The sequence below is a fragment of the Pelobates fuscus genome, chromosome 1 (assembly GCF_036172605.1).
Source record: "Pelobates fuscus isolate aPelFus1 chromosome 1, aPelFus1.pri, whole genome shotgun sequence".
Lineage (NCBI taxonomy): Eukaryota > Metazoa > Chordata > Amphibia > Anura > Pelobatidae > Pelobates > Pelobates fuscus.
In genome coordinates, this window is record NC_086317.1 from 291,919,129 (window position 1) to 291,991,217 (window position 72,089).

Here is a 72,089-nt window from a genome sequence, read left to right on the forward strand (position 1 = left end):
TAGGACCCCCCCCCCTTTTTTTTTTAACAGTGAGCAGCCATAGGCTGCTCACTGTTTAATAGACATGCCCCTACTCGCGGTATTGCGAGTAGGGGCACAATTTACTAATACTAAGTAATTTTTACTTAGTATTAGTAAATTAATAGGGGGCGGACCGAACATCGCATATGTTCGCCCGCCGTGGCGAACGCGAACACGCTAAGTTCGCCGGGAACTATTCGCCGGCGAACAGTTCGGTACATCACTAGTGTTTGCATACCGGGAGGTATCCCAGGAGTCCACTGGATTCTCTCCGTTTTTATTATATGGAAGGAGAGTCCAGGGACCTCTGGACCTGGTGCGTGAACACTGGGAGGGGGATATGGGAGAGTCAGGTACCCCTATAGTACCTTTTGTTCTGGAGCTGAGGGACTGATTACAGGCCCCGACGTAATCTGTTCGGGAGAACCTGCGGGCGGCCCAACAGCGACAGAAACGCTGGTATGACAGAGGGGCTAGGGATCTAATACTAAAGGTGGAACAGAAAGCGCTAGTGTTAAAACCCACTAAGACAAACAAGCTACAGGCGTCCTGGAGGCATCCTGGCAGGGTCCCTACAAAGTAATAGAGAGGATCAGTGACACCACGTACATTGTAGTTGACTGTTCAAATGAAAGGATCCGCCGATCCTTTCATGTGAATATGCGTAGGCCAGGGGTCCTCAAACTCCGGTCCCCCAGGTGTTGCTGAACTACAACACCAATGATTCTTTGAATTACATAGAGAGCCAGAGAATCATGGTAGTTGTAGTTCAGCAACATCTGGGGGGCCGGAGTTTGAGGACCCCTGGCTTAAGCCATACTTGGAGAGACCGGATGAAGTCTCCGCGGTATGCGCTCCAGCATTTGAGGACAGTGAGGGTATCCCCTTACCTGACTTGCTCCACCAAGAACCTACAGGGGTGGAACAGGTACAGTTGGGCTCCGAATAAAGCACAGACGAAAAGACCCAGGCTTCTCAGCTGTTAAGGGAATTTGGGGAACTGTTTTCTGCTGCTCCAGGCTGTACGACACTGGCAGTCCACAGAGTGGAGATCCCAGGTCAGTTACCCCTGAGACAGCAACCCTATCAGATTCCCGAAGCGGTTAGAGAAAGCATGCATAAAGAGATTCAGGACATGCTAGAACTGGGAGTCATGGAACCATCCCAAAGTCCATGGGCATCGCCAGTGGTCCTAGTTTCCAAAAGGATGGTGCCACATGTTTTTGCGTGGATTACTGCAAACCTAATGACGGGATGGTTACGGATGCCTATCCCATGCCCCGAGTGGATAAGCTACTCGACCGCATGGCTGGGGGTAATTATTTGACCACTATCGACTGTGTGAAGGGTATTGGCAAATCCCCTTGGAGCCCGAGGCTATTCCTAAGTCGGCATTTGTCAACCCATTTGGCCTATACCACGTCAAGGTTATGCCATTTGGGATGAAAAATGCCCCGGCTACTTTCTAAAGGATGGCTGACCGGCTCCTGGAGGGATTTCAGGGCTTCGCATGTGCATATCTGGATGGTATAGCCATATTCAGTAGCACTTGGGGAGCCCACCTCGAACACATTTCGGTAGTCCTATAACGAATTCAAACCGCAGGACTTCCACTAAAGCCAGAAAAATGCCATGTAGGCATGGCAGAAGTCCAATATTTAGGACACCGAGTAGGGTCAGGCAAGCAAAGACATGAACCAGCAAAAATTGAAGCTATCACCCAGTGGCCCCAACCCCGTACAAAAACCCAGGTCATGGCATTTCTAGGTACAGCTGGTTACTACAGAAAGTTTGTGCCTGAATATAGTGCCATTGCAAAACCCCTGACTGACCTCACAAAGAAGTTCCTACCCCGACAAGTAGTATGGTCCCCAGAGTGTGAGGACGCCTTCCAAAAACTCAAGTCTGCATTAAGTAAAACACCTGTATTGGCGGCACCTGACCATACTAAAATATTTCTTGTTCACACAGATGCCTCACTGTTTAGACTAGGAGCCGTGCTAAGCCAGGTTGGTGAAGATGGCATGTACCATACGGTGGCATATCTGAGCAGAAAATTGTTACCACGGGAAGTCAGTTATGCCACCGTTGAAAAAGAATGCTTAGCATTAGTTTGGGCACTCAAGAAATTACAACGTTCGTTTACCATAATAACTGACCATTACCCACTTATTTGACTCAAAGTAGCCGGAGACAACCCCAGACTACTAAGATGGAGCTTGGCGCTGCAACCCTATAATTTTACTATGCAATACCGACCAGGGAAGCAGAATGCCAATGCTGATGGATTGTCCCGGCAAACAGAACTGAAAAATTAAAAACTGCTATCCGGACATCCCCAAGCCGACCCATTAGGGTCTAGGCTAGTAGGCCGTTGCATGGAACTAAGGGGGAGCTATGTGACAAAACCCTGTTTTATTAATACCAGGACCCTTTATTTCGTCTGCTGTTTAGCCTTATTCCATCCCCTTTTCTTAAAAACCCAAATAAACTACCGAACAGCCAGACCACATGGAATGTGAGTGTGCAGCTTATTAATTGCCCAGAAGCTGTGGTTAACCACAACTATTTGTGGAACAGCTGGGTGGTCGTCATTCGTTTGGGCGAATAGGTGGCAGTGGCCATTTTAAACTGACGAACGCCCAGCTGTGTTTGGTCGTTGACCGCGTGGAGCTATTTTCGGCCACAATTTCCCACGAACACCACTGGGACTACCCAACTTCCATTGTTTTGTCTCCATTTAACTGAACGCCTTGCCATTCAGTACATTCAGAACATACGAACTGAAGCGACCCAGAAAGCCAAAACCATGGAGCTACTTCTGAGCATATTTCTAACGAACAGTGGGTGAACAGACTCTTTAGATCCATGGCGATTTGACTGTGTTTATGGGATCTGAGTGCTGTTAGTCTACATTGAGCGCTTAGATCCAAGCTATCTGGGGATATGTCGAATGTGGGGGTTCCGTTCAGAAAAAATAAAAGTTATGTATTTCAATGTATTTTGTTACATTTGTAAAATGGAAACATTTTCTCTACCTTGAGATAATTAAGTTTACTCCGTCCACTTAACCCAATTATCTCCAGGATAGAGATGAGGGATTTCACTGTTTGTGGGTGTGTTTTATATTGCACTGTAAAATGATTGGTTACAGTAACTTGTGTTTCAGTCCTCCACAAGGTCCCTGTGGGAGTATCCCTTGCTGGAGGACCTGCATAAAAGGCCAAGCTGTGGCCACCATTAAACAGATCGTTTTACCCCTTCATGAAGTCTCGACTCATGTTTGGGGGATTGGGAGCTATAATCACTACTATGCTCTACTTCAGCTGGGATTTCGGGAGAAGCTACAAGGATCTCTCCTACTGGGATAGTAGGATCCGTTAAAGGGATCATTTTGAGCAAAAATGTATTAAACAGGAAAGTGAATTTCAGTGTACAGCTTTATTGAAATCATAAGTTTTTTATTCTTACATAACATTTACACTCAGTAATTCCAAATATTTTAATATTTGTCTACAAGACATACTATATGGAACTTTTTAAAACTTTTAAACCGCAAAAGAGACAAGTATATGCTATGAAAATGTTAATTACTTAAGTCTATCAAGTTGAATTCCTAAAATATAAAAATCACTAAAAGTCTTACGCAATAATATTGTGTCACATAATTGTTATATTTGATTTGTAGGTTGACATTGATAACACTATATAAATATAAATATTACATTATTTAATATTATTTTAAAATAATCTCTACTGTAGGTACCTTTATATGCAAGTATACAAATCAAGCTACTAAAAAGTGTATACACACTTACAAAGTTTGTTTTGTTTTTTCAATTAAAAAAGTTTAAAAATTAAAATGCAAAAACACTTTATACTTATATACTATGTACACTTTTTTTTTTTTTTTTTTTTTTTTTTAAGTTTGAAATACCAGATACACTTACTGGTACGAGTTTGATAAAGTCAAATGATATGACCATGATAGCCAAAGCTCTAAACCCATAACACTAGCCAACCACATGATGATGGAAGAACTAGATTGCTATTGATTGATGTGGGTAATGATTAAGTCACTACACAGTAGTGAACAAAACAGTAGAATTTCATAGAAACCAACATATATTTGCCATATGGCAAACCTATTTACATATAATAAGACTGCTTAACTAGCAGTGTTTCTTAAGAAAAAAAGTGGTCATTGAAGTTAATAAGGTGATGAGCGCTGTTGTACTGCTTTTCCTTTAAGGACACGTCTTATCTGGAAGAGAAAAAAAATATATATATATTTAAAAAGCATCCTAAAACACAAAATTCTTTATACACATGACTCAGATAGTCAAGGTAAGTTTACAGCTTAAACGAAAGTAAGATTCATTATGGCAATAGTAGCCATTTATGTATGCATGACAAATAAAATGGCTGCCCTGTGAAGCTCACATGATGGCAACCTTGCACATTAGAAACAGTGGTAATAAATATTGCACATTTTCCAAACACGACAGTGTTCCAACAGCATTGTTAGTGGTTTTGGACAAGAAATGTTTTGCATTCATATGTAAAAAAAAATAAAAAATAAAAAATTTATACTGAGAAGATTAGTGTTCTTACCTCTTCCCCAACCGGACCATCTGGTACCAGGTGAACTGGCTGTTCATTCTCCAAGTTTCTAGCACTTGGATCTGCACCTTTCCTCATCAAAAGTCGAACGGCTCCTAGATGGGTTTTTCTAAACTGCAGACTTGCAGCCACATGCAGAGCTGTGTTACCATTGAAGGCCTGCAAAAAATATATAATTGTTTAAAAAAAAAAAGGAAGCCTAAATTTATTAAAATCATTCACTCATGGTACACTACATCTATGCCCAGAGTAATTCAATGTTTAAAAATATAGAAAACAAAATAATTACCTTTGCATTAATGAAGGACAAGGAATTTGGTAACTCCAGGAAGATTGTTAGCAGTTCAAGATTTGCTTCCTCTGCAGCCAAGTGCAGTGCTGTGCGTCCACTTTTACGATCCTGTTTAGAATAAAACGCACCGATTACAAATCAACCCTCTTTGTAAAGGTATACTCTTAAAAACAAAAATAGGTTGGAAGAAGTCTAATTTCTCCTCCAGTGCCTCTGTACACCATGACATACATCTAGCAGTTATGTTGGTTTAAAGTGCCTCTGTCAACTTCACATGTCTTTGCAAACAACTCTGGAGGTTACATCCCTGCTTAAGGTGGTGCATAAAGAAGCCATCTCCTGCAAGTACCACTAGAAGTCATGTCAATTCTCCTCTCCTGGTGAGTATAATACAGACTTCTATGGAGGCTTTTGTGAGACCAGGCCTGGTTATCCATAAAAATAAGCTTAATTCCTAAAGCTGTAGCTAGCAACAGCCATGGAAATTAAAAAAAACATGATGGCAGAAGTAAGCTTGGTAAAAAAAAGTGTGACAGTGTACCTTTAAAATAAAAGATTGTATCTTTGTGAAATAAATACTCAATTTGGGGAGGGAGGGGTTTGACAGAGCAACTTTAAGAAATTATTTACAAGACTTGTTGATAGCAAACACAAACCTGTGCTTCCACTGATGCACCCATCATTAGTAATGTTTTCACAGTGTCAACCATTGCCTTATTTTTCTGCATTAATTCTTCAGTTGCCGGAGAACGAATATGTACATTGTTCATTAGCTGCTGCAGTACTGCATTGTGGGCAATCACTGCACAGTGCAGAGCTGTCAAACCTTTAAAATAAAATAAAAAACTTTTTAAACAATGTAATCAAGATACAAATATTTGTAAGTGATGGTTTTAAAATTGTACACCAAATTTAAAAAAAAATAAAAAACAATTTAACAATATAAACTTTATCCAAAACTAGGTGCCCTGTACAGAAACAAATCCTGCCTAAGCCCTACAGTAAAGGAAAATATTGTACAGCAAATGCTGATGCCAATCATTGATTATGGGGATGTAGTATATGCACCTGCATCGCAATCCCACATTAATAAACTCAATACATTGTATAACTCGTTCTGCCGATTTGTGCTACAATGTAATTACAGGACCCACCATTGTGACATGCTAAAAGAACTAAACTGGTTGTAGCTGTAACCCTTCATCTTTCCAGCCTTGTGTTTAAGAGCTTTTCTGGGAAACTCCCACCCTACCTGAACACAATGCTTTCCCCAGCTGTTCCTATAACCTCCGATCCAGTACCAACACTTTACTTAGTCTACCTCAATACAAAAAGAAATCAGCCCGATCCTCCTTCTCCTACAGAGCACCGCATTTGTGGAACGACCTCCCGCACAAATTAAAATCTTCCCTAAGCTTAAAGTCCTTTAAGAGATCCCTCTCTACATACCTCAAAACAGAATGCACCTGTCATGTTGATTATATATTTCCTACCTGTTCTATGTTAAATTTTGTATATATTGTATATTAATATTGTTCTTGTATTTTATTGTACACTAACTGTAACAAAGCAGTGATTTGTGGACCCAGGACATACTTGAAAACAAGAGAAATCTCAATGTATCTTTCCTGGTAAAATATTTTATAAATAAAATCTTATTTTGTTTAGTTTACATAAATGCTGAACTTTCTCTTATCGAAAATGTATCACAGGTTCTTTAAATTAAAAACAGAAGGATAGTGGTTTAATTTTGCAGCTTACCTTCATAGTTTATTGCATCCACATCGACATACTGATTGCTGGTAGCCAGTCCTTTGTGGATTGCCTGTGAGAATTGTATATATAGTTAAAACATGGTTTCATTCAGTATGTATGCAGATTTCAATGCATTTATAATGAGTGCCATTGTATTCGTGCAATTGTGAAGGAAGGCAGATATTAACTTACGTCAATAACCTTTGTATATCCATTTATCGCGCAGACATGCAGTGGAGTTCTTCCCCAGTAGTCCGTAGTTCTTACATCAGCACCAAGACTGATTAAGTCTTGCACAATGAGATGCTGATTGGCCGCTACAGCAACCTGTAAGGCACTCTGCAAAATTTGAAAAGGAAGACGATTAAAACACACACTTTAATACTGAAAAACATTTTAAAGTATTTATGCTGCATATCTGTTTTACATGCAGACATCAAGTGGACTTTGTACTGTTTATCAGTAACTATGTGATAAAGAATTGCTGCTCTTAGTCATACGTATCTAAATAGAGCTAGTCAAAAAAAAAAATCAATATACTCAATAAAAAGGAAGGTATGCAAAAGCACAAAATGTAAATGGAGTTCAAAGTTGGAAGTACACTTATGTATAATAAATGCATTATTTTATTTTTAATGTGGGGGATATTTTTTTTTCTAAAATTATATAGATGATACATTAGAAAACAAAATGCAAGTATATTTACTATTACAAGCCCTGCATTAAACTCGTAATGTAAAAGGTCCCCCCTATATAACATTTCTGCTGTAAAGCGATCACCTCTCCTACATTACACTTGTACCATAAAGCTCTTACCTGATTATTATGTTCTTTAATATCCAACATATTAATTGCCATCATCCTGCGAGCAACAACATAGGAAAAAGGCCTTCTTCCTTGTGCAACAGAAATGTGAAGGCACCTAAAGAATAGAAAAGGTACATTTATCCTATTAAAGTCAACAGCAGGTAAATTATCTGATAGATATTGAACTTGCATAATGGGGGATATGAAATATAGAATGTGATGGCAGACAAGAACCATTTGGCCCATCTAAATACTTTAATTAGTCCCTGACCTTATCTTATAGTTAGGATAGCCCCAGGCCTATACCTTGTTTGAAGATATATTCTCGATCAAAGTTCTAAATGTAGAGCATTATAGAGAACATTATATTTCTATAGATAGGGGTTCCTCTATTTTTAGAACTTTGCCCTAGATTTATTTTCTTGTCTGCAGCAGAATATTAAAAAAACATGATGGGCCGAATGGTTCTTATCTGCCGTCATATTCTATGTTTCAGACTGCAGGGTAATAAATAAACAAACATTCTCCCCATTTTTCTAAATTAACAGAAAAATAGTAAGACACTTACGTATCCCCATCTGAATCTTTAGAAATTAGCTGTTCATCTGAGACATTGGCCAGTTTACGTTCTTCCTGTTCGATTTGCCACTGGAAGAATGACTTTCCCACTTGAAAGGGGTTAGGATTATTTTGGTCTGAAAGGCATAGCTGTGGTTGCACATTGTGTGAAGACTGCACATTGTGCGAAGACTGAACTACATGATTCTCCCAAAAAGCATTTCTGGATGCATTCGCGGTTGGAATAAAGTTTGGAGCTGGCATACATGATTCAATAGCCTGAACGCCAGGCACGATTTCTGGAGATGTCTCTTGACCAACAACAGCAGGCATATAACTATCCACAGAGTAGCCCTGGAATTCATTGGAAAAGAATGAACTCTGGACGGGAGAGTTTGCAGGGAATTGATTATAATCTTGAGTGTTGGAAGGAACCTGAGGCATTTGCAGAGATCCAATTGCATATGGTTCATTATTTTGTGGTAGTGAACACATTGAATAAGCTTGACTTGCGCTGCCTTGAAAACACTGCTCTTGAGCAACATCACTTTGCTGTATGTTGTTCGTCCAACTGACTTGCACAGTGTTCAGAGAGACTGGCTTGGACTCATTCTTTATGTTGATGATACTTTGTAGCACATCTAAGGTGGAATCTGCGCTCATGTCAGTTTTCGAGATCTCATCCATACCTTCGTTGGGGTTTGGAGTGCTTGGGGGAGTCTGCAGAAGGAATAAGATTCCAGTTTAGGAAAAGAATAAGTGAAAAAAAACAAAAAACATTTAAGTTTTAATGCTTGCTAATATACTCACCAGAAAACTAGAAGGAAAAGGACACAACTGTTTTGCAGCAGGTGCTTCCGAAGTGAAATCATGAGTGCGTTTGTGGTTTCTTAAAATGTTTTTCAGTTCTGAGAAGGAAAAATAATCATCCAAAAGTCAGCAATGGTTTAGCTGTGGATAATGTCACCCTGTGACGCACGTTATTTACCTTGTTTAATTTTAACAAGTACTTGGCAGAAAACTATTACTTTTGGAGTACTTTGCTGGAAAAAATATTAATTGTTAATGGCCTGTGACGTTTTTATGATATGAGTGGCTTTATTTTTTGATTTTTTTAAGGGCAGCTGTTTAAGAATTGTATATACGAACATGCACTTATTGCTAGTTGTGTAAGTACACAGTCATGCCTACTAGAAACATACCTGTACACGACTCAGAATTCATCCCAGCTTTGGATATCTGGGGGGAAAAAAAATAGAAAATTAAAATGTGGAAAATAAGGTTAGAAAGTCTTAATTGTGTAAACATGCATAGGCATGTATTCTATACTCTAACAAGCTCCTTACCGGAGTTTCATTTGCCACATTCCCAAATTTACTTCTTTTCTGCAATAGGAGTTCCCTTACAGGATTCTTTACACGGACTCCTTGAAAGGTTCCTTTTCGGTGACGACCAATGCCAAGGAAGTGATCTGCTAGGACAATAAAAAAAATAAAAAAATAAAAAAATTATATGTAAGTTAAATGAGAAAAAAATATACTGTTCGGTATTCAAAATCATTCCATTTGCTGTCATTGTAATCGGGGGGGGGGGGGGGGGAGGGGGGGGGGGGGGGTGGGGTGATAAAATGCACTGTAGCTTTAGATGGATGACATTTTACACAAATTTTGACAGCCAGGCTAGTTATTGCAGTTTGGCATGACTCCAAATGTACAATTGTTAGAACACTCGCAATCCGTTTTTTCCCCCCCCAACAACTTCTCTTTAGCAACATAGAATGTGTCACTGCAATTTAACTCGTAAAAAGTTAAAGGCAGCAGTTAAAAGGAAGTTACAGTACAGGTGTCATGGTAAGGTGTACAGCTTGACAAGTTTACATGCCAATGATGGATGGGTGAAAATCTGCTGGAATGCAGATAAAGAATAAAATTTAAAAAAAAAAAAAAAAAAAAAAGGTAAAAAGGATTGACACGTAATTATCAGTTACAGGTCAGTTGAAACCGGTATTTGACAGGAATATATCCTGTACAGAAAAAAAAAATTAAAAATACATAACTGCACGCACACAGTAGACTAGTTTATATCTGTAAAACAAAGCAAACTAAACCAAACCAGTTTTTCAGCGTCCTTTGGGCGCACCTTGAAATTGCATGCATTTATGACGTCAATGTAGCAAAGTCATTCTCTGAACGCTCTACCACACAAGAGGTTTTTCTTGAACAAAATTTTTTCTTAAGCAGATTATAAAATTAGGTAAACAATAATGCCAGCAAAAATGACAAACATTTCATCAGTTAAGAAAAAAAATAAAAATAAAAAAAATGACATTCAACTAGGATAATCCAAACCTGAAATTTAGCATTTTTTTAAGTACCTCACGTAGCATATACACATATTTCTTCCTCTCAGCCAAAATGATGCATTGAAATACCCTGCCATCGACTGCAACCCCATGGGGCAAATTACTGTTGTGATACAACACTTTGACGTTCAATGCATCCACTGAAGAGTCACAAGTCAACAACTTATATATCCAACAAGTCAACAAATTACTTATGCCAGAAACAAGCAACCAACAAAACTATACGAAGCCAAGAGCATCCCATAGGACCCGCATTCATCTTTTTACTTTTCCAAAGGTTCTGAAGTCTATTCATTTCTGAAAAAGCAATCCCTAAACAACATCCCAAACCTGATTATTAGTTTGTATTAATCTAGCACACTAACTTTTGATGCATTGTAGATCACAGTCTCAAATTACACATACTAAAAAAAAAATGTTTTAATAATAAATTAATCGAGAGTACAGGAGCTATATTGTATATATTTAGCAAAGGAAATGTAATTCACTTTTTTTTTTTAATTTCCTGCATCTATATTTTAATTATTGAATAAAACACTCACTAACAATAATAAATTACAGACACTTCACACATGCTGTTGTCACCCCTATAGTCCAGTTCGGATGTATCAGAGTAAGGTACCCCAGATTGCTTTACCTCTCTTGGTGCTGGGCCAGGAGGCACTCAGGCTCCCCACTGAGTCACAGTCTGAAGACGGGGAACCAGGACTAGAGGCAATGGAGTGAGTTGGGGAGGACCCCGACTCAGAACTCGCTGACCCCCCGTAAAAGTAGAAGGGGTTAATGGGGCTGCTCATCTCCTGATCTAGCAGCTCCAGAGACTCCTCGAAACCCCTCTGGACGATCATATCGCTGACTCTGGTGCTGCGTACAGCTGGGGCGTTTTTGGAAAGTGTCCCAATGTGTGCGCTCACTGCCAGGAACGCGACGACTGCTACAATCTACAGCCCGGGGAAACTCCGGAGCCTTTTTATATTCCATGTCAGCACAGCCCTCGCCTTCCGGGGAACGGCCAATCACAGCACAGTGGACGCCGATTGCGAGGCGCCTATTGGCTGTCGCTTGGAAAAAACATAGAGGGCGTCAGAACATAGGCGGGAATTACCGTAAATCTACAGCACATGGTTGCGCAATATGACCCCTGGTTCTCCTGCCCCAGCAAGCAGCAGGTGTAATAATATTCCTTCCACACCCATCCTTTATAGATAGAAAAGGAGAAATAACTCCACTGCTTGTGCACTATTAAAGCTATAGGGCTGCACAACAATATTTGGCAGGGTGTACTAAATAAGTTTTAACACTATGTGTGTTCGAAAAAGTATTGTTAGATTTTAATTTGAAACTAAGACAGGCTGAAAGACGGTAGAGACACACGTATGTGTATAGATATTAATGATGTCAATTAGCTTCATACACTGCCAAGGTTATTCAAAAAAAAACTGAGCTGTATAGGGAACTTAAATGTAGATTGGGAAATTTAGGCAAAAAGTCCATAGTCACATTTTGAGTATTTTAGCATTTTAGATTTTTTTTTTTTTTTTTTAATTTGTCTGTCAGTTCACTGCAGTTTTGTGTCGACTGAATAAAAGCCTTTAACCCCTTAAGGACACATGACGTGTGACATGTCATGATTCCCTTTTATTCCAGAAGTTTGGTCCTTAAGGGGTTAATGTAAATTGTCAGAAACGTCAAGTGGATTTAAAAGTTTAAGCTAAATCACTTTAGTTTTAAAAAACGTTAACACAAACTCTGTGGAAAAAGTCTGCCACATAACACCAGCTCCTGATGGTAGACTTGGAGGAAGATTATCATACTAATGCAGTGTGAAAAGTGGTGAAAAGTTCTAAAAGAAGGGAAATTACCACGGAAAAATGTATTACGTCACTTTCCATTTTGGAATTGCACCTCTTTTATAACTTTGCATCACTGTGTAGATCTAGAAAAAGGCACTATAATTGCTTGCGTGTGGAAATTTAGCGAGGAGCACCACGCACAAAAGTGATGTAATAATATTAATGTGCCTACACAGATCCCCAGATAATTGTATGCACTCCACCCCACTAACAACACCCACTTAGCCACAAACAATATAAAAAGTACTGCGGCATTTCCAGCTGTGAATAATCCATATTTTCCACTTAAACGTCTTTTGAAAGAACAGTTTATTTTTGGGACTCAAATCACTCTAGGAGCCCATCTGGAAACACATTCAACATTGAAATAAATTTTCTCTAGATTGTAAACTTTTTCCGGCAGGGTCCTCATCAACCCTTTATTCCTGTCACAATTTGTAATAGTTTGTCTCATGTTTTGTTATCCCCCTTTTATAATAATATATAGTGCTGCAGAATATTTTGGAGCTATATCAAATGCCAGTAATAATATTTTACTGGTTTGCATGGTGTCTGCCTCTTACTTAGCCCCACAATAGCAGTTGATTTTGTCTTTATAAATATGTCCCTGTTGTTCTTTGCTCCTCTTAACTCTTCCCCTAAACTCTAAAATGTGTAATAAACCACTTTGCGACACCTAATCTCTGCCGAAATGCAGAGTACTAAACTGATCAGCCACAACATTAAAACCACTGACAGGCAAAGTGAATAATATTGATAATATTGTTACAATTGCACCCGTCAAGGGGAGGGATATAATAGGCAGCAAGTGGACAGTCAGTTCTTGAACTTCACACGTTGGTAGCAAGAAAAATGAGAAAGCGAAAAGATGAGTGACTATGACAAGGGTGAAATAATGATGGCTAGAGGACTGGATCAAAGCATCTCCACAATAACACGTCTTGTGAGGTGTTCCTGCTATGCAGTGGTTATTACCTGCCAAAGCTAGTGCATGGAAGGACAATCAGTGTACTGGCATCAGGGTCATTGGAGCCTAAGGTTCATTGATGCACATGGGGAGCAAAGACAAGCCTGTCTCGTCCGATGACACAAGAAGTTTAAATTGCTGAAAACCTTAATGCTGGCCATATTGGAAAGGTGTCAGAACACACAGTGCATGCGTAGCTGCAGACTGATCAGAGTGACCATGATGACCCCTGTCCACTGCCAAAATAGCATTCAGGGGGGACGTGAGCATCACAACAGGACCATGGAGCAATGGAAGAAGGTTGCCTGGTGTGAAAAGTCCCGTTTTCTTTTAGTGGGGTTGGTGCACAATATAAAAGTCATGAAAATAAAACAAAATATATATAAACATATAGGAAGAATGGCCTTTTAGGCAACTAACTGAGTATAGTCCAATATTAAAAGTCCAATGTTCCAGGAATAAAACATTCAAGGACTTTCTTCCAATTCTCCAACACTAATAGGGTTAAATATAAACTAGACCAAGATCTAGAATAAACAGAATAAAACTTCCAATTGTGTAGAAGCACTTTTCATCTCACCACCACCATACACCTCAATAGGGAGTCTCTTCACCTTTTAAAGCGGCACATAATTTAACCAATATTATGTAGCAGATGACAGGACAGTATTGCATAGTTTTCTGTAATCTTCTATGACAAATTCAGCTATCTGTACAAGGTAAACATACTCCAATAGCGTAGTGCAGTTCAGTGAATAGAGCCAACAACAACAACACCCTAAGTGCTGACTCTCACGCTAAGTGGGGACCGCCTGTCCCTCAGTAAAAAACACTTTTAGTGCACCACCAATACATGCAATACTTTATTAAATTAAAAGCAAGCATCTAACAGCGTAGCCATAGGCTACAGTGTTCAGCAAGGCAACTGATTTACTCATCCATGCGTTTTCCCCTGTATGTTCGGCCTTTCTTAAAGCATGGACTTTGAGAAAGCCAGGAGAAATGCGTTAATCACATTGGGCTGCAGCGTGTGAGAGTCCGAGCAGATGAACCCTCAGTGCATGAGTAACTCAGCTGCTTTGTTGAATAGTGCAGCTTTAAGAATATGAAGAAGCTAAACAACAATAACGTTCCCAGTAAGGTATGATTAAATATTAATAAATACTTTTATTAAATAGATTGTACCACTAAAACACATCCCCAATTGCACAAATTGTTAATAGAAGGCTATGGTCACTTCCAAAATTCAATACAGAACATGAAAATCATAAGAACAAAATAGATATATAGATAGACAGACAGGCACATTTTGCTGTTAATACCCCTATAACAGATGATCAGTAGATCAACAAATACATGTTTTTTTTCCTCTATATTAAAGCGATGTGAAATCCCATAAAAGTTATGTAATACCAACAATTAAGAAAAAAAAAACATAAAATGTTTTGTGTTTTTTCATAAACAATGTCATGCTGTTAGTAATGTCACAGTTGAAAGCAATAATAATTCTTTGGTGCTAACTAGTGGTAAATATGATAATAACAGATAAATCATTTTAAAAGCGATTATAGTCATTTGGTGCCAACTAGTGGTAGAAATAGAGCTGCAGTTAATTCAATTAGGTGCTGTTGTGTTTATCTTTTTGGGATCCACTTACAAACCAGTCAATACAAACAGGTATCAAAACATAAACCTGATATATTAACCTATAGAGCTCATATTTAGAGGGAGCTTCTGTGCCTTCCAGTACACATCAAATTATGAAAGGTGACACATACAGGTTCTGCCTATCTGAAATCAAGCTCTTATAAACTGTTACAATACATCAGTTTGTTTTAATGTTTCTTACTTATCTAAAATTCTATTCAATAAACAATTTAAAAAATGTATGTATCAAATTATATTTACCAGTTTCGATTACAAGTAAGAGTTCAAAGAAATATTAGCATTTTCCCCCAGCTTTCACAGAACAGTTCTGCTCTATCTTTGATCTGGAGCAGGTCCAATACTGGGGCAAGCTGGACATTCAGTCTTCAGCAAGTACATGTAACATTCAGGGTACATTTTTTTTTTTTATCAAACGTGCTTATTTTATTATCCAATGAAATTGTCCAAAAGGGGCACAGCAAAAAGATCCGCATCTTAACCCAGAATTCTAAATAATTCAGGTGAGTGAGAGGTGTATTTCCCACAAACACACACTGCTGGATCCCCAGTGACCTAAAGTACTATGTAAGCCACTATGCTGTGGGATGGAGCCATCAGGCACTTTGTATGCATTTCCACGGAATGCAAAGCTGTCATGGCTATGCATTGAGGAAAGATCCCCAACCTCCAAGCAGGAGCTCGGGAAGTCACTTTCCACCTAGTTATTAAGATGTGAATGTACGACTCACAGACTGATATAAAAAATGTATAAACCAAATTTACCCTTTTGTGGGGTACCTAGAATAGGGATGTAAGCAGGGCCGGATTAACATAGGGGCTGATGGAGCTGCAGCTCCAGGCCCAGGCCCATGGAATAGGCCCATTGATTTGATTATATATATTTTTTTTTATTTTACACACTACTCTTAGGGTTGCCAGGTATTTCTCATGTATTTCTTATGGTTGCCAGGTATTTCTCAGAAGTATTTCCCAGGTATTTGAGGCTGCCTAGCTGGTGCCGGTAATGCAGTAATACCGGCAATACAAATGTGTGTCTCAGTATAAACAGAGATTATTCTGCAATACCAGCGCCGGCCAGTAGGGGTCGCTGTTTGTGTGGCGAGAGGCAGGGATAAGAAGCTACAGCATCTCCCTCCCTGCCTCTCTCTACTCATTGATCCTCAGGGGAGCAGCTCTGCACAGAGAGTCCAGACAGCAGCTTCAAGCCTGCGAGACATGGGGACAGTCGCTCAGTGTCCCTATGTATCCCAGCCAGTGTCCCTAGTGTCTCAGTGTCCCCGTGACTCCTAGTGTCCCTGGTGTCTCTCAGTGTCCCCATGTCTCCCAGTGTGCCTGATGTCTCTCTGTGTCCCTAGTGTATGTGTCCCTAGTCTCCCAGAGTGCCCTAGTCTCTAAGTGTCCCCGTGTATTTCAGTGTCCCCAAGTCTCACAGTGTCCCAATGTCTCTAAGTGTCCCCTAGTGTCCTAGTGACATCGGGACACTGGGAGACATGGGGATACAAACACTAGGGGACATTGAGAGACATGGAGACACTGGGGGACACAGGGAGACATGGGGACACTGGGCGACTTTGAGACTTGGGAGATATGGGGCACTCCCAGTGTCCCCATGTCTCCCAGCCAGTGTCCCTAGTATCTCAGTATCTCCATGTCTCCCTGTGTCCCCCAGTATCTCCATGTCTCTCAGTGTCCGTAGTGTGCCACTGTCCCTAGTCTCCCAGTGTCCCCATGTCTCCTAGTGTCTCAGTGTCCCCTAGTATAAAATAAAAAATCTGAGGCACTCACTGTGATAGATTTAAGCAGGTTTATTGGACACTGCAATGTTTCGACCTGTACCCAGGTCCTCATCAAGTCTCCAGTGTCCCCTATGTATCACAGTGTCCCCTATGTATCAGAGTGTCTCAGTGCCCCATGTCTCCCAGTGTCCATAGTGTCTCAGTGCCCCCTAGTCTCTCAGAATCCCCTAGTATCTCAGTGTCCCCATGTCTCACAGTGCCCCCAAGTGTCCCAAGTGTATAAAAGAAAAAAATATCAGGCACTCACTGTGATAGATTTAAGCAGGTTTATTGGACACTGCAATCTTTTAACCTGTACCCAGGTCTTTATCGAGTCTCCAGTGTCCCTTATACATCACAGTGTCCCCTATGTATCACAGTGTCTCAGTGCCCCATGTCTCCCAGTGTCCCCTCATGTCTCAAAGTCACCCAGTGTCCCCATGTCTCCGTGTCCCCAAAAATCTCAGTGTCCCTAGGTCTCCCAGTGTTCCCTAGTATCTCAGTGTCCCCATGTCTCCCAGTGTCCCAATGTCTCTCAATGTCCCCTAATGTCCTAGTGACATGGGGACACTAGGAGACATAGGGACACAGACACTAAGGGACTGGGAGACATGGGGACACAAACATGTCCCCTTATTGTGTATGTTCACCCCTTTCGGCAGTTCTGGTTATGTGATTTGTGTCAGTGGCCCACCCTTTTACCCCATCCATAGACTTCCTGCTTTACTGGACACTGCTGTTAGGGGGTATGGTATGGGATGGGTTTACTTGAAAGATGAAAGCGTGAGATTAGCATAGGGTATGTGTTTTCTCATACCTACATCCTATGAGTTTCCCTCCAGCACCATCTCCATCAGATACATGCTTAGGAGGTATGACTGTTTTAGTGTTGTTGGTCAATAAGATTTTGTAATTAGGCCCATCATAATTGTCAGCACCAGGCCCACTGGGCTCTTAATATGGACCTGGATGTAAGATGTGGGAAAGTGGTAGTACAAAGTGTAACTGCCACCTTAGTCCCTAGGTGTGAGTGTACAACATCCACACACATATAGAACATGTCCTTAGGTTTACCCATACTTTGTTTCCTTGAGATAATTTAACATATTTTTATCAATTTTGTTATATGATCCGTGATCTCAGTGCATGCTGATGACAAATGTCCAATGTGCATAGAAGTGATATTAGCCAGTTTGGAATTCTTATTCTAGACTGGCTAATATTGTCTCAAGTACACTGCCAGAAGTGCAGATGCAAAGGTTAAACTAGGTATGTCAAAACAAGGAATAGAGTCAGCGCTAATCAGAAAGGCAGCAGTCCCAAACAAGGACTCCCTCTAATGTCCCTGGAGATAAATAGACAAATCAAGAGAATGGGGGATGGGTCTGCGCCACTGTGTACAACATATAATGATATTAAGTCCAATGGGATCTGTATCGTTGTGTCCAAAGTTCTACTTTATACGATATCCAGAAGATGTCAATGACATGGAGGATAGTCCAATTGTATAAAAAAATAGAAGAATTCTTACTTACAGTTGGCAGAGCTTAATCCAGCTCTGGTGTGAATGGCTTATAGCGGTATTATCCCCGCTTACAGGATATACGGCAAGTGTCCTCTTCTATGTAGTGGCAGGTAACCAAGTTAGAAATAAAAATGGAAACAATAATGGTGCAGTAAGTTCCACACATGCGATAAAAGATATAAAATATAATAGATACACTCACATTCGGTAGAGCTTCCGCTAGCTCTAGGTTGTTAGGCGTGCAGCGGTATAAAGCTATCCATTGATAAAGCCTTATATTGGCGAAACGCGTTTGGATATTTTTACTGTTTTTATATACTGTTAATAAAATAGATTTTGGTCTTTTTTACGTTTAAACCATCATCTTTTATTACTACCTGGCTTTTATATATATTTTATACCGTATACTTCTTTTATTTTTATTTCCTGGATATAATACTCCAAAGAATCCCAGGTGGGGATTATACCACCTACGCTGTCACATAGAGCAGTTAGTCTGCCCTATATAGTGTGAGTATATTTTATTATTTTATTTTATTACCAAAGATTTTATTGAGAGCACTATCGCTGTTTTATCTTCTCTCCGAGTTTTTGATATTCGCGTCAAGATCACTCATCCTATATCCTGCAAGCGTGGATTATACCGCTGCACGCCTAACAACCTAGAGCTAGCGGAAGCTCTACCGAATGTGAGTGTATCTATTATATTTTATATCTTTTATCGCATGTGTGGAACATACTGCACCAATATTGTTGTTTCCATTTTTATTTCCAACTTGGTTACCTGCCACTACATAGAAGAGGACACTTGCCGTATATCCTGCAAGCGGGGATAATACCGCTATAAGCCATTCACACCAGAGCTGGATTAAGCTCTGCCAACTGTAAGTAAGAATTCTTCTATTTTTTATACAATTGGACTATCCTCCATGTCATTGACATCTTCTGGATATCGTATAAAGTAGAACTTTGGACACAACGATACAGATCCCATTGGACTTAATATCATTATCTGTTGTACACAGTGGCGCAGACCCATCCCCCATTCTCTTGTTTTAAACTAGGTATGTGCAGCAATTTCATATGGAAACGTTGCACATGTAGACTCCAGTTACCATGACCACTTCAAATCAGTGAAGTGGTCATGGTGCTTGGAGTAACTCTTTAAAAGAACACTATAGCGTTAGGAATACAAATCTGTATTCATAACGCTATAGTGCCTTAGTCACCGTTTAGATCACCAAGTCCCCACTGCAAGGGTTAAAAAGGTGAGATTTCTTATCCTTTCTCCCTCACAGTGCATATCTCTGCATGACGCTCCGCCTCACAGTGCATATCTCTGCATGACGCTCCGCCTGAATTAAGAGGCTAGTGTGCACAATATACCACAGTCAATATACCACACTCATAATCTGCTATTTCAGTATGACAAGCACTAGAGGCAGGTTAACCCTGCAATGAAAACATTGCCATTCTGCAGAACAGCCATGTTTCCAGCTGCAGGGTTAAAACAGGTTGGGGGGGGGGGGAGAGGTACAATGCACCAAAACCACCTTATTGAGATGGTGACCTGGGTGCCTATAGTATTATTCTTATTTATAAAGCACCAACAAATTCTGCAGCGCTGTGTTTATATTATTTCCTCTCACCCTTCCCAGCAGCATCCCCTGTTTTAATATTGTTTTCCTTTTCTTCCCCACTTCTCTTTCTTTGTTTCTATTTTTGTCTTCTTTTTTTCCATTTATAATTCTCATACACTATCTGTATTAATCCTTTATTACTAATTTCTGCCTTAGCCAAGCACCATTTTCTTCTGTACATGTGCTATCACATTCTCTTTCCTCCTTCCATTTCTAAGCCAACTTTTCTTTTCAACTATTCTGTAAAGTGTTATTCTCACCCCTCTCTCACTTTCCTTCTTTTTGCTTTTACCAGGTGGTGAAATGTCAGATCCCCCCTTTCTCAGACTAGACCTGGTGTCCCTTCAAATCATGCTAATCACATGCACACACCATGTATTTTCTGATTCTACTTCCCCTTTTCAGTGCACTCGGAATATCCACAGAAAAAAAAAACAACATCTACTATCTTACTAGTTCCTCAAACCTATTGCCACTCGCTCACAAAAAGAGCTTGGCTTTCCCCTCCTGAAACTGTTTCACGGTCTTGTGGTGTCTGTCCATCAGTCTTCTCTCACCTTCATAACCGAGGAACTGCAATGATGGAAGATTTTTTTCAATTTATTCCCCATAAAGTTCCCCTCATTTTTCCCCCCTCATTCCTTAGTTTTGCCATCTTCCTATTAAATCCCATTTATGTAATTATTCCTTTGGTATTCTTCTTGCCTGACTTTTTCTCAAACATTTTCCTAGCTAGACTTCTTCATTCATGGATTTTCACGCACTTATCATATCACTAGTCGCCCAGCTTACCCTTTCTCACATTGCAAAGATAGGGAGGAAGGAAGCTGGGGGGGCAGCAGTGTTGGGGTGCTGGAGCTCCAACTTGAGGGATAAATTGTTGGAAAAATTAGTTTAACCCTCAAAACTAATATTTCTGCTCATATAAGAACTTAAACTTATGTTGTTATGGGGGTAGGAATGTTGCATTAAATAACCCCAAATACATGGGGAAAATAGACTAAAGTATCATTATTCAGCAACACTAACATTTAGAAACAGAATGTGACAGCAGATAAGAACCCTTCGGCCCATCTAGTCTGCCCAAGATTTTTTTTTTTTTTAAACCTGAAAATATATCGGGCCACAGTGCGAATGTTTATGTCCTATTCCAGTTATTTTTTACTCATACTTGGAAATGCTCGAAGCAGGGGAGAAGAGTGGGCAGAGCCTGACCCAGCACCGAGGGACATCGGCACTGGATTCAGGTAAGTGTCTGAAGGGGTTTTAGTCACTTCAGCGACGTGGGATGGGGGGCGGGAGGGAAGGGGGCACTCCAGGATCCTCTAGAGCCAGGAAAACGGGTTTGTTTTCTTGGCTCTGGAGAATATCTTTAACAAGATCCCCCATGTAGTTCTGGGCTGATTCCTCACCATTCTCATTATCATTGAAACTCCACGAGGAGATGAGATCTCCATGAGATCTTGCATGGAGCACCAGACCGAGGGAGACTGGCAGTTATTTTGTGTTTCTTCCATTTGCGAATAATCGCACCAACTGTTGTCACCTTCTCACCAAGCTGCTTGGAAATGGTCTTGTAGCCCATTACAGCCTTGTGTAGGTCTACAATCTTGTCCCTGACATCCTTGGACAGCTCTTTGGTCTTGACTATGGTGGAGAGTTTGGAATCCGATTGATTGCTTCTGTGGACAGGTGTCTTTTATACAGGTAATGAGCTGAGATTAGGAGTACTCCGTTTAAGATAGTTCTCCTAATCTCAGCTCGTTACCAGTATACAAGACACCTGGGATCCAGAAATCTATCTGTTTGATAGAGCATCAAATACTTATTTCACTCATTGACATGCAAATCAATTTATAACTTTTTTTACATGCATTTTTCTGGATTGTTTTGTTATTCTGTCTCTCACTGTTAAAATACACCTACCATTAAAATTATAGACTGATCATTTCTTTGTCAGTGGGCAAATGTTCAAAATTAGCAGGGGATCAAATACTTTTCCCTCACTGTATTTGAAAAGTTTGTTAAATTAAATTAAATTAAAAATTAAATCTTCATCTTGTTTAAAGTCCTAATGGGTGACTGCAAAGGATGTTTTCCATTTTGGGGACAATAAACACATGGCCAAGATTTATTATCATGAGTCAGCAAGATACTGGTGGAGATTTATTTCATTTTTTTCCCCCCAAATATGGTTTAAAGTACTAAAACTGAGGCAATCACCATGAAAACCAGTGGAACCAATAGGGACATTCCACTGCCGACTCCTCCCTTCAATTTTGCACCATTTATTAGTACAGAAAACTTTAATAACTCATCCCCACTGTGCTTTTATTGAATGTCTTTATTCTTTTTGCAATTTTATCTATATCCCAGCTTCCTGTTTTTTATGAGCCAAATGGGGTCAGCTAGATCATTAAAACCACATGCCTAATAGTGTGTATGTCCCTCTCATGCCTGCAAAACAGATCTGATACGCAGAGGCATGGATTCCACAAGACCTCTGAACTTGTCCTGTGCTATCTGATATTGGCAGCAGATCCTTTATGTCCTCCAAGTTGTAACATGGGGTCTCTATGGATTGGATTTGTTGTTACAACAGATCCCTGAGATGCTCAATTGTAGTGAGATCTGGGGAATTTGCCTGCAAAAGCTACACCTTGAACTCATTGTCATGTTCCTCAAACCACCCCTGAGTAAGTTTTTACAGTGTGGAAGGGTGCATTTTCCTGCTGAAAGAGGTCACTGCTATCAGGGAACACCACTGCCATGAAGTGGTGTAGGAGGTAAACAGTGCACACTATTCACCTGATCAAAAAGAAAACATGAATTATCAGAACAGGCAACCTTCTTCCATTGCTCCATTGGCCAGGTAACCTTCTCCATTGCTCAAGTCCCAATTAAAGGTTTTTTCAGCAATGAACAGGGGTCATTGTGGGCATTCTGACTAAGCAGACCCATAACCAGGGGCGTATTAGCCGCGAGGCAAACAAGGCATTTGCCTTGGGCGGCATTTTCCAGGGGGCGGCAAAAAAAGCCGCCCCCAAATGCCCAAGGCAAATGTCTTGTTAGCCTTGCGGCTAACAGACATGCCGGCGGGCTGCTGGGCGGGCGGCCGGCCGGCCGGCGAGGGAGCACTTCCCCTGAGCTGTCTGCTCAGCTCCCTTGCCAGCCGCAGAGTGAGGCTGGGAGGCGGAGCCGGAATATGACGTCATATTCCGGCTCCCAGCCTCACTCTGAGGCCGGCGAGGGAGCTGAGCAGACAGCTCAGGGGAAGTGCTCCCTCGCCGGCCGCCCGCCCGCCAGGCAGTGCCGCCCGATCGCCCAGCAGCCTCTGGACCACCAGGGAGGAAGAGACACCCCCCCTCCCCAGCATTCCCAAAGGTAAGGGGGTGGGGGGGGGGTTTAAATAAAAAAAAAAAAATGTGTTAAATATTAATTTAAAAAAAAAGTGTTAGAAATAAATTTAAAAAAAACGTGTTAAAAAAAAATGTGTTAAAAAAAATAAAAATGTGTTAAAAATAAATTTAAAAAAAAAGGGTTAATGTGGGTGGGTGTGTGTGTGTGTCTGTTAGTGTGTGTCTGTGTCTGTTAGTGTGTGTGTGTGTGTGTGTGTGTCTGTTAGTGTTTGTGTCTGTTAGTGTGTGTGTGTCTGTTAGTGTGTGTGTCTGTGTCTGTTAGTGTGTGTTTGCCTGTGAGTGTGTGTGTATGTTAGTTTGTGTCTGCTAGTGAGTGAGTGTGTTTGTTAGTGAGTGTGAGTGTGTCTGTTAGTGTGTGTGTGTTTCTGTTAGCGAGTGTGTGTGTGTGTATTTAGAATGCGGGGCGGGGGGAAAGGTTGGGTGGGGGTGGCGCGGGGGGAGGGGGGGCGCCTGAGTTTTGTCCTGCCTAGGGCTGCACAAAACCAGGATACACCACTGCCCATAACCAGCAAACTGCCATGCACAGTGTGTTCTGACACCTTTCTCTCATGGCTAGCATTAAGTTTTCAAGACATTTGAGTTACAGTAGATCTTCGTTGTGATTAAACCAGACGGGCTAGCTTTCACCACCCAAGTACATCAATGGGCCTTTGGCACCCATGACCCTGATGCCAGTTCACCAGTTATCCTTCCTTGCACCACTTTTTGTAGGCACTAACCACTTCCTACCAGAAACACCCCACAAGACTTGACATTTTGGAGATGCTCTGTTCCAGTTGTCCCTGACATCCTTTTCATCCATATTTTTGTTCAGCAATGTTTCACGAGTGCAACAGTACCCCCCTGTACAGATTGTATGGGGTTTTGGAAAGATACTAGGTCAAATATAGGGCTGGTCTATTTCGGTTTGCCAGATTGTTTTGCAGGGCCTATCATGCCTTTTAGACCAAGAATGAGAACTACCCCAATCATGGCATACTATTTGCAAAAATAGACAACCCAGGGTATTCAAAATGGGGTATGTTGAGTCTTTTTTAGTAGTCACAAAATAAATATATATATATATATATATATATATATATATATATATATATATATATACACACACTTTAACTATTTTTTTTCACATTATTTGCAGGTTTTGGGGAACTGCCTCACTACCCAGGTAGTCCCCCTGCAGACAATGATTCAAACTGCCGACCTGGTCATATGAGCACGATGCCATTGTGATCACATGGCCCGGAAGAGCCAGACTGGCTACAGGGGGACTGACTGGGTTGTCAGGTCGGGATCACCGGGCATTGTAAGTATAATGTGCTAAGAGGGCTGCAAACTATTACGCAGTCTAACGGAATTTAAGCCCACTTTGTGCAGACGGCATAGTACGCCTTAACGGTGTTAACCAGCTAATGTTGTGGCTAACCAGTGTGTAGTGTTTATATTGACAGAGCATCAAAAAATACCAAGGAATTTATTAAACATCAAAAACATCTAGGAATGTATTAATTGTAGCGAACTGAAAACCAAATAGCAATATTTAGCCAAATATAGCAGGTTTGAAAAAAGGCTTCAATTAAGCAATAGTCTCAGCTTGGATATTTTAGTCTAAATCTAAAATTACACTTTTCAAATCACTAGTATTTGGTGTTTTGTGAGTAAACCAAGTAGATAGAATTATTTTATATTTATAATAATGGCAGGTTCAAAATATTGCACATTCAGTTTAAACGGACACATTGAAATTGGACTTTTGGCTGAAAGCTACAGCAACGCATACATTCCAGTTTGCGGGAGCAGAAGAAGGAAACCAAAGGGACTCAGCGGGCGCGACGATGTGGGCCCCCCTGGGCGACCGTAAAGCACAAGCGCCTACCTATACTGCTACCCACATACCTGGGATGAAGGCACGCCGAGATGCCGCCTCTTTGAAACTGGCGCGCAAACCGAGGTATGCCCGCCGCCCGCGACACACACCACCTCGACTGGTCTGCCCGGGGAGGGGAAGAAACCTGGCCAGATTGAGCACCCAAGTACGCGGACAAGCGCTGCAGGCCCAGTGCCGGAAGAGAGCCCTGCTGCACAGAGCCTCACAGCATACTAGTAAGGACTATCTAACAGCCCCGCTCCCATACAGGCTCCACAGTCTCCCGGCAGGGAGGGACATAGCAACCCACAGAGTCCGAGACCATGGACCCCAAAAGCAAACCCACTCTCAAGCCCGGAGAAGCCAATCTGTCACACAAGCGATCCTCCCTCATGCAGCAAGACCCAGAAGCTCACCCACTGTTCCGAACCGAGGCATTGGCTGATATGGACATGCCACCCCAAGTACACCAGCCACATGCCTCAAGGACACAACCCTCTCTTTTACAGCCAGCATTGGAGTGCTCTGCTGAGACCCTCTATACCCATGTGAAAATCTCACTTTAGATCATAGCTTATGTTTCTTTGATTTATTGGTAGCCTACCTACAGCTGTGCATACATTACACTACATTGAGGCACCCCAGGGGTTAATCTCAGTGGCAACACTTACTACTGAATGCATCTATATATATATATATATATATATATATATATATATATATATATATACACGAATCCCAGTTTGAATCACTCTTTTTTCCCCCTATTAATATTAATGCTTTAGTGATACAACTACCTTCGCCTCTTAACATTTAAAAAAAATGTGCGTGTTAATCATTAGCATTGCATGTAAAGCGAGATGAACGCCTGAGGGCTGCTGCTGGGGCACCTCAAGCATGTCTGTACCGTTTGTTTTTTGCAGTGCAAAAAAAAATAAAAATTTTGATTTAAATATTCCTCTAATTCAATTTTTACTAATTCTCCCTTGAACATGATACCATCGAGTACATGGCTTGCTGGGCTTATTCAGAATATAGTAGTTATGATAGATGCAACAGAAACAAAGAAGCAAAAATTCACAAACTGTGAATGTAATGCTGAATGGAAATAAAAATGGAGGCCCTCTATAGTTCCATCCCACATGAAATAGGACTCAACCATATGATGTCATTCCTTGATACACGGAACCAATCTGTCCAGACTCACAATTAGTTTGTCAAGAATCTTATGCAGTTTATCATGACACATAATTATTTTCTGTTCCAGGGCAAGTACTATCAGCAGGTGACAGAGACAGCTATGGGGACAGCTTGTGCCCCCTCATATGCCAACCTCCACCTGGGCTGGTGGGAAAAAAACTATAGTGTTCAGCAATAAACTAGCGTACTATACCAAGCACATCCAACTTTGGAAAACGCTACATCGATCATGTGCTTATCATTTGGACTGGTAATGAGATTGCCTTCCTTGAATTTGTCGATTTCCAATTTGAAACTCACATCTGGAATAGGAGGACAGGCCCTTAACTTCCATGATATCACAATTTATGTGAATCGGGAAAATAGGTTAACTACCACCCTCTTCCGTAAACCTACCGCCACCAATAGCTCAATACCTCCGTTTAAGAAGCAATTGTTCATCTACGGAAGACTTCAAGACTAAGGCTAAGGTTCTGCAATCCCAGTTCAAAAGCAAAGGCTATCTGAACAAATGCCTTAAAATGGAGTACAAAAGGACACTCCTTTCGGGTAGGTCGGACCTTCTAGAGGAACCTCTGCCTACTATATCAACTAGAGAACTGATCAGATGTATAGGGAACTTTGATGCAGGATGGTATGCAGTCAAAGGCATACTTGAACAGTTTTGCCCTTACTCCATCATGATCAACATGTCCATCAGGTCATCCCTGCACACGTCTCCATGACAGCGAGACGGGGGCGTAATCTTAGGGACATTTTGGTCCTGAGTCACCTTAAGATTCCCTCAATGGACCCTACTTGACTTTGATCTCCTGCTAGGGGTACCTTCCAGTGCGGGAGGTGTAAGGCATGTAGGTACATACATACTTCTTTTCAGGACTGGCACTGCATATATGGGCACCATGCACCGATTTATTATTGCTTTGTTTAAAGGACCACTATAGGCACCCAGACCACTTCAGCTTAATGAGGTGGTCTGGGTGCCAGGTTCCTCTAGGATTAACCCTTTTTTTTATAAACATAGCAGTTTCAGAGAAACTGCTATGTTTATACTGAGGGTTAATCCAGCCTCCAAATCCTCTAGTGGCTGTCTCATGACAGCCGCTAGAGGCGCTTGCGTGATTCTCACTGTGAAAATCACAGTGAGAACACGCAAGCGTCCATTGGAAGGCATTGTAAATGCTTTCCTATGAGACCGGCTGAATGCGCGCGCAGCTCTTGCCACGCATGCACATTCAGCCGAAAGGGAGGATCGGAGGCGGAGAGGAGGAGGAGAGCTCCCCGCCCGGCGCTGGAATAAAGGTAAGTTTTAACCCTTTCCTCTCCCCAGAGCCCGGCGGGATGGGGTCCCTGAGGGTGGGGGCACCATCAGGGCACTATAGTGCCAGGAAAACGAGTATGTTTTCCTGGCACTATAGTGGTCCTTTACTATATATGTATCCACTTAGCTTCCCTACATCCTCGGAATTTGTTTTATGCTGTAGTATTGATCTGAAACTTTGTATAATTATGTACAGTCTGTTTTTTACCCACTGATCTATTAACATTTATCTACTCTATTATAATTTTTTTTCCCTTAGGCCTCTTGACCCTGTATGATGTCTTTGATGGCACTGCCTCTTTATAGTTCTTAGGATCCTAATTCTATATATATAGGGGCTGTACTGCTCAGCTATATGATAGATGTACTGTAATAAATTTTTTTGTTTATGCCCATTGTTCATAGGGGGGGGGGGGGGGGGGTGATATTTACATTTAGTTTACCATATACCGTGTAAGGTTTATGAAGACATCAAGTGCATCCTTGGCTCCATGTATTGGTAGGCTAGATAATTTGCTGCATAGCCGGAATGGTTCAATGATGTTGCTTGGCAGATGTGGAAACTGTTAAAGGGACTCTCTTTGTTTTCCTGGCACAGCAGGTCCCCTCTCCCTCCCACCCCTCCCACCCCCATCCCATATTGCTGAAGGGGTTAAAACCCCTACAGTGACTTACCTGTATTCAGTGCCGATGCCCCTCGGCGCTGGGTCAGGCTCCGCCTACGCCCCTCCCTGCCTACAACCTATTGAGCATGCGCGGCCGGCGGCGGGGGAGACCTATTGCGGCGGGGGAGACCTAATGCTGGAGGTCCTCACATAGCGTGAAGGCGTCCAGCGTCGTTATAGCACACTTTTCGTGTTCTATGAACAGGGAAGTGTCCTCTAGTGGCTGTCTAGTAGACAGCCACTAGAGGAGGACTTAACCCTTCAAGGTAAATATTGCAGTTTATGAAAACTGCAATAATAACGCTTGCAGGGTTAAGGGTACTGAGAGTTGGCACCCAGACCACTCCAATGGGTAGAAGTGGTCTGCGTGCCTGGAGTGTCCCTTTAACTGTTTGTTTATATTGACATTATCCTAGGTTTGCTTGAGGAATTGTTTGAAGTTGACGGGAGCTGCATATATCATTGTTAGAGATTTTCTAACATACAATGTTTTGCACTGCATAACTGGGTGGGACGGGGACGCTGCAGCTAAACCTCTTCAGTGAGATGAGCTGTTCTTGGTGGTTATAGTGTCCATCTAAAGATTAACCGGACCACAGACAGTCATTGAAACCTTCATGCACTTTCTGTAATTCTTAATAACAGGCTATACAAGGATGAATACGTTAAAAACAATAAATAAGAATAACATATTGAATAAATAACAATAATATAAAAATTAACTAAAAAAAAAGTTTTTTTATTTGACAGCCCTGTGATAGGCATATATTATATATAATAAGGTATACTTCAGGTATGACATCAGTCATATGATGGTCACGCCCCCTTACACATCCCCTCAAGATGTCCATTACATTTGGGTGCAGTACTCTGATATAAGGGAGTCCACGTTCAGTAGATCTTTTTCCTCTGACGAAGGTGCATATATACTACACCGAAACGCACATCAGGCTCTTTCCTATTGGTCAATTTCAACTTGCACACACATGGGCACTTCACTGCACTGTGTGATACGTGATTTTATAATGATTTAAGTTTTTCCTTTCAATTTTTTTCTTCTATGTCTATTTAGTAAGTTTAATAGGGAGAGAGGCTTTCTCTACTTTACTTTACTTTATCTGTCCTACTTTTGATTATTAGTGCTGCTGATCCTCTAGACCAGGGGTTCCCAATGAATTTTTCCTGTGGAACCCTTTGACATAGTGTATCGACATCGTGGAACCCCTCCTGGGTGGTGGGGGGACAATTGTGGTGTTTCTTGTATGAGTCACTGTGTGTCAAGGTGTGTATATCTGTGTTTGTATGTGCCGGTGTGTGTATATGTATATCTGACACACAGATACACACACTGGAACACCTTGACACACAGTGTGTATGTGTGTGTATGTATGTATCTGTGTGTCAAGGTGTGTGTATCGGTGTTTGTATGTGTCTGTGTATCGGTGTTTGTATGTGCCAGTGTGTATGAATCTGACACACAGATACACACACACTTGCAGATAGTGGCACACAGATACACACACTGACACAGATACACACACCTTGACACACAGTGTGTATCTGTGTGTGTGTATGTATCTGTGTGTCAAGGTGTGTGTATCTATGTTTTAAAGTGTGTATCTGTGTTTGTATGTGCCAGTGTGTCAAGGTATGTATATCTGTGTTTATATGCCCCAGTGTGTATCTGTGTGTATGTGTGTGTGTGTGTATATATATATATATGTATCTGACACACAGATACACACACACTGGCACATAGATTCACACTGACACATAGATACACACCTTGACACACAAATACACACATTCAGATACACACTGACATACACATCTTGAGTCACAAATATACACACACTCATATACACACAGTGACATATACACATACTTGCACCCACAGATACACACTGACACACTCAGATACACACACACTGATACACACTGGCCCATACACACACACACACTTAGATACATACAGTGACACATACACAAACCTTGACACAGAGATACACACACTGACACACTCAGACACACATACACTCTCACTGACAAACACACATACTCTTTGACAGACACGCATACAAACACATATACACTCTCACTGACAAGAACACATACACTCTTACTGACAAGCACACATGTACTCTTACATTTGACTCCACCTAGCCCCCCTACCTGGCATGGAGTCCCTGTGGTCCAGTGGGGCTGCTGACGAGCAGTCCATGGGGTCCAGTGGGGCTGCTGAGTGGCTGGCGTGCGGGAGGCGAGGGAGCAGTGATCTCCCTGCTCAGCTGCCTTGCGCGCCTCTTAGTGATGCCGGAGTGACGTCATATTCCGGCTCCATAATCACTAATGTGCGCGCGAGGAAGCTGGGCAGGGAGATCACTGCTCACTGCTCCCTCGCCACGCGCGGCCATTATATTTTTTCAACTTTTGGCGGAACCCCAACTGGGAAACGCGAAACGCCAATTGGGAAATGCTGCTATAGACATTAACCTTTCTCCCTTTAGCATTTTTACCGGTGCTCAGGAATTAGGGGAGATCTACTAACACTGGCATTAAAAGGCCAGGACTAATAAAGTCTTTATGTATATTGCAGATTTAGGTGTTTAGCACTTCATCTCCTCACTTACTTAGGCATGGGAGTTTGTTATGATTTATGATTTAATTTTTTTCTTCTATGCCTATCTAGTAAGTCTCACAAGGAGAGAGGCTTTGTTTATTTTACTCTACTTTATCCGTCTGTCTACTTTTGATTATTAGGGCTGCCAATCTTTCTCCCTTTAGCACTTTTTCTGGTGCTTACGTACTAAGGGGAGATTTACTAACACCCTATTAAAGGGCCAGGACTAATAAAGCCTATACTGCAGACTTAGGTGTTGAGTAACTTTATCTCCTCACTTACTTAGGCATGGGAGTAGCCCTATAAGGCTAGTTTGGTATCTATTATTATTTGGAGTTAGTTTATTTTTGTGTTGATACTTTCTGTTACTTCAGATATTTAGTGGTCTCCCTCTGTTTACATTGTTCCATACCACTGGATACTTTGGTGCCTACGTCTTTTTTTTTTTCCAGTCAGCATTATATTCACAGTTTGTGATTTTTTTCTTCTTTGTTTCTGTAGCCAATATCTAGTGTTAAGCCCTTGGGCATTGCTGAAGTGCCCTCCTAGTGCATGGGATCAGTGTGGAGGCGGTGTTTATTCCTTTTTACACCCATTTTCACATGGATCCCATTTATTTCTATTTTTTATGATAGATGCACTTTACAATTGGTCAAAGAACAGAAACATTAAAAAGGTAAGTGGGAAATATGCAAAACATTTTCCATTAGAGCACCCGGTATGTCCTTCAATGTAGGTATGCCACCGTTCTTATTCCTATATATCTGTGGCTAATTTAAATTCTATTATAATTTCACTACATGGAAACTATCCCAGCAGACACCGGTCTGTTCTGCATAAAATACCTGCCAAATTTGCTAGGCGTGAGATCAGGAGAGGGAGGGGGTTGGCCTGTTAGGTATGCGTTTCAATTACATAAACGGAAGCGTGCTTGTGTGCCAGGATACAGGTCACTCAGGGTTGCCTATCATCTGAGTGCTGTTAAAAATGCTTGTGTATGCACTGAAATGTCCTGTATTTCACCACAAGTACTATGTGACCGCATTTAAATGCTGATATTGCACCTAACTTCCCACAGTGTGTGAAAAAGCCACTCTGTCAGGTGGAGTGTTACAAACTTGTATGCCACACAACAAAATCATATCACAAGCCTGATATAAGATATTCAATTTCAGAAGGTGTAATTTATTACAAGTGTTATGTTCCTGGAAGGTATGGACAAATCTTGAAGGCTAGCAGTGATCCAGATAATAAAACAATCAGACAGCTAGGAAACCTTTTAACAAGAATGTATTGCCTGAGAGACCGAAAAACTACACTACACATTAAAAAACACCAATAAAATGTAAACATTTTGCACAGCAGCGATAAGCACCCCTCTTAAGTTTCCATACATGCATAGCGTGAGGACGTCCAGCATCGTTTAAAACACTTTTCGGGTTTTAAGAACCCGGAAGTCCCTCTTGTCACTGTCTGATAGACAGCCACTAGAGGAGGACTTAACCCTGCAAGGTAATTATTGCGGTTTATAAAAACTGCAATAATTACACTTGCAGGATTAAGGGTGATGGGAGTTGGCACCCACCACTCCATTGGGCAGAAGTGGTCTGGGTGCCTGGAGTGTCCCTTTAAGAAATAAGCAGAAAAAATACAATATGTATGTCAGTATTGACAGACACCCAGCACAATGAACCTAGTACGGTAAACAGAAAATACCTAAAAGTTTTACCGGTCCTTAAAATAGCCGAATGTAACGTACATACAATAATAAACAGAGCAAGGTCAGGAGTACAGAAAGTCTCCAGACTCCGACCAGCCTCCGACCAGCAGCGTAGGAACGTACCGGAGGTAAGCACAGTCTGCATCTGACATGAAAACTGCCCACCGGGCAGGAAACCTAGAGTACAAGGAGTAAACAAGGCGAGCAGCATGGACTTTAGAAGCATAAAAATAGGAGCATTCAGTCCATGGTGGTCTCGTGGGTTGCCAGACAATTCTGTACCTAAAATGTTCAGATTCTTCTGAATGCCCTCTTCCAGTCTTTGACCAGCAGGAGCATCAGTAGAAAATGGCTCCAAGTCAGAGATGCAGCCAGTGGAGGGAATAGGGTGAACAGAGCAGGTGCTGTGTCTGCTGTCTGGTCAGCTACTGCAAACATCACGGCAGGACATGACTATGTTAAAGGACAACTGTTATCAAATTTTCATTTCTCGTTTTTTATATAGATTTTTTTGAGAAAATGCCACCTAATATGCCTAGGTTGGTCAGATAACAGTAGTCAGACCCAATGTGGCTGCTCCGTCAGATAAAAAGTGAAATTAATTAATTTTAAAAAATGATATACAGGCACACCCCACATTTAAGTACACAATGGGACCACAGCATGTATGTAAAATGAAAATGTACTTAAAGTGAAGCAATCCTTTTTTTCACTTCCCAATGCATGTGCTGCATTGCAATAGTAATTGGGAGTAAAAGTAAAATAAACCTGCCCACTGGGCAATTTTCGGCCAATCTAGTGCCAATTTGTATTTATTAGCAGTTTAGTTGCACACTTTTTTAGAAATACCTCTTCATCACTTTAAGCATTTATGGTTTAACTTTGAATCCTCAGAATTGTGGTTAATGCAGCTCAGCTACTAAGTCATTGTTATAGAAAATGGCAGGGTAAACCCTTTCACTGGATGGCAGCCGATTGCAGAATAAGGACAATGTAGGGGCAGAAAAAAATATATATATGTTCAGCTAGGAGTAGACATTATACATTTGAGATCAGGGACGGCCTTAGGGGTGAGCGAGCTGTGCGGCCGCACAGGGCGCCATGGAGCAGGGGGCGCCCTGCGGCCGCACAACTCACACATGGCCGGCCGTGATTAAAAAAAAAAAAAATGACGGGGGTGGGGCTTCCCTGCAGCGGGCGGAGCTTAGCGTGCACTGGGGGCGGAGCTAAAATGCCATCTAACTGCTGCAGGGGAAGCAAGAAGGAGTCCCTGCTTTCCCCAACAACCAGAATACAGGAGCTGCACTGCCTGTCTGCCTCCACAAGGAACAGAGGTAACTATGTGATTGTCTGCTTGTGTGTGTGTGTGTGTGTGTGTTTGCCTGTGTGTGTGTGACTGTCTGCCTGTGTGTGTGTGTGTGTGACTGTCTGCCTGTGTCTGACTGTCTGCCTGTGTGTGTGTGTGTGTGTGTGTGTTTGTCTGTGTGTGTGTGACTTTCTGCCTGTGTGTGTGAGACTGTCTGCCTGTGTGTTTGACTCTCTGTGTGTGACTGTTTGCCTGTGTGTGTGTGTGTGTGTGTGTGTGACTGTATGCCTTTGTATGTGTGACTGCCTGTGTGTGACTGTCTGTGTGTGGCTGTCTGCCTTTGTGTGTGTGTGTGACTGTCTGCCTGTGTGTGACTGTCTGTCTGTCTGTGTGTGACTGTCTGTCTGTGTGTGTGTGTGTGTGTGTGTGACTGTGTGTGTGTGTGTGTGTGTGTGACTGTCTGCCTGTGTGTGTGTGAGTGGCTGTCTGCCACAGTGTGTGTCACTGTGTGTTTGACAGTCTGTGTGTGTGTGTTTGGCTGTCTGCTTGTGTGTTTGTGTGTGGCTGTCTGCCTGTGTGTGTTTGTGTGTGTGTGTGTGTGTGTGTGTGGCTGTCTGCCTGTGTGTGTGTGACTGCCTATGTGTGACTGTCTGGGCAGACTAGATGGGCCGAATGGTTATTTTCTGCTGTCACATTCTATGTCTGTGTTTGTGTGTGGCTGTCTGTGTGTGACTGCCTGCGTGTGTTTGTGTGTGTATGGCTGTCTGCCTGTGTGTGTGTGTGTGTGTGTGTGTGTGTGACAGGGTGTCTGGGAGGGGGGAAGGAGTGGGGGAGGGGGAGACTGGAAGGGGGGGCGCTGTGAAGATTTTTCGCACAGGGCGCCCAAAGGCCTAAGGCCAACCCTGTTTGAGATGATTAACCTGTGCCATGTTAGAAGGTGTGAAATGTTCTTGTTCCAAAGACACTGAACTGAGCTGCTCCGGGCGAGAATAGAACCTTCCATTTCCTGTTCCCTCGCTGACGGAAGAGGCGCGGGAATGTCTGTACTCGCAAGGCACCTTGACGTACAGTGGCGGCTATGTCTGTACTCGCGAGTGTACTTAAAGTGAGTGTATGTAAAGCAGGTTATGCCTGTACACCATTTAAAAGTATATCATTAAGTTTTATGAAATATAATAAACTTTTATAAAATGAAAAGTTACAATTTGATCACAGTCATACTTAAGGTACAAAACAAGCAATCTGTATCTGTTTTCTTATAGAGCTTATGAATTACCCTGTTACTGGTTTTAAAGCATACAGTTATTTGGTTGCGTGAATCGAATTTTGCTAAACCCCGACCTACACAGCATTAGTGAATACGCCAATTTAATAAACCTTCCCCCTTATAGGAACCCTTCCAGTGCTTGTGAGCCGTTACATAATAGCAGGATGTACATGCGGTTTGCTGGAATAGGGTTAGGTAAGCTATTAGAATGTTCATATTTTATTGTTAACCCTTGGAATGTCAGTTAAGTGCTGTAGAGTCAGTGTTGCCATCGCTCTGTTTACAGGGTACTTCTATCAACTAGTAGCTTTAACTAGCTGTTACAGACGGCATGTAATTACTAGAGGAGGGAATGGTTCTCGACATAAAGGTGGAGTATTGAGAGTAACAAGCTATGCTGCCCTCGCCCTGTAACATGTTTGGCTTAGAGAAGGCGTGTGAAGTAGTGTTACCTAGATGATGGTCAGCTTTCCATTCCTGAGTCCTGACAGTCCACTGATTCTCAGACCAGGGCGGCGGTCCTCCTCCTTAAGGCAGTGACACAGTGTATGTAGCTAGAGCAGAGTGATGCTGACAGTGCACTGACTGGGCGGCCGCTGAATACAAGCCAGCAAGAAACTGAGTGCTGCCTGGCTGGAGTTTCCCACGTATAGCACGTGCAGGGCTCAGTCTGGGACATTCCCGGAACTGCACATGGTCTTACAGCAAACTCAGAGAGTGGGTGGGGGGTCTGCAGCAACATAAGAAATGGGACCCCCATAGTTAGCGGGGACAGGGGGCCGAATTGGTGAACGTACAACATACGTTTTGGAGAAATGTGGAATCCAGAGTCCTTCAAGTTATCTGAACACTGGCATGACGTCATTCAGAAGCTCAGTGGTTTATTTAGTGAAAAAAAACAGGGTACTAGTTCTACAGGAGAAGAAGACAGGAGGATGACTCGGGTGTAACACAGGATTGCCATTGATCGGGGTTTATTCGCTACACATTCTGAATTGTGAACTTGATTGAGCTCTGAATGCTAAATTTTAAGCTAAAATACATTATTTGGTAACACAAATCTATTTTAGCCTTGGTTTTTGCCTTTCAGATTTCAATTCACTATAATTTAGTGATTAAACAAGGTCCAAATGTCTTCTTTTCAGATTAGCAAAAATTATCAATTACCATCCAGGTATATTTGGATGCCAAAAACTGGAACATTGTTTACCAATGCCATAATAAAAAGTAAAAATAAAAACAAAGAAAATAATTGTTGGGCTCCATTTGGTTGCTATATAAAGTTTGCCTCTCCCTCAAAACCCCCAATAGTGTACCTGTCGTATCCCTTCCACTAGTATGCCTGGCCCTCGCTCACACTATTAGTGTGTCTGACCCTAACCCTCTGCAATTTGTGTCTCTGCATGAATCCTCTGCCATTTGTCTCCCTGTCCCTAACCCAACCCCGTTTGTGCCCCTGCCCCACTCATCTTAGTGTTCCTGCTCCTAACCCACCCCTATAGTGTCCTTGCTCCTAACTTATCCCATTGGTTTCCATGCCCCTAACCCATTAGTGTCCCTGCAGTAAACCCCACCATTTGTGTCCCTGTCCTTAATGACCCCATTTGTATCTCTTCCTGAAACCCACCCTCATTAGTGTCCCTGACCCAACCTACCCCATTAGTGTCCCACCCTTGCTCCTACTCACCCTGCCCCAACCTACCCCCATTAGTGTCTATGCCCCCAACCTGTCCTATTAGTGTCCCTGCTTTGCACATCCCATCAGTGTCTCTGTCCTTCTCACTCCCATTAATGTACATGCTACCAACCTGCCCCATTACTATCCCTGCCCTAACCCCATTAGTGCCCCTAACCTACCCAATTAGTGTCCCTGGCTCTCCTCACCCTATTAGTGTCTCTGCCTCAATCCACCTCATTAGTGTCTCATTCCACAAATTACAAATTAGTGTCTTCTCCCTGCTGCTCATCCTACTATGCGACTCCCAGCCACCAGCCAGCCAGGAAGCAGACATGCAATACATCCCGAACCCTCCGGGAGATAGGACTTCAACATCCCTGGACTAAAAATCAGAACATGTTTAGTTGCTTAACCTCTCAGCAACTTCTTCAGTTATCAATAAAGGGACGGTGGACTACAAAATTAATCATGATGGGCACATGTTCTTTTTTAACCCCTTAAGGATCAAACTTCTGGAATAAAAGGCAATCATGACATGTCACACATGTCGTGTCCTTAAGGGGTTAAATTAGTCTTTACCATGCTCGTAGATTTATTTTTTTATATTTTTATAACAACAAAAAGTAGGGGTAAGTGCTGCCGCATCATCCCACGTGGTTTAGCTTCCACAGACCAAAACCACATGAGTAATACAGCAAAGTTCTGAAATAGTTTTCACTGTAATGGAATATTGAGACATCAAGGGAATTTTTGCTCTTCAATAAGATATTATCACTAAAAAGGAATCTATAATATATATGTGTGTGTGAATTAAACTACAAAGCAATAAAATAACTAAATCCCAACTGTACGTAATCCTAAATGTTGCTGTGAGCAAACATGAGGGGGGAGAGGAAAGGGAAACCATAAAGGGGTAAGGAAAAACCTATCTGTAGATAGTAACTAACGAGTTAATTATGGAGGAGGTGGGTAGGAGCAAAGGAAAGACTAATATCTAGTCCGAGGGAGGCTAAGCCCTAATGTGCCTTCGAGGGCACCCCTTAAAAAAAATCTAAACCTTGAGCACCCTCCCATGTATCCTGAGTAGACTTGTATGAAAAGCAAAACCCTAATCCCAGAACCCCCAGCAACACCATAAGAAGAGTGCAGATGAACAATAAAAAAAAAAATTGCTCTAATAATAAAACTCTAGCGTGGAGGCTTGTCTCTATCTGTAAAGGCAACTGCAGTATCATCCCTTGTCTGAATGCCTAACCATCGCTACATAAGTCCCAACGCGCGTTTCGCCTGGAAGAGCCCTTTGTGGTGACAGAGTATTGTACATATTTTAGATTGTTAACTTGTTTGGGTATGGCACTCCTTATTAGACTTGGGCGACACAGAACTTTTCTTTCCCTCTGAATATGGACGAAAAAATGATTGTTTTGTCTGAATTGAATTTTGCCCATTTGTTCATTCGTTTTCAGATTAAATTCAGCCATTATTTTCATGACAGAATTTCATTTGGATGAATCTTGCAGTCGTTTATTGGATAACTCCTTAAACTGGTACCCTTGAGGGATTGTCATATTTAAAGGACCACTATAGGCACCCAGACCACTTCAGCTTAATGAAGTGGTCTGGGTACCAGGTCCATCTAGGGTTAACCCTGCAGCTGTAAACATAGCAGTTTCAGAGAAACTGCTATGTTTACATATGGGTTAATCCAGCCTCTAGAGGCTCTTCCGCGCTTCTCACTTAATTTTGATCTTTCAGGCAACTTAACTAAGTAAAAAATACTTTGTAGTAGCATAAGGGAGGTTAAATCCCCCCTCTTGCCTTAAACTGTGTGATCTGAGTAAGTCCCATCTGATCTGGATCTGCCCAGTCCCTAATGCTAAACCAATATTAGAAATACACATACCAAAAAAAAAAAAGAATTGGTGGATGCAAAAACTAAACGTGTAGAAAAAGTGGAATACTCATAAGGTGAATTAACCATAAAACATTAAAACATCACTTTTAATAAATCATAAATTAAAAGGTCCATCAATAGTGGACTTATGAACATGACACAAACCAACAACAATAATATACAATCAGTCATTAGGAGCTAGGAGGTCATTTGCAAACATTGGCTCCAATTTCTCCTTTTCTTTCTCTCCTTTTCTTTAAAACTGCAATATTAGCAGGGCCGTCTTTAACAAGGGGCAAACTGGGCAGCTGCCCCGGGCCCTGTTGCTCCTGGGGGGCCCAAAGCAGCTGCCCTGTGGGCCCCCTGCCCGCAGCCAGGTCTGAATAGCCCACGGGATACTAAGAAATATTCCGGTGGGCTGCTGCAGGTGAGGTAATCAAGGGCCCCCGGCCCTTTAAGAGAGCTCCAGACCGGGCCTCTGTCTTCCTGCCTGCTGGGAGGAAGTGTTGTGAGGTCACTTCCTCCCAATTAACTGAGTGCCGCTGGGGAGGAGGAGGCATACAGGGAGAGAAGGTGACCAAGAGAGAAGGTACAGACCAAGAAGAAGAAGAAGACTCCCATCAATCTCAGCCATCCAGCTCCCACTGGACTCCAGGGAAGCCACATTTCTGTAAAGGTAAGGAGGGTGGCTAAACTATGTGAATTGATATATGTGTGTGTGTATGTGTGTGTGTGTGTATCTGACTGTGTGTGTATCTGACTGTATGTGTGTGTGTGTGTGTGTGTGTGTATCTGACTGTATGTGTGTATGTGTATCTGACTGTGTGTGTGTGTGTGTGTGTGTGTGTGTGTGTGTGTATGTGTATCTGACTGTATGTGTGTATGTGTATCTGACTGTGTGTGTGTGTGTGTGTGTATATATATATCTGACTGTGTGTGTGTGTATCTGACTCTGTGTGTGTGTGTGTGTGTGTGTGTGTGTGTGTATCTGACTCTGTGTGTGTGTGTGTGTATCTGACTCTGTGTGCATCTGACTGTATATGTGTATATCTGACTGTGTGTGTGTGACTGTGTGTGTGTATCTGACTGTATGTTTGTATATCTGACTGTGTGTGTGTGTTCTGACTGTATGTGTGTATATTTGACTGTATGTGTGTGTCTAACTGTATGTGTGTATATCTGACTGTGTGTGTGTGTGTGTATATATCTGACTGTGTGTGTATGTATCTCAGTGTGTGTGTGTGTGTGTATCTGACTGTATGTGTGTATGTGTATATCTGACTGTTTGTGTGTCTGACTGTGTGTGTGTGTGTGTATCTCACTGTGTGTGTGTGGGGGGGGGGTGTGTATCTCACTGTGGGTGTGTGTATCTCACTGTGTTTGTGTCAGTGTTTGTGTGTATATGCGTGTGGAAATGCATACATCCCATCTAACATTGCACACAAATACATTCCGGGGGGGGGGGGCAGGGGGGGCAGGAAAGGGGGGGGGGGCAGGAGGGCAGGATCCAGGGGGCCCAAGCAAATGCATGCCCAGGGTCCAATCAATGTTAAAGACGGCCCTGAATATTAGATATACTAAATATCAGGAACATAGTATAAGGCAAAACAAAGTCAGGTACTAAGCCAAGGACTGGTACACTGGAACAAGGCAAAAGTCAGCATCAACTCAGGCCGGGTCTAGTACAAAGGAACAAATACAATACAAGGACTAGACAAAAGCAAGGTCAGGAACATAAAAAAGCAAACAGGAACAGAGTAGCGTGCAAAGGGTTAGGAAACCACGAAAGGGCACAGGTCTGAGGTTGCTAGTGGTTCATATAAGAAAGAGGTCTTTGCGTAAATTTAGCATCACAGACATATGCAAAGTGTGTTGGACAGGACGCCAATATGGAAACCATATCTATAAGCTACATGTATTGCAAAATTAAAGGACCACTCTAGGCACCCAGACCACTTCAGATTAATGAAGTGGTCTGGGTGCCAGGTCCAGCTAGGGTTAACCCATTTCTTTACAAACATAGCAGTTTCAGAGAAACTGCTATGTTTATAAATGGGTTAAGCCTTCCCCCAAATCCTCTAGTGGCTGTCTCACTGACAGCCGCTAGAGGCGCTTGCGTGATTCTCACTGTGAAAATCACAGTGAGAGCACGCAAGCGTCCATAGGAAAGCATTGTAAATGCTTTCCTATGCGACCGGCTGAATGCGCGCATAGTTCTTGCCGCGCGTGCGCATTCAGCCGACGGGGCAGAACGGAGGAGGATCGGAGGCAGAGAGCTCCCCGCCCAGTGCTGGAAAAAGGTAAGTTTTACCCCTTTTCCCCTTTCCAGAGCCGGGCGGGAGGGGGACCCTGAGGGTGGGGGCGCCCTCAGGGCACTATAGTGCCAGGAAAACGAGTATGTTTTCCTGGCACTATAGTGGTCCTTTAAAGTACCAACATGAAAAGGACAAACACTCTCTGACACATTCATAGTCCCCAGATACTAGCATTTTTTTTATAACTCTTTATACATATCCCTTTATTAGTTATTTCCCAACTGGGAGCTTCATCAACCTTTTTTAATGTAAACATTAATTACTAATCAGGAGCTTTTCCACCATTTTTGTCCATCTACTGATTTTCGTCAATCCAACTGAATCCCCTGAATTATTGCTATTTCCATTTTACATTGATATATCAATTGTTTTTTAATTTCATCCCACTCTAAAACCTTGTTACTTTTCCAATGCCTTGCCAGCACCATCTTAGCTGCCATAAAAATTTGAATTATTAGCATACTTTTTTCAGTGGACATAGAGGGCCATCCCTGGTGTAACAGGAAGCTCCCTGGTGTAACAGGAAGCTCTGTGGTGTAATAGGTATTTGTGTACGGCACATTCCGAGGACGTAAGGAAAACAGGGTTTAAAAATAAGTAGTTCCTTAATAGCAAGTCAGTTGAGGTGTGCCGAAACTGACGTAAGGTTAGGCCTGTAAAAGAGGGCCCACCTAGGAATATGATAAAATTGAGGGTGCGGTGGGAGGGGCACTTCCGAGATCGTCGAAGACAGGTAAGCAGGGGCTCACTGAGTTTAAATAGGGAATTTAAGTGCCTCCCACAATTACAGGCCAAGCCTTCTATTTGTGTACGGCACATTCCGAGGACGTAAGGAAAACAGGGTTTAAAAATAAGTAGTTCCTTAATAGCAAGTCAGTTGAGGTGTGCCGAAACTGACGTAAGGTTAGGCCTGTAAAAGAGGGCAAAAATAATAACCATTGAAACAAAATGCGTTTATTAAGCGGTACATCATTTAGTCATATCACAGAAAGCCAGCCTTATCTCTTTCTCTGGATTGGGAATGTATCTGTTGTATGCAGATGATTTCCACCTCCCCATGTTTTTAATTATGTGTGTCGGTACATGATTACCTGAGGCAGCTGTGGCTGCTCCAATGCGAAAAGAATGGCCCGAGAAAGAACGTGGGTTTTGTCCCAAGCGGAGTAAAAGGGTGCGTATGTAAAGCATGAAGATTTTTGTGGTCAGGGGTTTCCCTAGTAAAGCTAGAAGTGGGCTATCAGGAGCGGAACTAGCTTGGGCTGCTACTAGCCTATCCAATACTCGGACGGGACACCATTTGGTTGACGTGGGATAAAAGTTAATTTCCACTGGTGGGCCTGTTTGGCTTGTTTTGGTACGGGTAACGGACAAAGTGTAGTGATCTAGATTTTTAATTAAGTGTTTCTTTTGGAGGCACGAGCTGAAATCAGAAGCTCTCTCTACAGTGAACTCTTTGGGTCTCAAGAAACCATAAAAGGCTAGATAAGCCGCTGATTTGATAACGAGGTTTGTGATATGTTCGAAAGGGGACGTGTCGAGTACATCGGACAAATTCTTAAACAACTTACTATCTATGGGAAGGCGTTTAGTGGGTATGTGTACTGACAAGTTGTGAATGCCTTTGAGGACACTTTTAAGAGGGTAGGAAGATAGGAAAGGAGACTTGTTGGGAAAGGAGGTTAACATGTAGTGTTGGATTCCCGTTAAGTAGAGTTTGATTGTGTTGTAAGATAGATTAAGAGAAAAGTGGCAAAAAGTTGTGAAAGCAACCATGGTTTCAACAGAAAAAACATTTATTACACAGTAATTACGAATGAAACACAAAAACAGTTCATAAGCTCTGTAATAGGCTTTCCTTGTGTTGAGGGATAAACCCGCCTGAGCAAGCGTGCCGCTCAGATGTAGGAGAGAGCTTAATGCATTACCAGGTCTTCGAACTTTGGAGGTACCCTGGGTCGCTGGGAAGCAGTAGGATGTAGCCTGAAGAACTCCTGCAAATTGAAGCGTGACAGAGCATCAGCGGCAGTATTCTGTATACCTGGGACGTGAACACAGGATATGCAGAACTGGAGATTAGCTGCTAGCCAAGTGAGTCTCCTGACTAGGTTCATGATCGTGAGGGACTGAGAGCGGCCCTTGTTGATTATGTTACAGGTAGCTAAGTTGTCACAAAAACACCTGACTGACTGCCCCCTCCACTCTACCCCCCACGTGTAAGCTGCTGCTACGATAGGGTAGATCTCGAAAAGAGAGGAGGTGGTACTGAATCCCTCGAGTGACGTGGTTTCGACCGGCCAGGAGTCGTATAGCCACTCGTCTCCAAAAATGGCCGCATATCCTAAGGCCCCTGAAGCGTCAGTCCAGAGTACTGGGGAATCGTCGGAAACGGGGGGAACAAACAGCGACCTGCCGTTCCACGAGGAAAGGAACAGCTGCCACATTCTCAGGTCAGCTATAGCCGACTCGTCTAGGGTTGTAGTGGAGTCATCGTCAGGGAGACCGTGCAACAGTGAAAGGATCCTGGAAATGAACGACCTACCCTGTGGAATTATTCTCATGGCAAAATTAAGTGAGCCTAAAAGTGACTGTAGCTGTTTCCTGGTGCAAGTGCCTAGTGACATGCAGGTGCTAATGTAAGATAGAATCCGGTCTACTTTCTCCTGGGGTAGGCTGGCGTGCATGGTGACAGAATTGAGTGTAATCCCCAGAAAAGTAATTTCGGTTTTGGGACCTTCAGTTTTGTCCTGGGCTACGGGGACGCCTAAATCTTTGAAGAGCGTGAGCAAGAGATGAAGGCTGCGTGGAGTGCAGTGGTGAGGTTCTATGGTGAGGAAGTCATCTAAATAATGTATCACAACTGGGCATCTGCAGAAGTTAAGGAGAAGCCATGTCAAGGTTTCGGCGAATAGGTCGAATAACTTGGGGCTACTTTTGGAGCCGAAAGTAAGCCTGGTAGCGAAATAGTAGTTGTCTAGCCACTTAACTCCGTGCAGATGCCAGAGTGATTTATGGATGGGAAGTAACTTAAAGGCGTTGGTAATATCCGACTTACTTAACCAGGCCGCCTTCCCGGAGTTAATAATCGCCTGAATGGCATCATCAATTCTAGCGTACTGAAGAGAAAAATCTTCTGACGGGATTAGTGCATTCAGGCTAGGTGTGGGAGAAGCGTGTGGCGCAGAAAAATCAATAATAAGCCTCTTTTTGTTGTTAAACTTCCCAGTGGCGATACCTAGAGGGTTCGTCCTCCATGAGGAGAAAGGAGGAGTAGTGAAAGGGCCTATCATGAAGCCGTTATCCACTTCATTCTGTAAGAGAACTTGTAGGGTATCGGGGTCTGTGAGAGCTGACTGAAGGTTGGGGCACTCCAGGATGCCTGAGGGGAGAGAGACAAAGCCTGTGTGAAACCCGTGAGTGAACCCTGACGTGAGAAATTCCACCAGATGTAAAGAAGGATGATTAGCCAGGTAACGTTGCAAACTCGGAATGTTTATTGGAGTAGAAGCCTTTTTAGGGTACAATTTGTTAGGGCACATCGTCTTGGCATGTGCCCTGAAACAAAGCGAGCACACATGCAGCAGCCTACAAGCGCTGTAACTACAACCCCCAGCATTAAAATTATTGCAGACCTGAGCTTTTCCCAAGAACACTATGGGCCTGCCTAATTTATCTCTAACCTCCTTCTGGCTGGAAGTTGACTGGAAATCGGAGTTGGCGCTGCTGGTAGAGGGGATAGCTACATTCTCGGGACAGAAATTCATAGAGTGAGCTGCAGATGAGCAAATGGCACAGGAAGGGGTTTTGAGACCTGCAAAATGCATGAGAAACAATTCTGTATCTAACTGACCCCAGTCCGTGACTGTATTATACTGGGACAACGAAGCGGCTGACCTAGCGGAGAACGACTTGTGATAGTCGTAGAAGGCAAAGCCCCCGTACTTATAAGCCAACTCTATTACCTTGTGAAGGTATAAATCCAGCTCCTCTCTGCGGAGGGGAAAAGCAGTACAGATAACGTCTCTGTATAGGCCAAATGCCAATACAAACTCAGGGATGTTAAGTTTCCTATTCAACCTAGGGTCCCTGGCCCTCATCACTACTGACAGGTCCTCAAACGTGTATGCCCTGTTTTCAACCACGTCTTGAGCCGCTATCAGTAGCGAGGCCAAGTTAACATCCTTTCCCTCTATGATGTCACGTCTGAGAGACTGCGGTATCAGGTGAATAGGATTAATAAGGTTGGAAACTTTCCTAGCCGGTGGAGGGTCACTGTTACCTCCTAGAGCGGGCGTGGGTTGGACAACCGGCCCGGGCATCTCGGGGACTGAAGGGACATTATTAGCTTCCAGGTTATCCAATCTGTTATTGATGGTGGCAACTGAGGACACCAGGGAGGCCATCATGGCGTGTAATTCAGCTAGGCTATTAAGTACGTTAACCTGTGAACTAGGGCCAGGCCTTTCGTTATCCTCAGTAGAGTTCAATAAACGAAACAGTTCGTTCTTCCTAGCTGAAGCCGGATAAGGGATATTTCTCTTTTTAAGTTCAGCGGTAATCTTAGGGATAGTCCAGGAGCGATAGCTGGAAGCTGGACTTGGAGGGGTTGGTTGCGTTCTCTGCGTGCCCGACCTGAGCGGGGTGCTGGAAACCGACAGATTGTCTTCTAACACCGAAGCGTTGGACATTCTAAGGGGCAGAGAGGGCGAGTTTAGTGTTGAAAATAAAAAGCTGGAGGGACCCCACTTACTAGGCTAGTGCCCATAGGCGAAATTGTATTAGCTTAGCTTTTGTTGGTGGCAGATGAGGCCCTAACTACTTGCCAAGCGGCTATGAGAGGCTCTAACTATGATTTGGCGCGTGGGGCCTTGGTGCCACTGAGGTGGGTGGCGGGGAGTTGGCCTCTCGGTGACCTAAAAAGAAGCAATACGATTGGCCGTGACTGGTGAGGCCCTAACTAATTTTGAAGCAAGGCTATAGCTATGCGTTGGGACGATTGGCCTGAACCTCGGAACGTAAGGGCTGACCTATGCCTTGCGGGACCTCTAACCTTGTAGGCAAAGAGCCCACGGGAACATACCTAAGTTGGCGGGAGAAATTACAACTAGTCCTCGAACCCCCCCCCCCCCCCCCCCCGCCAGGACACACCAATAACATACCTGCTGAGGAAGGAAACTTTACTTGACCTAATAAAGTATAATCCTGCAGGGAACCAATGGAACTAAAGGAAAAGAAACGTGACCTATTTATGATATGTACTATTTAACTACAACATACACACAAGAACTGGGTGACACCGAGGCCTACCTCTTAACAAAGCTGCGAATACGTACACCCGCGAAGGGCCACTTGCGAAAAGTGTCAGTACTAGTAAGAACTACAACAAAAACAGGACAGGAACAGCCATTTAACACAATGGAACAACATACCCCCTATTCACACTATTTAGCTATTTATGACATTAAGGGGACCACATAACTACTTTAAACACCGAAGTTGAGAATACTGGGCACTACTAAACCGCTTAAACCCCTTTCATATCAAACGTAACTACTAAGACTTAGCTTAAAACGTGAACACATCCCCTGAATACGGAACAGAATGAAGATAATCGTACCCCCTGAACGAAAACGTATGGCAACCCGTTGTGGCTGAAAGAGACTACGAGGTGTAAGTGTAACTGAACGTGTTACACTGACCGAGAAAAGCAGCGGATTGAATGCGAGCCCGTGAGCGACAGGGCTAAACTTACGATTCCGATGCCGTCCGAGAGAGGCAGGAAGCGGAATACTCACGAATACAGCCACCGGGCGTATGAACCGGGCTGCCGGCGGGCGGGAATACTGACGTTACGGATCTGCAAACCGGAAGTACACTGAAGCACTTCCGAGATCGTCGAAGACAGGTAAGCAGGGGCTCACTGAGTTTAAATAGGGAATTTAAGTGCCTCCCACAATTACAGGCCAAGCCTTCTATATATATATCTGACAGGTAGCATGTATCTGTTCATAAAAACTCTTCCATAGCTTACTTAAGTGTTTACATTGCCACCAGATATGGAGATAGTCTCCTTTCCCAGCAGCACATCTCCAACACTTATTATGTTGATATTTATATATTTTAGCCAATTTTTAGGAACCATATACCATCTATTTATGAGCTTATAAACATTCTCTACTATATTCAGGCAATGTACCGATTTATTCACCGTAACTAACGCCCTTATCAAATCTTGCTCTGTGATTTCAATATGTAAGTCCTTTTCCCACTTAGTCTTGGATTTCCACACCTGGGGCTTCTGAGAGTCTTTTAGAAAATCATAACATCTAGTTACATGTCCTTTTTTCTATGGCTTTCCAGAATATTTTTAAGGTTATTCATATTTTTATCCACCTAAAACTCCAAAAATATCCCCCTAGATAGAATTTGATTCTTAAATATGTAAAAAATGTCCTTACTGTCAATTCCGAACTATGTTTGTAGCTGGTTAAAGGAACACTATAGTCACCTAAATTACTTTTGCTAAATAAAGCAGTTTTAGTGTAAAGATCATTCCCCTGCAATTTCACTGCTCAATTCACTGTCATTTAGGAGTTAAATCACTTTGTTTCTGTTTATGCAGCCCTAGCCACACCTCCCCTGGCTATGATTGACAGAGCCTGCATGAAAAAAAAAACTGGTTTCACTTTTAAACAGATGTAATTTACCTTAAATAATTGTATCTCAATCTCTAAATTGAACTTGAATCACATACAGGAGGCTCCTGCAGGGTCTAGCAAGCTATTAACATAGCAGGGTATAAGAACATCTTAATTAAACAGAACTTGCAATAAAGAAAGCCTAAATAGGGCTCTCTTTACAGGAAGTGTTTATGGAAGGCTGTGTAAGTCACATGCAGGGAGGTGTGATTAGGGTTCATCAACAAAGGGATTTAACTCCTAAATGGCAGAGGATTGAGCAATGAGGCTGCAAAGGCATGTTCTATACACCAAAACTGCTTCATTAAGCTAAAGTTGTTCAGGTGACAATAGTGTCCCTTTAACCCCTTAAGGACACATCACATGTGTGACATGTCATGATTCCCTTTTATTCCAGAAGTTTGGTTCTTAAGGGGTTAAAGGGCTTGATTTCCTTTCTATCTATCCAGTCTTGAATATTATGAATTCCCTTCTGTAACCATTTACTGATATTAAAGGACCACTCTAGGCACCCAGACCACTTCAGCTTAATGAAGTGGTCTGGGTGCCAGGTCCAGCTAGGGTTAACCCATTTTTTTTTTATAAACATAGCAGTTTCAGAGAAACTGCTATGTTTATGAATGGGTTAAGCCTTCCCCCAAATCCTCTAGTAGCTGTCTCATTGACAGCCGCTAGAGGCGCTTGCGTGATTCTCACTTTGAAAATCACAGTGAGAGCACGCAAGCGTCCATAGGAAAGCATTGTAAATGCTTTCCTATGCGACCGGCTGAATGCGCGCACAGCTCTTGCCGCGCGTGCGCATTCAGCCGACGGGGCAGAACGGCTGAATGCGTTCTGCCCTTTCCAGAGCCCGGCGGGAGGGGGACCCTGAGGGTGGGGGCACCCTCAGGGCACTATAGTGCCAGGAAAACAAGTATGTTTTCCTGGCACTATAGTGGTCCTTTAATATCCTCAATATTCCCCAGGATCACCTCCATAGGTAAAAAGGGAAACAGTCTATATTCCATTTTGAGGTCCTTTTTAATTTTATTCCAGCGTCTCAGAATACTGTCAATAATAATCGAGTTTCCTGGGAAAACTAGTTTACTCTTAATTTGCTCCTTTTTTGTTACCCAAAATAGTTCAGAAAGACTATCTGCCTCCACAAGTGCCTCCTCTATTTGGTACCAAGCTTGGTCCTTTTGATCTCTACTTAAGGTGGTAATAGCATGTGCAAGCATTCAAGCATTTTGGTATTCAATTATGTTTGGGGCAGCATCTTTTTTTTTTTTTTTTTTATAACAAATGTAAATTTATTCTGGGTTTATTCCCTTTCCAAAAAAATTTAGAAAAAGCGGACTGTATAATTTTAGCTAGGGTATTGGCACTTGTATCGGTAACATTCTAAAGAAATAGTTCCATTTAGGCAAAATATATGAACGTATCGCGTTTGTACGCCCTGTCCAGGAGATCTCCTTGCTGACCCATTCTTTCAGCGTCTTATTTGTATATTTTTATAAGGGGGAGAAAATCAACCTCTATTACTTTATTTATATTTCTTGGGATTTTAATACCCAGGAACATAATATTATCCTTTGTTCAAACAAAATCATAAGTTGTTTTAATAAAGTTCCTGTTTTCTCTAAGTATGTTACTTGCCATTTTCGTGGTCTTATTTATATTTAATTTATAATTTGAATATTCGCTGTATTGACCCAATACCTTTATCAATTCCGGAATTGAAGATCTTGGGTTCTGTAGCGTAAGCATAACATCATCAGCATATAGATTGACCTTGTGTTCTACTTTATTTATCTTAAAACCCTCGATCTTTCCATTTAGCCTTATATCTTCCGCCAAAGGCTCGATGGTTAAAACTTATAGTAAGGGGGACAGGGGGCAAACCTGCCTGGTACCATTCATAATGTTAAACCAATCTGCCTCTATTCCTGGGCCCACCGTCCTTGCTGAGGGGACCGTGTCCAACGCCATAATCGCGTTGTAGACTTCCCCCTCTAAGCCATACGACTTCAGAGCATTCCCCAAGAAATCCCATCTGACCCTGTCAAAAGCTTTCTCAGCATCAAATGACAGGGTCAGAAGGGAGGCATTCTTCCTCGATGCTGCGTGATGGACATCTAACACCCTTCTGAGGCCACCTGCTGCTGCTACTCTTCCGGGGATGAATCCAGCCTGATCCTGATGTATCAAGGCAGAGATAAAAAGTTTTAAACGATCTGCTATAATCGAAGCATAGATCTTAACATCTCCATTGAGAAGAGATATAGGGTGATAATTCGCCAGTTTAGCTGGGTCTTTGTCCTGCTTCAAAATTGGAACAATATTAGCTTGAAACATCTATTTAGGAAAAGTACGATTTGCAACTATCTCATTAAATATCCTTGCAAGACGTACAGATAGTGTATCTCTAAACATCTTATAAAATTTATTTGAATAGCCATCGGGGCCAGTGGCTTTATTTATCTTCGACTTATTTATTGCTGCTTTAATGTCTTCTGAGGTTATAGGTTTATTTATTTCCATTAATTGTTCTCTAGTTATTTTTGGCATATTTTTGTTTTTTAAAATATTCTGTTGAGGGAAGTTGTTTACCTCCTGGTTCTAAGTTATATAATTGCCTGTAGTAATCATTAAAGGCTGAACCAATTTTCTTTGGACACATATATACGTTTCCTTCTCTGTCTCAATTTTATGAATCCTCCTCATTTGTTTTTTATTTTTTAGTTTATTTATGAGTAACATATCTGCTCTGTTGCTCTTATAATACCATTTTATCCTTAGAGATGGTAGATTCCTATTTTTCTCCTCAAACAATAATTTGTTTATACTATTTTGCGTTAATAACATTTTTGTGCTTATCTTGTGGGTTGGTGAAGCTTTATTCTCTTTGGATAGTTTGTAGAAATCGACATAAAGATCTGTAAGGGATTTACCCCTCTTTTTTTCAATTGTGCCCAATTTGATTAAATACCCTCGTATGACACATTTATATGTATTCCATACCACAGGGTGTGGCACTTCGCCCCCCTCATTTTCCTGAAAACACCTTTCTGTCATCTCCTCAATATATTCTCTATTTTCCTTTTTATAAAGGATATTATCATCTAATCTCCACGCTGTTCTTTTAGCACTGTTATTCTCTATATCTGTCTGCAATATTATAGCGTTATGGTCAGACCATGAAACTTCATTTATGAGAACTTTTTTTGTGCAATTAGCCAAACAGTCATTTCCCAGGAATAAATCTATTCTTGAGTATGAGGTTCTGGAGAAGCTTGTAAAATCCCTCTCCCCTGGATGGAAGATACGCCATATGTCCATTAATCCGTATTGCCTAACTATTCTTTGGAATTGTGCCGCTTGCGAAATTACGACTTTATTTGTCTCGCCAGCTTTTAGTGTTTTTTTTATCTAAGCTAGCGTCCAAAATTCGATTAAAATCCCCCGCAATAAGTAATTTACCCTGTTTAATATAATCTAATTTGTCTAAAAGATTAGAAAAATAGTTATTGGGGGGTTGTTTGGTGCTTAAATGTTAACTAGAGTATAAGTTTCTGCTTGAATGTTAATAATACTAATATAATAACTCTGGCTTCCTCATCTGTTTCTTGATTTACGTAATTTAATATTACTTTTGGCTTGAATGACACGACTGTGAACTTATAATAATGCTGCCCCTAGGTTTTGACAACCACGTCAATCCGAGACATTCAGTTCCCATTTCAACACCAGTACACAGATTGCATAGAACCAGAAGCACGACACAACGCGTGGTAACATCCTCCTCCTTAGCTCAGAACATAACTTTTGCTGTTTGGAGTGTTTCCTGTACAAATTACAGAGTAAGGTGCGATTTACTAGAGAATACTGTGCTTAGCTTTAAAAGTTAAAAAAGGAAACACTGCTAAGTATTTGTAACTCGGAGGCAATGACTCACTAAAGTGAAAGTATTACCACTCATTACAAACGTTTTCGATTTCCTGATGCAAAAGACAGTTGCAGCAGCTTCCATTTTCATTGCATCACAAGAACAAGCGCAGTCCAACTGGGACACGTAACAGAATTATCATCGCATCTTGGCTTGACTTTGGATATGTAGGTATCCTTTTCCAGTTGGATATCGTGATTGACTGCTATTAGCAAGAGCAGGGTATCTACAGTAACTGATTTTTTCCAAGCTCTGGTAATGAAACTGGAGCTGTTCTGAGAATGGTTTAATATTTGTATCCAAAAAGGGATTTTAGGGGAGAATGCAGCAAACTAAGCCATTTACACATTAGATGATTATTGGCTATATATTAATCACAGTTTAGATATATTTCCAGAAGGGAGATAGCTTGAATCACAGGGCCAGATGACATCTTTTCAGTCTACTACACCATTTCAGACATGTACCTATAGATGATGATCATTCCATGCTTAAGGGTCTTGGTTTAAGAGACTGTGGAACATTCTTTATGAATGAAAGCAACATCCTTACCTTCGTCTATTACTTTATACTGTACCAGGGTTAGTCACTATAGTGAAACTTCCAAGTGAATTTCAAATTCAAGGCATACATAGCCGAATTGGAAACATTCTTTAAAGCGGCACTGTCATGCCGAATCCCTTTTTTTTTTTTTTTAACCCCCCCCTCCCGCCTCCACTACATCCAATTGACCCCTTAGTCACCCCCAAATTCCCCTAAGCCCCCCAGATTACCTAATTATTAATCTTCATTTTCTGCCCCGATCTATATTCAGGGCGCCGCCATCTTTGTGTGGGTAGGTGAAGTCCCTGTGGGACACGTCATCTGCCCACACTAGATAGCACTGAGATTCCCGCACATGCCCAGTGAAACACCTGGACATGCGAACGGGAATTTCATCTATTCATTCATTCATCAGACAGACGAACGAATGAATAGAAAAATCAGACGAACAAACTAACACTGAGTATCAGTGTTCGTTTGGTTTATTACAAGGAGGGAGCTACCGGCACGCAGCTCCCTCCTTGTAATATGTAAAAATAGAAGCGGCAGGGAGCAGTGCTCCCCACCACTTCATAAGCCCCCCAGGTCCCCCCCTCACTCTATGGGGGTCAATATGACCCCCATAATAGTATAAAGGAGAATAAAATCTCCCCAATGCCCCTACTCGCTATACTGCGAGTAGGGGCATGTCTACTAAACATGCCTGTGGCTGCTCACTGTAAAATAAAATCCCTATTATCCAGCCCCCACCCCTGCGTGGCGAGTGGGGGCCATAAATTACAATGGGGGGATGGGGACCTACTGTCCTCCCACCCCCCCAGGCCCCCACCCTTGAGCGGCGGGTGGGGGCCATAATGATAATGGGGGGGACCTACTGTCCTCCCTCCAAGGCCCCCACCCCTGTGCGGCGGGTGGGGGCCATAATGATAATGATGGGGGGGTGGGACCTACTGTCCTCCCCCCCCGGCCCCCACCCCTGGGTGGTGGGTGGGGGCCATAAAGATAATGATGGGGGGGACCTACTGTCCTCCCCCCCCCACCCCTGGGCGGCGGCCATAATGATATTGGGGGGAAGGACCTACTGTCCTCCTCCCCCCCGTCCCCCACCCCTGGGCGGTGGGTGGGGGCCATAATGATAAAAAATAATCCATCTTCACCCATGGAGGGCTCCGTGCAGACTGAGCTCCGCAGGGCGGGGGAAGGCTTATAAAGCCTTGTCCCGCCCTGCAATTAGGCTAAGAACACTCTGATTGGTGGGTTTAAGCCAATCAGAGTACTCTTTGTCATTTTACACAGCGTGGGAAAATTCCAAAGAACCCAATCAGAGTGCTCTGTGTCATTTTACACAGCATGGGAAAGTTCTTTGGAATTTTCCCACGCTGTGTAAAATGACAAAGAGCACTCTGATTGGCTTAGACCAGCCAATCAGAGTGTTCTTAGCCTAATTGCAGGGCGGGGCAAGGCTTTATAAGCCTTCCCCCGCCCTGCAGAGCTTAGTCTGCGCGGAGCCCTCCATGGGTGAAGATGGATTCATTTTTTAAGCGTCGGGTTTTTTCTTTTTCGTCAGGATTTTTTTTTGCGCTCGGGTTTTTTATTTTATTTTAAATTCGACGGGTATGATTGCTTTTTATTTTGCCCTTTTTGGGGGCTGAAAAACAAAGATTTTAGAAAAAAGAAGACGTCAAATGGTAAGTTGAATTTTTCTTTACAGGTTAGTTATTTTATTCCCCTCTCACTATTTTTAGGGTGAGAGGGGTAGGTAGTTTTATTTGGGTGGGGGGGTGACTAGGGGCTTGGGACCCCTAGTCGCCTTGATTGGGGGGGGATCTTTATTTAGGGCCCCCACCCACCGCTCAGGGGTGGGGGCCGGGGGGGGAGGACAGTAGGCCCCCGCCTTATTGTTTTTAAGGGCCCCCACCCACCGCTCAGGGGTGGGGGCGAGAGGGGGAGGACAGTAGGTCCCCCCCCCACCATTCTTATACAGGGCCCCCACCCACCACTCAGGGGTGGGGGCCGGGGGGAGGACAGTAGATCCTCCCCTTATTGTTTTTTAGGGCCCCCACCCACCGCCACAGGCTGCTCACTGCTTACTAGACATGCCCCTACTCTCGGTATAGCGAGTAGGGGCATATTGTTTACTAATACTAAGTAATCTTTACTTAGTATTAGTAAATTTGGCTGAAAAACCAATTTAGGTCTTTCAGCCTTTTAGTAGATAGCTCCCTAATACCGTGGGAATTAAGGAGTTATCTACTAAGCGGCTGCAAGATGCAGCCACAGCAATGAATAGGATCGGAGTTTCATTCATTCGAATGAAATTCCGATCAGAACAAAGTCCCGAATTGCATTCTAACACGAATGGAGAAACTGTTAGAACGCAATTCGGCAGTTTTGTCGGCGTTCTGTCAGGAAGCATCGTGGGAACAGGGAGGAAAGTTAAGGATCAGGAACATTGCTGTGACCACACGAAGCACACTTTGCTCCTCCGCTGGTCACTGCGTAGGAAACTTCCAGAAGAGAAATAGTCCCTACTTTTTCTTAAGTTTTAAAGAAAACTATAGCAGATAGGAAGAAAAGAAGAACAGATCCTGAGAGAGGGAGAGACGAGGAATCGATTGGGGAAAGGTAAGTTTGGCATGACAGTGCCGCTTTAAGTCTTATATGCATCCAAGACAGCTACTTTGTTCTTAAATTCAAAACTCACTTTAGTGAATAACCCAGACTGTCCTTTGATACATTTACCAAAGCTGTAATGGTACTGCCTTTTCAGATTTGAAATAGAAACCTGAAGAAGTTTTGCTTCAGGTGTTGTTGGAGTTGATTGGTTTGACATTAGTTGTGTAATCTATATTTGCAAATGTTTTGTTCAGCAGGGATATGCAAATTACCTCTTTTAATGGCAGTGCTCCCTGGATAATTTGAAATGGGAACTCTAAGCATCGTAACCCAAGTAATGAGTAGAGAGCACATAGAAACACAGTTTTAAACAAGACTACTTAGAATAAATATGTGGATTTTGTTACGCTATGTGGCCATACCAAGCTATAACCCACCAGTTTATCAAACTACTGCAATATCAGTGTTCCTCTCCCCTACCTCCCCGTCCCTTAGTGTTCCTCTTCCCCCCTTACCTGTCTCTTAGTGCCCCCATTCCCCCTAATGTTCTTCCCACCCCCCTCTTAGTGTTCATCTCCCTTCTCCTTTAGTGCCCCCCTTTAGCTCAGTGTTCCTTTTCCCTTCCCTGTACCTTAGTGCACCCCCTTAATGTTCCTCTCCCCTCCCTCATTTTTGGTGTTCTTTTCTCCCCCCCTCCCCTGTCCCATAGTGTTCTCCCCCGTCTCATAGTGATCTTTCCCTCCTCCCCTGTCCCATAGTGTTCTTTCCTCCCCTCCCCCCTACCCTCTCCTGCCCCATAGTGTTCCTTCCTCCCCCCCTCCCCTGTCCCATAGTGTTCTTTCCTCCCCCTCCCCTGTCCCATAGTGTTCTTTCCTCCCCCCCTCCCCTGTCCCATAGTGTTCTTTCCTCACCCCTCCCCTGTCCCATAGTGTTCTTTCCTCACCCCTCCCCTGTCCCATAGTGTTCTTTCCTCACCCCTCCCCTGTCCCATAGTGTTCTTTCCTCACCCCTCCCCTGTCCCATAGTGTTCTTTCCTCACCCCTCCCCTGTCCCATAGTGTTCTTTCCTCACCCCTCCCCTGTCCCAGAGTGTTCTTTCCTCACCCCTCCCCTGTCCCATAGTGTTCTTTCCTCACCCCTCCCCTGTCCCATAGTGTTCTTTCCTCACCCCTCCCCTGTCCCATAGTGTTCTTTTATCCCCCCTCCCCCGTCCCATAGTGTTCTTTTATCCCCCCTCCCCTGTCCCATAGTGTTCTTTTATCCCCCCTCCCCTGTCCCATAGTGTTCTTTTATCCCCCCTCCCCTGTCCCATAGTGTTCTTCCCTCCCCCCCTCCCCCTGTCCCAGAGTGTTCCTCCCCCAACTCTTTCCCATAGTGTTCTTTCCTACTGCCCTTCCCTGTCCCATATAGTGTTCTTTTCTCCCCTGTCCCATAGTGTTATTTCCCCATGTCATACTATTCTTCCCCCCCATCTCCTCTGTCCCATAGTGTTCGCCCCTGTCCCATAGAGGTCTTCCCCCACCCCCTCCCCTGTCCCGTAATGTTCTTCTCCCCCCCGTCCCATAGTTATTTGTCCCTGTCCCATAGTGTTCTTTCCCTCCTCCCCTGTCCCATAGCGTTCTTTCCTCTCCCCCCCGTCCCCAATGTTCCTTCCTCTCCCCCCCGTCCCCAATGTTCCTTCCTCTCCCCCCCGTCCCCAGTGTTCCTTCCCTTCCCCCCCCCGTCCCCAGTGTTCCTTCCCTTCCCCCCCCCCCGTCCCCAGTGTTCCTTCCCTTCCCCCCCCCCCGTCCCCAGTGTTCCTTCCACCCCCGTCCCCACTGTTCCTTCCACCCCCGTCCCCACTGTTCCTTCCACCCCCGTCCCCACTGTTCCTTCCACCCCCGTCCCCACTGTTCCTTCCACCCCCGTCCCCACTGTTCCTTCCACCCCCGTCCCCACTGTTCCTTCCACCCCCGTCCCCACTGTTCCTTCCACCCCCGTCCCCACTGTTCCTTCCACCCCCGTCCCCACTGTTCCTTCCACCCCCGTCCCCACTGTTCCTTCCACCCCCGTCCCCACTGTTCCTTCCACCCCCGTCCCCACTGTTCCTTCCACCCCCGCCCCCACTGTTCCTTCCACCCCCGTCCCCACTGTATCTCCTGCCTTTCTGGTAGCGTGTCCGAGCGGAACAGTGCACACCGTGGTATAGGAGCTTCAGTTTCCTGTACCCGGCTGGACTGACAGGAAGTGCTCTCTCAGTGAGCACTTCCTGTTAGTCCGGCCGAGTACAGGAAACAAGTTCCTGTACAGCGGTGCACACTGCTTTGCTTGGCCACGCTACACACAGTGACTGCCAATGACTCTAATCGTGTTCACGTAAAAATGGACACCTCCAACCGAGGGATGATGTGCTTAACCCATAACCAATCTGATCTAGATTCCAAATATACACAGAATACATACATAGAATTTGGGCTCAATCCTAGACCATTCATTTCTTTGTAGTGCTGAGTAGTAAAAAAAAACCAAAATAAATGCAAAATCAAGTTTTAGATCTTACAAGTTTACAGGTATTTATAGTATCAGCATTTGTGCTCTCCGAACATCCCATGTTTTATATCCAGTACTTGTCCGTGTCAGCTTACCTGCTGCTTGCGTTGCTGAGAGAGAGAAAGTGCCACCGACAGTCATGGCCACCTCTTCTCTTTTTAACATGAAACACAAAGTTACTTATTACATTGATTAAAACATTTTCTTTTTATTCTGCTCTCCCAATTTTCTTCCCAAACACCTTCTCCTCTTGCCTTATCTTTTTAAGACCTCACCAGGTTTTTTCTTTCCCCTCCTCCAATCAACTTGGTCTGGACATTTTTGTGTCCAGGCTCTCATATTTTGCACACTCTCTTATTTGTCATTTACTGGACTGCCTTTTCTTTTTCTTTTTTAAAACATATTTTATATGATTTCCCATTATGTCACATGTGATATCCCCTACTATGGAAATAAATCTACAGTATGAAAAAATTTCCATAGGTGTCAGGTTTAAAGAACTCTACTTCTTTTTTACATCATCACAAAATCACTGACCTGCAAGTTGCCTTACACCAGTGAAACTTGAGCAGTTCCTCTTTTCTATGCTATGGTGAAGCTTACCTGCTGATTTCCTGACTGTGTTATGATTTAATTTTACTTTCTCTGCGTTTTTTCTACTCCAGTGAACCTGATTTTATTTGAGAAATATATTATTAAAAAAGTCTTTGAAACAATGTTATAAAAGATGGTTGCCGTTGCCATTTCTATACTGGAATAATGTCTGCCACATTGTAAAGGACACTTTTGGACAAAGATTAATATTGCACCTTTTACTTCATTGGTTAGTAGAGTCTAGAGCAGGGGTAGGCAACCTACGGCACTAGTGCCATGCACGGCACTCAAGGTGTCTTTGCACGGCACTCAAGGCTACAAGAGCCAAACAGGCTCTTGCCTGTCAGGAGTCCCAGTGAAACTTCAGATATTTGCTAATACGAAAAGGTGGTGAAGGTCAATCCTCCATTTATGCATTGCAGCATGTAGAGGAAGTGATCTCAGATCACTTCCTCCCAGCACTTATGAATAGGAATCCACACTGAAGTAGAGCAGCCCACAGCCTCCTGTTGCAGCTTCTGTCCTTGAGCTGTACCTGGCCAGCCTGGTCCCCACTAAAACTCAGGGAAGCCTCAGAGCTGCAGAATAACCCTCCCCTCATACAAATAATACAAACACACACACAGTCCGCACAAACACAACACCACCAACAGCCCGCCACATACACACTACCAAATACACAATGTGACATATCCATCCACACACAATTCCACAAGCAGCCCCCATACACAGCCCAAATTCATAGGTATTATACATGATACCACAAACTATTAATGAACATATACAATATAATAGCTCATATACGCACAAATACAATGATACAAAGCAAATGCAGTATAAATAACACAAGCAGAATATGGCAACATACACAACTCAATTTAAAGAAATAGGAACGACATGCTACAGGACATCACAATCATATTTCGGCACAGTGCTGCTAAAAGGTTGCCTACCCCTGGTCTAGAGCATGTTGTAATTGAACCCGTGGGATTTATTTAAGAAAATGGCCAAGGCTCCAAAAACGCAGATGAAAGCGTACACAGTAGTTATACTTACCATACAACTGTATACATAATATCCTCCCCACCCCCCACCAAAAAAAGATTCTACTCATCAAAATAAATAATAGTAAAATTGCAAAATAGTAAAATAAATAATGGTAAAAAAAAAAAAAAACAACAACACATTGATAGTGTAGTATAGGCAAAACAAACAGCAGTGTAGTCTCCAAATTGGATACTCTACTATCCAGTTTGGAGAATGTAACGGTGACACTATTCGTTAAATATAACTGCACTGAGGGCTTGTCTAAGCGCGGAGAAAGATGGCCGCTTGAGCCCTTATCTCTGCACCACGAGCTTGGCGAATCTGTGCCTTTATGAGCTTCCCGTGGGGAACAGCGCCTAAATCACATGATGTCGCAGTCTAAGACCCGCCGACAGCAGGATAAAACAGAAAAACTAATTTTTTTCGCCCAGAAAAAGGTGGAAGCCCTGGCAAGGCAGACCGCGGATGCAGGCCTCCAAGATGGCGCCGAGCACTCTGGAGGAAGCAGCCTGAGGTTGGAGGTGGATCAGTACAGCTTTTCTCCAACAAGCCTTGGACAACCAGTCGCAAAAGCTGATCTCAATCTGGCAGACCAGTGTTGCTGAAATCAAACAGGACCTGCACAAACTAGGATCCCGCATGGCACACGTTGAGACAAAGATGGAGAAACTCGTAGATGCGCATAAAACCTCTGCAGAGCAGATACAATCCCTCACTACACAATTGAGCCAATGTGAGACAAAGATTATGGACCTAGAGGACAGGTCCCAACAAAGTAATATAAGACTACGGGGGATAGTGGAGACTGTTCTCCCAGCGGACCTACAGAGTTATGCAAACAGCCTCTTCAAAATCCTGGTCCCTGAGATTCCTATGGATATGTTGCTCCTAGATTGCTTACACAGGATCCCCAAACCCCAACAAATTCCTGCCTCATTAACCCGGAACGGGCTGTTAAAGGCGCACTATATTCACACAAAAGATCTTCTCATGAAATGCAGCAGAACCGCGAAAAACCTCCTGGCCAAGTATGCCTGTGTTCGAATATTCTCTGATCTCTCTTCAGCCACCCTATGACAGCGCAAGGCCTACCAGAAGGGTAACCAAGGGAACAATCGCTACTATGAGCCAGGTGGTGCAGTTCGTGCATTTATTCATTTTTAGGACTTGTTGAAATAGACCGGCCGCACAACCTAAATTCATGGAACTGTTTCTGGGCAGGAGCCTCTTGTGCGGTCAGTCAATATTGGACTTACATAAAATTCTAAAACCCCTGAACTAATCTGGGTGATTTTTGGATATGTTGGTCACCCAGATCAGGGCTATCAATGGATATAACATTTATGGGCATTTTATGTGTTTTGGGGTGTTTTTCAAGTTTTGTGAAAAATGTGTTTTTTCTGCCTGGAGATAATTTAATTATTACATTATCTGGCTCAATTATCTCACAGGCAGAGAGGAGAGAATTATCTGTTTGTATTGGGAGTGTCACACTTTGTCACTGTATTATTATTGGCTGTAACCTTTGTGTCCCTGTCCCCCACAAGGTCCATGTGGGAGTGCTCCTTGCATGGGGACTTGCATAAAAGCCAGTGTGGCACCCATTAAAATGATTCCTGTTACACCCTTCATCAAGTTTCGGCTGATGTTTGGGTACCTGTCTGCTTTACTGGGAGAATATACTTGGGAGACTGTCATTCGTATGGAGAATCATTCAACTCAGCAACCGAACTGCACCAAATGAAAACCAGAGGAACTTTTTACACCTTGTGCCAACGAAAGTGGCAGCTGCACAGAAGGGTACCACTATTATTTGCGGTGACATAAACCACGTCTTAGACCCTAACAGACACTTCAGTACCGCCACACCACACTGCAAAGCACTGACAAAACTTTTGCAGCAATTTAACTTATATGATAGCTGAAGGACACTACACCCCTCAGATAGATGTTACTCCTATAACTCGAAATCTCACACGACATACTCCAGGATAAATGTTACTTGTAACTGGCCCTTCTCTTAACTCTGTTCAGACATGCACCATAGGGGACATTGTTTGGTCGGACCATGCACCATTGATAGCGACATTTAACCCCTTAAGGACACATGACATGTGTGACATGTCATGATTCCCTTTTATTCCAGAAGTTTGGTCCTTAAGGGGTTAAGGATGACTTTACCTTTCAAGACTGTAACCCATGGAGACTAAATGACTCCGTATTGAATTTTATTCATATGGCATGGGAAAAAACGAAGGTAGCCCTGCCCACATTGTACCACCCCACTCGTATGAGGGGGAATGAGTCTAATGTGCAAATGTACCACAAAGCAGCTTTTTTTCAATCGGTCTCTATAGAACAACAGTGGTTGCCCCGACAAGATATCAATACTGAGGTGTGGCTATTACCCCACCAAAGGGAACACACATCGCAAGCACTCCCTGCTACCTTAGCAACACTAAAAATTTGGGACGTCTCACGCAAACTCCTGTGCAGCTGCCACCCAACCCCCCTTTCGACTTCTATTAGGGTGTTAGTGTCTATTATACCTGACTTTAACTACAGAGTTTGGAATAGGCAGGGCCGGCACTTCCTATAAGGCGAACTAGGCAGCCGCCTAGGGCGCCATATAGGAGGGGGGCCGGCCCTTTAAATGCTGCAGCCGACTAAGCGCTCTATAGAGCGCGCTCAGATGGCTGCCGCACTGCCGCACCTCCCCTTCCCTGTAGCGTGGCCGAGCTCCTCTGCGGTCCGCGACCCGGCCGGACTAACAGGAAGTGCACACTGAGTGCACAGGGAAGGGGAGGTGAGTAGAAGATTGGAGGGGAGTGAAGATTGGGGGGAGAGAAGATTGGAGGGGAGAGGGGGAGAGAAGATTGGAGGGGAGGGGGGGAGTGAAGATTGGAGGGGAGGGGGGAGTGAAGATTGGAGGGGAGGGGGGGGAGTGAAGATTGGGGGAGAGAAGATTGGAGGGAGAGAAGATTGGAGGGGAGGGGGGAGTGAAGATTGGGGGGGAGAGATGATTGGAGGGGAGAGAAAGAAGATTGGGGGAGTGAAGATTGGGGGAAAGAAGATTGGAGGGGGGAGTGAAGATTGGAGGGGGGAGAGAAGATTAGAGGGGAGGGGGGAGTGAAAATTGGAGGGGAGGGGGGGGTGAAGATTGGAGGGGAGGGGGAGTGAAGATTGGAGGGGAGGGGGAGTGAAGATTGGAGGGGAGGGGGGGAGTGAAGATTGGAGGGGAAGGGGGAGTGAAGATTGGAGGGGAGGGGGGAGTGAAGATTGGAGGGGAGGGGGGAGTGAAGATTGGAGGGGAGGGGGGGAGTGAAGATTGGAGGGGAGGGGGGGAGTGAAGATTGGAGGGGAGGGAGAGAAGATTGGAGGGGAGGGGGAAGTGAAGATTGGAAGGGAGGGAGGAGAGAAGATTGGAGGGGAGAGTGAAGATTGGAGGGGAGAGTGAAGATTGGAGGGGGGGGAGAGAAGATTGGAGGGAGGGGGGAGAGAAGATTGGAGGGGAGAGTGAAGATAGGAGGGAGGGGGGAGAAGATTACAGGGAGGGAGGGGGGAGAGAAGATTACAGGGAGGGGGGAGAAGATTACAGGGGGGGGAGAAGATTACAGGGAGGGAGGGGGGGAGTGGAGAAGATTGGAGGGAGGGGGGAGAAGATTACAGGGAGGGGGGAGTGGAGAAGATTACAGGCGGTGGGAGAAGAGAAGATTACCGGGAGGGGGGAGAAGAGAAGATTACAGGGAGGGAAGGGGGGAGAAGATTACAGGGAGGGGGAGAAGAAGAGAAGATTACAGGGGGGGAGAAGAAGAGAAGATTACAGGGGGGGGAGAGGAGAGACCATTAATGGAAAGGGGGGGGCAGAGGAGAGCAGAGACCACTAAGGGGGAGACGAGAGACCACTAATGGAAAGTCGGGGAGAAAAGGAGACCGTTAAAGGACCACTCTAGGCACCCAGACCACTTCAGCTCAATTAAGTGGTCTGGGTGCCAGGTCCTTCTAGGGTTAACCCATTTTTTCATAAACATAGCAGTTTCAGAGAAACTGCTATGTTTGTGAATGGGTTAAGCCTTCCCCTATTTCCTCTAGTGGCTGTCTCACTGACAGCCGCTAGAGGCGCTTGCGTGATTCTCACTGTGAAAATCACAGTGAGAGCACGCAAGCGTCCATAGGAAAGCATTATGAATGCTTTCCTATGTGACCGGCTGAATGCGCGCGCAGCTCTTGCCGCGCGTGCGCGTTCAGTCGACGGGGAGGAGAAGAGGAGGATCGGAGGAGGAGAGCTCTCCGCCCACCGCTGGAAAAAGGTACGTTTTTACCCCTTTGCCCTTTCCAGAGCCGGGCGGGAGGGGGTCCCTGAGGGTGGGGGCACCATCAGGGCACTCTAGTGCCAAGAAAACGAGTATGTTTTCCTGGCACTAGAGTGGTCCTTTAAGGAAGGTGGGTGGGAGAGGAGATACCACTAAGGGGCAGGGGAGATCTCTAAGGGATGGAAGGGAGAGCTCTATAGGACAGGGGACAGGACAGGGAGCTCTTTCACACTATGCACGGACACACACACACAATGCATCCCTATACACACAGAAACACAACATGCTTCCCTTACACACAGAGAAACACACAATGCATCCATTACACACACACACTGCAACCCTTACACATAAAGACAATGCATCCTTTGCACATATACACAGAAACACACAATGCATCCCTTACACACACATGCAAACCACACACTGCTTCTCTTACAGACACACAGAAGCACAATGCATCTCTTACACACACTTTGCATCCCTTATGCATACAAACACAGATTCACACAATGCATCCCTTACACACAACAAGAAACACACAATACATCCCTTGTACACAAAAACACACTGCTTCCACTACAAAAAAACACACTGCATCACCTACACAAACTGGTATCCCTATACACTACATTCCATAAGCACACACATTAGATCCTCTACAGTAACACATAACACATCCCCCTACACACTCCTTTTTGCCTAGGGCGGCAAAAATCCTTGCACCGGCCCTGGGAATAGGTGTGGCATACTCTATCTACACACACTCTTGGATAAGGGTAAATTAGCTACATTTGAACACTTGAAAGGCAGTTATACACTACCGAACATCGCACACCATTCTTACTTACAGCTGACATCTTAGTGGAGGTCTCATACACCGCAATCCAAACCACAGGTCAATGTTGCCCTCACAACCTTTGAAAAGATTTTCATGGTGTTAACAAACCTATCTCTGCTATATACGCGCTACTACTGCCCAGACTTGGAATCAAGTCCTTTACCTGCGTACAATCATGGAAAAAGATTTGGGATGGACACTACCGGAAACGACCTGGTTAGCTTCAGTAAACATGTGCAGGGGTTTGACATTTTGTGCTTCTCACTTAGAACTAACCCGTTACCTTTTTTACCGTTGGTACATGGTCCCTACACGCATTGCTACTATGTGCCCATCCATGCCAAGCACATGCTGGCGTTGCAAAAAAAAAGTTGTCTCGTTCCTACTGTGACAAAAGTACTCCTTTCCCTTGGTACCTTGTCCTGGGATTGGGGTGTTACACACAGTCTTTTCAGGCTTTAGAGACACTTCACACGCTGGATGAGGTAAATTGACTTGCTCTTTTATTGTGGCTCCAAAATAAATGCACAGTAAGGTATAAAGGTAACAAAAATATACAAAACAAAAGCCTTGCTCTTCTGAGCACTAACTAAACAAAATAATCAGCTAACTGGGTTGGATGGCTTGTCCGTTTCCCAACATAACAACCTTACTGTTTCAGGTTTTCAGCTCTCTGTTTGCACTCACAGAAACCAAACACAATCTCCCTCCTTCCTTGGCAGGGGAGTACTTAATAGCACTGCTAATTGATAATCCTTTTCAGGTGAGTTAAATTAGGATTCAAACTCTGGAACTGGACTTCTCACCTGTAGGTTACAAGCAACTTCCAAAATGTGGAGTGGAGCACTGGCCCACCCTACTCTCCAAGTACTCCACCCCAGGGCCCAAATATACACATATTTAAAGTGCAACATTCATTATAACATAACACATTTCCCTGGGGCTAATTACACAAAGTAGGATCCTTGCAAAATCTGGGGAGGTATATAGATTCCCTCCAGCACAATTCCTTGCTTTCGGTCACACATCCTCCCCCCCAGCTCAGACCTATTGGGTCGAGCGACCATGGACATTAGCGAGTGCATCCGCGAAAGACCATCTGCATTTCCCTGTTTACTCCCAGCCCTATGCTCTATGGAGAAATTATAGGGTTGCAAGCTAAGGAACCAGCGGGTTACTCTACTATTTTTCTCCCTGTTTTGGCTCATCCAAGTAAGGGGTGCATGGTCTGTCACTAGTCTGAATTTTCGTCCCAAGAGATAGTATTTAAGTGTGTCTACTGCCCACTTTATAGCCAGACACTCCTTCTCAACAATGTAATAGTTTCTTTCTTGGGGATTAAGCTTCCTGCTTAAATATAATATGGGGTGCTCCTCACCCTGAATTTCCTGCGAGAGAACAGCACCTAGTCCTACATCAGAGGCATCTGTCTGTAAAATAAATTCTTTAGAAAAATCAGGTGTTACCAACACTGGTTGGGCACAAATGGCTTCTTTAAGCTTTCTGAATGCTTGTTCAGTCTCTGGGGACCATTTTACCACTACTGGAGCATTAGCTTTAGTAAGGTCAGTTAATGGGCTTCCAATTGTAGCAAAATTGGATATAAATCTCCTGTAATAGCCAATGAGGCCAAGAAATGTTCTCACCTGTTTCTTAGTCAGTGGTCTCGGCCAATTTCGTATGGCTTCAATTTTAGCAACTTGGGGTTTCACTAGTCCCCTACCAATAGAGTAGCCCAAATATTTTGCTTCCTCTAGGCCAATTGTACACTTATTGGGGTTAGCAGTTAAGCCAGCATTTTGTATTGAGTTAAGGACAGCCTGTACTTTTGGAAGGTGAGATTCCCAATCCTCACTGTGTACTACAACATCATCCAAGTATGCAGCTGCATAGCGCACATGCGGCTTTAGTATTCTGTCCATCATTCTTTGGAATGTGGCAGGGGCACCATGCAAGCCGAAAGGCAAAACTCTGTACTGAAATAGGCCATCAGGAGTAGAAAATGCGGTCTTTTCTTTTGCTCGCTCTGTGAGTGGTACTTGCCAATAACCTTTGGTTAAATCTAGTGTAGTGAGGTACCGAGCTCTCCCAAGTCGTTCTACTAGCTCATCAACTCTAGGCATGGGGTATGCATCAAACTTAGAAATAGCATTCAGTTTGCGATAATCATTACAAAACCGTACTGTATTATCAGGCTTTGGTACCAGCACAATTGGACTGCTCCAGTCACTTTGTGACTCCTCAATGACTCCAAGATCTAACATTTTCTTAACCTCTGCTCTGATAGCTTCTCTGCGAGCCTCGGGTATTCTGTATGGTTTGAGATTGACCCTTTTTCCCGGTTCTGTCAAAATGTCATGTTTAATCACACTAGTCCTTCCTGGGACTGGGGAGAATACCTCTTTATTTAATCTAATAAACTCCTTAACTTCCCTTGTCTGGTGTATTGACAGGGTCTCTGAGATATTTACTTCGGGGTCAATATTACACTTATCAGGGAAGGTTGAAGCCTCTGTAGTAACCAGAACTTCCCTTTCTTTCCATGGTTTTAGCAAATTGACATGGTATATTTGCACTTCCTTTCTTCTACCTGGTTGCCTTACTTTATAATTTACCTCTCCTACTCTTTCAATAATCTCATATGGCCCATGCCAAGTTGCCAGGAATTTGTTCTCTACTGTGGGAACCAGGACTAATACTCTGTCTCCTGGTTGAAATACTTGAATTCTAGCATTCTTATTATAGCTATTCTGCTGATTTTGTTGAGCCTTTTGCATGTGTTCTCTGACTATTGGCATAATGGCTTCAATACGTTCCTGCATCTGAGTTATGTGTTCTATTACACTGCGATGTGGGTTTGCTTCTTGTTCCCAAGTTTCCTTTGCTATGTCAAGTAATCCCCTGGGGTGTCTGCCATACAATAATTCAAAAGGTGAGAAACCCGTGGAAGCTTGGGGTACTTCTCTAATGGCAAACATTAAATAGGGCAATAGAAAGTCCCAGTTTTTCCCATCTTTATCAGTTACTTTACGCAGCATAGCCTTTAACGTTTTATTAAATCGCTCAACCAAACCATCGGTTTGTGGGTGATAAACAGAGGTTTTGAGGTTTAATGTGAAGGAGCTTGCAGAGTTCCTTAGTAACCTTGGACATGAATGGAGTACCCTGATCTGATAGGATCTCCTTGGGAATCCCAACCCGGCTAAACATCATCATTAACTCTTTAGTAATGGACTTTGCTGAGGTTGTGCGCATAGGTATTGCCTCAGGGTAACGGGTAGCATAGTCTAGTACTACTAATATATACTGATGCCCCCTACTGGATTTTACCAGATAACCTACAAAATCCATAGCAATACGTTCAAAAGGCACTTCAATAACAGGCAAGGGTACTAAAGGGCTACGGTAAGCTGTAAAGGGCGCAGTGACCTGACATTCAGGGCATGACGAACAGTAGTTTTTGATAGCTGCGATTACTCCAGGCCAATAAAATCTCCTCAAAACACGCTCTCTTGTTTTGTCAACCCCTAGGTGACCCCCCAAAACATGGCTATGTGCAAGGTTTAACACAGTGCGCCAATAGGCTTGTGGTACTAACAGCTGCTTTGTAATAACGGACTCTTTTTTCTCAACTCTGTACAACAGATCATTATCCACTTCAAAATAAGGGTAAATAAGAGAATTCCCTGCATTGACAGGGGATCCATTCCTTATAGAAATATTATTCCTGGCTACCAATAATGTTGGGTCAGACCACTGTGCACTTCTGAAGTTACCAGGCCTAACCTCTAAATCAACTAACTCTATATCTGGTTCAGAGCTTCTAGAAGGCCCCGCATTAGTTTGTTCTGGGTTTTCACCAACTAATGTTTTTATAGGGGAGTGCTGCATACTGTTAGGCTCATCATCATGATCTCTCTCATCTGCCAGAGTATCTGCAAAAGGAAATTCATCATTCTGTTCACCTGATGGGTTTTCAAAACATGTCCATAGGTCTAGAAAATGGGGAAAATCCCTTCCAATAATCATCTCATGTGCCAGTTTTGGTACCAGACCCACTCTGCAGTTTACAGTACCACACTGTGTTTTAACAAGTATATCTGCAGTAGGGTAGTTATGTATATCCCCGTGCACACAAGCAATATCAACTTTTCCAGAGTTAACAATATGAGTATCCTGTAATAAGGATTGGTCTAGAAGGGTAACCATACTCCCTGAATCTAGCAATGCCTGTATATTTTTCCCCTCCACATTCACGGTACACCCAGGGTCATAGGCGTGCGCACAGGGTGTGCCGGGTGTGCCTGGGCACACCCTAATCACACCTCCGTGCTGCACTGCCTCTGGGCAGACTGACATGTCGGGTCCTCGGTCTATGACCGAGGACCCGACACAGGAGGGGGCCCGGCAGCTTGCCCACAATGCCGCCGGGTGCGAGGCCCCTCCTGTCCGTCTGCCCTGATGGAGATCCAGCCTCAGTCTGCAGCTCCGCCGAGTGAGCTGCAGACTGAGGTGTCTCACAATCTACAGTATGTCAGAGTGTTGCCACGGCAACGCTCTGCCTGGAGATCGCAAGACTTACCATGTGGTCTGCAGCTCACTCCCGGCGGAGCTGCAGACTGAAGAGAGCGGCGCCCACTGGACCACCAGCGCAGGTATTTAACCCCCCCTCTGTCCCCTGTCACTCACCCCCACCCTGCCTCTGCCCCCATACCCCCCCTAACCCCTGTCCCTAGCCCTCTAACCCCTGTCACTACCCCCTAACCCCTGTCACTACCCCCCTAACCCCTGTCACTACCCCCCTAACCCCTGTCACTACCCCCCTAACCCCTGTCACTACCCCCCTAACCCCTGTCACTACCCCCCTAACCCCTGTCACTACCCCTCTAACCCCCTAACCCCTGTCACTACCCCCCTACCCCCTAACCCCTGTCACTGCCCCTCTACCCCCCCAACCCATGTCACTGCCTCTCCACCCCCCCAACCCCTGTCACTGCCCCTCTACCCCCCTAACTCCTGTCACTACCCCCCATCCCCTGTCACTACCCCCCTAACCCCTGTCACTACCCCTCTACCCCCAACCCCTGTCACTACCATTCTACCCCCAACCCCTGTCACTACCACTCTACCCCCAACCCCTGTCACTACCCCCCCAACCCCTGTCACTACAACTCTACCCTCCTAACCCCTGTCACTGCCCCTTTACCCCCCTTACCCATGTCACTGCCCCTTTACCCCCCTTACCCATGTCACTGCCTCTCCACCCCCCGTATCCCGTTACTGCCCCTCCACTCCCCCACCCCGTCACTGCCCCTCTACCCCGCAACCCCTGTCACTACCCCTCTACCCTCCTAACCCCTGTCACTAACCCCTGTCACTACGCCCCTAACCCATGTCACTGCCTCTCCACCCCCCAACCCCTGTCACTGCCTCTCCACTCCCCCCCACCCCGTCACTGCCCCTCTACTACCCTAACTCCTGTCACTACCCACCTAACCCCTGTCACTACCCATCTACCCCTAACCCCTGTCACTGCCCCTCTACCTCCCTAACCCATGTCACTGCCTCTCCACCCCCCCTTAACCCCTGTTACTGCCCTTCCACTCCCCCACCCCCTGTCACTGCCCCTCTACCCCAACCACTGTCACTACCCCTCCATCCCCCTAACCCCTGTCACTACCCCTCTATCCCTCTAACCCCTGTCACTAACCGTCTACCCCCGCTACCTCCTGTCACTGCCCCTCCACCCCCCTACCTCCTGTCCCTCTACCCCCCAACCCCTGTCGCTGCCCCTCCACCCTCCTAACCCCTGTCGCCCACACAGTGCACCCCTCACAATCATACACACTGTACCCCACACACACTGAATCCCTCACAATTACATACACTGTACCCCTCACAATCACACACACTGCACCCTTCACAATCACACCACACTGTACCCCTCACAATCACACCACACTGTACCCCTCACAATCACACCACACTGTACCCCTCACAATCACACCACACTGTACCCCTCACAATCACACACACTGCACCCCTTACACGCTGCACCGCTCACAATCACACACACACTGCACCGCTCACAATCACACACACACTTCACCTACATATATATATATATATATATATATATATATATATATATATATATATATGTGTGTATGTGTATATAAAAATACATATACACGCGGCGTGTGTGTTTGTGCTTTAGGGTGCACACCCTAATGCAACAGGCTGCGCACGCCTATGCCCAGGGTGACTATTCAAATAACCATTTTTTTTCCACAGAACATACAACCTGTGAATAAAGTGCAATTCCTTCCCAATTATTACCAAAATTACACTCCATTGGTTCAACATTTTCAGGACAGTCTTTTGCAATATGTCCAAAGTTTCTGCATTTAAAGCATTTTATACCATAATTAGTACTTTTTGAATCATTTGTAGGCTCTTCCCACCTCCCAAAGTCTTTTTCTCTTTTAACAATGTCTCTTGGGTAATAAGACCCTATTCTCTCATCAAAAGACCCCCTTTTCCCTGGAACAGTCTTACCAGATTTGCTGGGGTTGTAGGTTTTCGGATTCTTGGGTCTCTCTTGGCCAGAAGGTTGAAGCAGTTCTCCCGCTGCTATATACCGTTCAACCAATTCAACCAATTGGTCTGCTGTTTGGGGATTGCTCTGGCTGACCCACCGACGAAGTCCAATAGGTAAGCCTCTTAGGAATCTTTCCATCACCAGTTGATCCACAATGCGGCTGGGTGAGTTGATCTCTGGCTGCAACCATTTTCTGGCAAGGTGTATCAAGTCAAACATCTGTGAACGAATCGCTTTATCCAGGCTGTAAGTCCATGAATGAAATCTCTGGGCACGGACGGCTGTTGTCACCCCCAGGCGTGCCAGTATTTCTGCTTTCAGCTTCTTGTAGTCACTGGCTTCCGCTGGTTCCAGATCATAGTATGCCTTCTGGGATTCACCCGTAAGAAATGGTGCTAGCAGACTTGCCCACTCCACTTCAGGCCAACCTTCTCGCTCAGCGGTTCGCTCAAATGCCATCAGGTAGGCCTCTACATCATCTGTGGATACCATCTTTGGCAAGTAGTGACTCACTCTGATCACCTTTGGACATTGTGATGATTCTGTGGCATCCCTGGCTAGCCTTTGTGATAGACTCTGGATCTCCTGCTGTATGACACATGTGGCATGCTGCTGCTCCTCTCTGAGCAATTGATGAGCTGCTGCCTGTGTTGCTTCAACTTGCTTGAATAAAGCATCTGTATTTTCCTTTTGAGCGAGTACAAGCTGCTGCAGTATTGAAATGCTCTCTTGCTGTATTGCATTAGTCTCTGCAGTCCTCCTGTTTGTCTCTTGCTGTACAGCAGTGGACTGGAGCAAAGCTTTCATGACATCCTCCATTTTCTCAGCAGTCTCTTTCTCCCTACTTACAGACTTTGCCGTGTGCTGCCCGCATTCTCCACCATATGTGACAAAAGTACTCCTTTCCCTTGGTACCTTGTCCTGGGATTGGGGTGTTACACACAGTCTTTTCAGGCTTTAGAGACACTTCACACGCTGGATGAGGTAAATTGACTTGCTCTTTTATTGTGGCTCCAAAATAAATGCACAGTAAGGTATAAAGGTAACAAAAATATACAAAACAAAAGCCTTGCTCTTCTGAGCACTAACTAAACAAAATAATCAGCTAACTGGGTTGGATGGCTTGTCCATTTCCCAACATAACAACCTTACTGTTTCAGGTTTTCAGCTCTCTGTTTCCACTCACAGAAACCAAACACAATATCCCTCCTTCCTTGGCAGGGGAGTACTTAATAGCACTGCTAATTGATCATCCTTTTCACGTGGGA

At 43.8% G+C, this 72,089-nt stretch overlaps 1 protein-coding gene across 3 annotated transcripts; it reads right to left on the reverse strand.

Moving 5' to 3' along the window:
* Positions 1-3,923: 3,923 nt before the first annotated feature.
* On the reverse strand, positions 3,924-35,775 carry NFKBIZ (NFKB inhibitor zeta). Of its 3 annotated transcripts, none has more exons than XM_063457593.1 (12): positions 35,681-35,775; positions 9,403-9,527; positions 9,259-9,295; positions 8,867-8,964; positions 8,067-8,776; positions 7,508-7,613; positions 6,884-7,030; positions 6,698-6,761; positions 5,593-5,762; positions 4,934-5,044; positions 4,636-4,803; positions 3,924-4,285 (listed from the first exon to the last, which is right to left on the reverse strand). In XM_063457593.1, the coding sequence occupies exons 3-12, from the start codon at positions 9,278-9,280 to the stop codon at positions 4,232-4,234; spliced, it is 1,650 nt and encodes a 549-aa protein (XP_063313663.1). In that variant the 5' UTR covers positions 9,281-9,295; positions 9,403-9,527; positions 35,681-35,775; the 3' UTR covers positions 3,924-4,231. The 3 variants fall into 3 exon arrangements, with proteins under 3 accessions (XP_063313663.1, XP_063313646.1, XP_063313655.1); XM_063457576.1 differs by lacking the exon at positions 35,681-35,775 and adding an exon at positions 11,056-11,372 and having other exon boundaries at positions 9,403-9,530; XM_063457585.1 differs by lacking the exon at positions 35,681-35,775 and adding an exon at positions 11,056-11,368.
* Positions 35,776-72,089: the final 36,314 nt, after the last annotated feature.

Bases quoted from the DNA above. Each gene is read 5' to 3' on its own strand.
- NFKBIZ (XM_063457576.1), bottom strand. From the start codon at position 11,266: ATGATCGTCCAGAGGGGTTTCGAGGAGTCTCTGGAGCTGCTAGATCAG. The intron at 8,965-9,258 runs GTATGTTTCTAG...TTTCCTTCTCAG, and splicing joins GAATTCTGAGTCGTGTACAG to AACTGAAAAACATTTTAAGA. The intron at 6,762-6,883 runs GTAAGTTAATAT...CAATTCTCACAG, and splicing joins GATATACAAAGGTTATTGAC to GCAATCCACAAAGGACTGGC.